Source organism: Peromyscus californicus, unplaced genomic scaffold, assembly GCF_007827085.1.
Source record: "Peromyscus californicus insignis strain IS unplaced genomic scaffold, ASM782708v3 Scaffold_19__1_contigs__length_69161282, whole genome shotgun sequence".
NCBI classification, from domain to species: domain Eukaryota; kingdom Metazoa; phylum Chordata; class Mammalia; order Rodentia; family Cricetidae; genus Peromyscus; species Peromyscus californicus.
The window spans coordinates 8406135-8476392 of NW_026294491.1; the positions used below are offsets into that span (position 1 = coordinate 8406135).

The 70258-nt window shown below is 49.7% G+C and overlaps 3 protein-coding genes and 1 pseudogene across 8 annotated transcripts in view; 1 reads left to right on the plus strand and 3 right to left on the minus strand.

Moving 5' to 3' along the window:
• Window positions 1-1195: 1195 nt before the first annotated feature.
• On the minus strand, window positions 1196-24507 carry Cbs (cystathionine beta-synthase). Of its 2 annotated transcripts, XM_052744522.1 has the most exons (17): window positions 24394-24507; window positions 20577-20784; window positions 15697-15803; window positions 13964-14098; window positions 13581-13660; window positions 13273-13407; window positions 12689-12758; window positions 10802-10893; window positions 9724-9849; window positions 9210-9294; window positions 7442-7547; window positions 6107-6181; window positions 5834-5968; window positions 4459-4567; window positions 3911-3995; window positions 3152-3193; window positions 1196-1899 (listed from the first exon to the last, which is right to left on the minus strand). In XM_052744522.1, exons 2-17 carry the CDS (start codon window positions 20774-20776, stop codon window positions 1796-1798), a joined length of 1686 nt encoding a protein of 561 aa, XP_052600482.1. In that variant the 5' UTR covers window positions 20777-20784; window positions 24394-24507; the 3' UTR covers window positions 1196-1795. The 2 variants fall into 2 exon arrangements, with proteins under 2 accessions (XP_052600482.1, XP_052600483.1); XM_052744523.1 differs by lacking the exon at window positions 3152-3193.
• A 7994-nt stretch (window positions 24508-32501) lies between these two features.
• Window positions 32502-44514, minus strand: U2af1 (U2 small nuclear RNA auxiliary factor 1). Of its 5 annotated transcripts, none has more exons than XM_052744525.1 (8): window positions 44382-44514; window positions 40499-40586; window positions 38047-38113; window positions 34403-34452; window positions 34221-34319; window positions 33720-33853; window positions 33544-33636; window positions 32502-32785 (listed from the first exon to the last, which is right to left on the minus strand). In XM_052744525.1, the coding sequence occupies exons 1-8, from the start codon at window positions 44423-44425 to the stop codon at window positions 32641-32643; spliced, it is 720 nt and encodes a 239-aa protein (XP_052600485.1). In that variant the 5' UTR covers window positions 44426-44514; the 3' UTR covers window positions 32502-32640. The 5 variants fall into 5 exon arrangements, with proteins under 5 accessions (XP_052600485.1, XP_052600484.1, XP_052600486.1 ...); XM_052744524.1 differs by lacking the exon at window positions 38047-38113 and adding an exon at window positions 37223-37289 and having other exon boundaries at window positions 44382-44513; XM_052744526.1 differs by lacking the exon at window positions 44382-44514 and adding an exon at window positions 37223-37289 and having other exon boundaries at window positions 40499-40537.
• Window positions 44515-52940: 8426 nt separating this feature from the next.
• Window positions 52941-53898, minus strand: LOC128114030 (39S ribosomal protein L42, mitochondrial-like; annotated as a pseudogene).
• Window positions 53899-68810: 14912 nt separating this feature from the next.
• Cryaa (crystallin alpha A) overlaps window positions 68811-70258 on the plus strand; it is a 3940-nt gene continuing 2492 nt past the window's right edge. Inside the window, exon 1 of the mRNA XM_052743871.1 lies at window positions 68811-69359. Within this exon, the coding sequence (XP_052599831.1) occupies window positions 69171-69359 (189 nt within the window). The 5' untranslated portion in view covers window positions 68811-69170. The remainder of the gene's footprint in view (window positions 69360-70258) is intronic.

Genomic DNA, 70258 nt, shown 5'->3' on the forward strand with positions numbered 1-70258 from the left:
TCACGGGGGACAGCCAGTTCAGGCTTCTTTACTTATCCACTATTGCTAGGAGTCTAACCTGGGGTCCTCCCCATAGACCTGGAAGATTCCTGTGTACCATGACCCTGGAATATCTCCCCCCCACCTCCCTACTGCCCCCACCCCACCGCCGCCACAGCAGTTCCCCCTCAGCACTCTCCCTCCAGGGGCTCGCAGAGACTGAACCAACAACCAGGGAGCCTGCATGAGACTGACCTAGGCCCTCTGCATATATGTACAGTTGTGTCGCTTAGTCCTCTTATGGGACTCCTAACAGCAGGAACAGGGGCTGGGTTGTCTCTGACTCTTTTACTGGCTTTTGGGACCCTACTCCTCATACTGGGTCACCTTGCCCAGCCTTAATACATGGGGAGGTGCTTAGTCTTACTGCAACTGGATATGCCATGTTTTATGATACTCAGGAAACCTGCCCTTTCCTGGATGGAGAGGAAGGGGAGGGGAGTAGGAGGGGGGGTGGAGGAGAGGGACTGGGAGGGGAAGATGGGGGAGGGTGCTGTGGCTGGGATGTAAAATAAATAGATGAACAAAAAAAATGCAGCAGTGAGCACAACTCCTAGAAGCCAAGATGGGTTTCCATGCCTTACATGTGGCAATGGAGAGGACACCCGAAGAGGAGAAACAGAAGTAAAACTAAGTGAAGGTAAGCTGGGGGGGTAGCACACGCTCCCACCCTCACACTCATGAGTTTGAGACCCTGAACCCTGCACCAAAGCAAAATCCCTCCCTATCAGCAAAGAAACCAAAAGACAACCCAATTTAAACATGGGTGGAGCACGTGGGATCTCTGTAGTTGCTGGGCAGCAAATGTCAATCACAGAGTAAAGGGTACCAAGGTTGGGGAGGATGCTGAGAAAGATGCTCAGGAACACACAGGCGAGGATGTGAAATATTGCAGTCCACTGCAGCAAGTGAACTTAGGATTGCAGTGAGCCCAATCCGGGATCTCTCCCAGTGGGGAAAGTGGGTTTAAGCAGACGTGCACAGACCTTCACAACAGCCAAGACGTGAAAACACCACACACGCTTGTGCATGGCCGAACGGAACACAACCAGGACCATCCACATGCATGAAAAGGAACAGAACTCCGACATAGGCCAAAACATGAAACCATGAGATGCTCACGCCAGGGGAAATAAGGTAGACACAGAGCCATAGGTGTGTGTGATTCCATTTAATAGGAAGTGTCCAGAGCAGGGAAACCCATTGAGACAGAATGTGGGTAAGTGCTTGTCAGGGAAGCAAGGGAAGGTGAGGAAGAGCTGCTTGATGGGGGGCGGGGGGTGGCGTGGGACATGAATGACCCAAGTGATACCACTATCCTGGCACTCAGTTCACAGCCATGGGTCTCAGGTCACAGGAACTGTGCCTTCATTAAAACCCACATGCTCCCATGCTGGGGACAGCACTGCCCCTGATGATGAGCACCAAGTGGGTCCAGGGTTTGCCCGTCCCCATGCTGGAGTCTTCTCTAGGGAGGACACTTTCTGGAACCCTCAGTCTTGTTGCATTTGTACCCTGTGTCCATCTTCCCTGGCTGACATCCCTCAATTCTCCTGTGACACCAGAGGACACCCATGTAAGCTACTCAGGCTCAGGAGTCATTTAGGAAGCTGAGTGTTAGGAGGAAGGCTGGGCCTCTGCGGCTGGTCTAAATAGCCACCTGTTGGTGCCACCTGCTGGACTTGGGCATGGAAACTGGTAGGTGTCTCTGAAAGCCCCAGCAGGGAGGGTGGAAGCCAGTCCCGACTTCCTGGCTTTATTTCCGGTTCTGCTCACGGGCTGCCACGAAGTTTAGCAGGTCAATGGCAGTGACAACCCCAAACACCATCTGCCGCTCGCTGGACATGCCACCGCTGTGGTCTAAGGAAAGGAAACAGCTGCTGCATTAAAGGTGATGGGATTCAGAGCTGATCTGAGGCCATGGCCTGTTGGAAGCAAGAGACTCTTTCCTCGCCTCCAAGCAGGAACAAAGTGTCAGCCACTGTGGCTCCAGCTGAGCCACATGGGCGGAGCCAGAGAGCAGTTCCTCTCACCAGCCCTAATGTAGGATGCTGGGTGCTGTCTGGAACAAAGCTGGAAACCAACCCAGGCTCCCCAGAAGGGAGGAGCTGGCAGGTGCCTCCTCTCAGCCCATGCCCACAGGCCATGTGCAGTGTCAGTGCCTGGGCAAGCCTCAGGCCCTCTTTCTGTCCAGAGTCCTGCCTGGCACCCAGGGCCTATTCAACTCAGCCCACCTGAGTCTGTCTGCAGACAGGTTTCTCAGACTGGAGCTTCCTGTCAGCTTGGGCCTGGCCCTGCACCACATGGCCTACAGGCAGAGAGGGCCATGGCAACAGTTTTCTATCCATTTGACAGGATATGGGGAGCCCAGACTTCTGTCCACAGAGTGATCTAGGTGTAGGTGGCGCTTGCCCACACATGCAAGGGCCTGAGGGGCTTCCCACGAGTAGAGGTGTCCCTGACCCGGGACTTTCCCTGGTTCCCCGGTTTTAGGGTCTCTAGGCTGACGACTTGGCCTGCAGCCCTTGGCACATGTGAACCTCCACAGTGGTGGGCTGGGCCTTCATGCCAGACCCTCCTCCCTCCCCCGCAGATACATGCACTATCAGGCCTGTTCTCAGGAGAGCCGTTGCTGGCCCAGTCCTTGGCAGGCTCAGAAGGCCACCCAGTGTCTGAAGACAGAGGCCCCTTGGGAGAGACCCATCAGGGACAGGCATCTCACTGGCCTATCTAGAACCCCAGAAAAGGACAGGGAAACTCAAAAGAATTCTGCTGCTGCATTTTTGAAACCACTGAAGCTAAGGGACCACTCGATTGGCTCTGGGACCCCCACGGAGCAAGTGACAGCAGACTCCAGTTAGGCTGGCTGATTCCCGTGCAGGGTTTGGTGGGGAATGCTTTAGGTTTGTGACAACACTCTGTCCTGTCACTCCAGCTGCCCCTGAAGTGGGAATTCATGTTTTTTTGTTTTGTGTCTGAGATGTTCAAAGATTAGGAGTCCCCTCCACCCAACCCAACCTTGGGGGTCCAGGGCCCTAGATACCCTTGGAAGGGTATGATTCTGAACATGAAAGCCACTTCCTAGGGGCCGGGATGGGTGGGGCGTACATACCTGTGGGCCCCCCCACCACTCCTGACCAGGCCTGGTCTCGTGCTGTAGAGCCAAGGACGGGAGAGGGGTTAGACATGGGGCCACCCCCACATGCAGGCCAGCCTTGAGACTAGACATCAGGCCCTCCCAGTTCTTATGGATTGAGGAATGAAAATCAACACCCCTCACCCCACTGGGACCTGAGAGTGTCATCCCCACCTGCAGATGTTGACATTGGGAGGACTCTCGGAGAGCAGGAAGGACAGACTGTTTGATATGCACAGAGACAAGTGTGGTTCACAAGCTGTCCTTTTAACAGACACCCAGAGCTGCCCTTCGGAGTACCCCTGGAGCCCATCAGAACCAATCAGTATCTCCTGGCGGTATGTCCTCAAGGGCCAAGAATTCCAGCTGTCCCAGGTTTCTCTGAGACAACCCCCAGCATCATTAGAGAATGCCTACTGTCTCAGCCTGCGGGCCTAGGACAATGCCGTGCTATCTAAACAATGCGAGGGCTCACTGGAGCATGATGCGGCCCTGTGTGTGTGTCCCTTGGGTACATGACTGGATTGACAGGCCCCTGGAGAGAGTTCAAGATGTCAAAAGCTCTGGTGAGAAGATGAGGACCACAGACTCCCCATCCCCCACTAGGGAGCATGCCTGCCTACTGCACATAGCAGGAATGTGTACCATGAGAGCCTGGGCCAGGCGTGGTCAGTGTCCAGAGCTTAATGCCCTTTCCCCCAAACAAGAACCGAGCACCAAGTGGACCCTACTTACATTGGATCTGCTCATGGATCACCAGGGCGAAGTGGTCCATCTCCAGGATGTGGGAGAGCATGCCCAGTGTGTCAGTCAGGTGGATCTGCAAGAGAAGCTGTGTCCATGCTGGCCCTCAAGGACAGGCCCCCATAGACTTGACGACGGCAAGAGGCACAACATTCGCCATAGCCGCTCAGATGAGTTTCAAGTAGAAAAAAGGCCCCGCAGAGCCTTAGAACATTCTGCGTTGTAGCAACCTGCCTGAATAGCGGCTTGCCATTCGATTCCAACCCACGGCCTCTGCTTAGAGGCCAAACTAGTGGACGGACCACTGGTTGTGGGGCCTGTGAAGGAGACAGACCAAGAGTACAGAGTTTTTACTGGAATGCACACAAGGTCTATGTGACTTTCAACCGAAGTGACCTCGAACCCCCTAAGCAAGCTGTATAGTTTCCAAGGGGTGGTACGGGTCAGGGACCCACTTCTGGCACAGCAAACACTAGGCCCTGCCTTGAAGGCCCAGCTTCCGCTCACATTCCCACTCCCCCCTCCGGAAACACTCATACCGGTTTGAACTGCTTGTAGAGGACTTTGCAGACTTCATCTGATGGCTGCACCTTCCCAGCAAGCAGGGATGACAGCATGTTCCCAAGAGTCACCATCCCTAGGATGGCCCTGGGAAGAGCATGGAATTTGGGGCGGGAAGAAGAGGCAAGAGTCAGAGAGGGGTGTGTGGCCAACTCTGAAGGGCTCTAGCAGGCCTCAGCATAGCAAACACAGCTCTGGTAGGCTTTGCCAACCTGTTAGATTACATTCCTAAAGCTAGCCACCAAGGCCCATTCCTTTATTTGGCCACTGACTCGTTCCTAAGACAAACCACCAACGTCCATCTATCAAAGTACTGAAGTCCATCTATCAAATGCCCCCTTTTGGCTCACCTAATTAACATGCCCAATCAAAATTAACCAACTCATCCTAACTTGGGGTTTCCCCCTTTCTCTTTAAAAACTGCCATTGGCCTATGGGCCACGTGTGTCTCCTCTCTATCCAGAGGCAGTCCTCGGTCCTGTCCTTCCCACCTCCCTTCTCCTTCTCCCTCGTCCTCTATCTCCTTCCTGTCTTTGTCTCTTATCCCTACCCTCTGTCCCTCTGGGGCAAATAAATCTCCTTGTGCTGAGAACTTGGTCTTGGGGTGTCTTGTGCTGACTTCAAGGTCCTTTCAAACTTGATCCAGGAGCTGGAGAAATGGCTCAGTGACCGAGAGCATTTGCTGCTCTTGCAGAGGACCTGGGTTTGGTTCCCAGCTCCCACATGGCTGCTCACAAACATCTGTAACTCCAGTTCCAGATCTGATATCTTCTGACTGCCACAAGCACTAGGCACACAGGTGGTATACACACACACACACACACACACACACACACACACACACACACACAAATGCACATATATCAAAACAGTTGTAGGCATGCAAATAGAGTTGGAGGTGGGAGAACAGAGACGGATAAGTAAGCTTACAAGTCCTGTGGTGTTTATGTGCCCTCAGGGGTCCATGGTGACCAGCCATCAGACTTTTGAAGCTAGACATAGGATGCTGGTCAACTGGACCTCCCTACCATGCGATTCTCTGGGTGTCACCACCCAGGGTGCCTGTCACCTACTCCCTAGTACCGGTAAGGATGGGCCGGCATACTACCAATGAACTGGGGGGACAGAAGCATTAAGACCCCAAGAGTTAGTATGGTCTAGCCTCAGCTGCTCAAGGACAAGGTAGTCAGCAGGCTGTCTGTGGCTCTAGACACTGTATGCAAAGTGACCACACTCAGCCTGCTGCTGCCCATCCCATTTGGTGACGTGGACAGAGAGGCCTGGGCAGCAGGAGCTAGGATCCTGGCACAGTCTAAAGTCAGAGCCCTGGACTTGGGGGAGGGTGAGACTGACCCTGACTTGTCGACCACGGGTGCCTGGTCGAAGCCTTTCTCCCGGAGGATGGTGATGGTGTGTTCACAGGTGACTGTGGGTAACACAGTCAGTGGTGCTGACAGGCTCAGCTCTTGAACACGCAGATGCCACCACCTGAAGAAGGGGGCAGAACGGGCCAGAAAAAAAACAGCATGAAGCAGGAGATAGGGCCGTGAGAGAAGCACCACAGTGGGAAACTGGAAGGCTACCTTTCCTGCCCATCCAGGGATGACAGCCAGGCAGCATCCTTACCAAGGCCTCTTCACTGAGAGCTCCTCCTTCATGAAACCCTTCTGCAGCATCCACTTGTCACTCAGGAACTTGGACCTGCAGGGTCAGGGTGTCACTGAGGCCTCTCTACCCAGTGGGAGGCACACACATGGTCAGGGGCGAGTTTCTGAGGGCCTTGCAACTACCTTAGGCCTTACTGTTTCAGCATACGATGTAAGAATGGCAGAGCTCCAGGGAAGCCAAGAACTGAGTTACTGGGCATGTAGGCTGAAAGTCTCTGTGATCTGGACCCCTCTTACAGGTTCCTGAGCATCCTCCTCCTTGGACCCCCAGTTCTGCCTCAACAGAGGGAGCCTTCCCTATTCTAGCCAAAGGCTGCTGAGCAGGCTACAGTGCTGTTAGGCTCTGTCCCAAGGCGGCAGGCTGAGGAGCAGCAGCATAGGACAGAGGTGGCCCCTATTCCAGCACCAATATGAAGTACATCCTCGTGTACTTGCATATAAAATGCTCCTGGGATCTTGAGCACACACACATATACTCACACAAAACAGAACCATGCACACACACAAATGCACACACACAACAGGCCAACCATGTGCTGGGGAGATGGCTGGCCTCCCGGATTGCTTATCAGCCTACCTGGAAGCCAGCAGGATGCCCATGCACCATGCCTGGCCATGCCAAGCTGCCAAGCTCAACACAGACATCACTCTATAGCTCACAGGCTGCGGAGGAAGGGCAAGAGATGGGGAACCACTCTTGTTACCCATGAGGCTGGCGGCAGAGCAGCTCCCCCTAGTTCAGCCAGGAACCCAGGCAGTTGACAGAACTTCAAGCCTCCTGGTCACAGGTGGCCAGGCAGAGAGCTGGGACTGTCCTGAGGCTACTGAGCAAGCACATAACCACAAGTCCTAGGAGAACCCAGCCGGGGCACACTCACCCTCCCAGATCCAGTTTAGGACAGCCGGTGAAAGAGCAGAGCTGGTGGGCAGGAAGCAAACTAGGATTCCCCCCACGAAAACATCAGTACAGCTTGGCCCATGGTACCCAGAGCCCCAGTGGGGTAATGAAGACAAACCCAAGAGACCAGGACTGAGGGGTATATAAAGGACATAAATGTCCACCAGAGCTGCTGCCATGGACACACACACACACACACACACACACACACACACACACACACACAGGCTCAGGATAGAGCCATACAAAATGAGCACTGGCTCTGAAGACATGGAGGATCCCGGGGCTAGCAGGCTAACAAGACCCAGCTGTCCGCTACCCTTCCCCCAGCATCCCACGGTCAGCGCTTAAGTGACAGCAGCCAGGAGGGCGACAGGGACCAGGGGTGTGTCTTACATGTAGTTCCGCACAGAGTCAGGTAGGATGACCACACAGCGCTGTCCTTCCTGCAACTCCTGGGCGGCCTTCACGGCCACAGCCATGGCACTGCCTGAACTTCCACCTGCCAAGAGGACCGTTAGACTTGCCCACATGCTTGTGTGTGCATCCATACATAAACACACGTGCATGTATAACCGGCACATGTATACCAGCACTCTAGAAGGACCCGTGGGAACCATTCAGGCATGCATCTCACATACGTGCTCTGGAAGGGTTCATACATGCTCTGAAAGAATCTTTGGAATCTCTGGACAGAGAACAGGCCATAAAGGACCCTAGTCCTCTACATCATCTTCCTCTTCATAGTCAATGGAGCTTGCATTTCATAATTAAACATCACTGAGGAATTGGGGAGACCCTGGGACAAATGAAGTAAATCATGCTCATCCAGAAGAGGGGGTCATGGTTCCCCAAGCTAAAGCCTGACCCCAAACCAAGAGCCAACCGAGGATAACATGTGTCTCACTGACTGCTCATAGCCACCATGTAAAGCAAGTAGGTGATACCAGGTCTCAGATAATGAGAGTCCCAGGTTCACTGTGACACTGACCATAGAGGGCCCTGGCCCTGGGATCTCCAGAGAGCGCCAAAGACACTGTTGCTGCCTCTCCAGTTTGGGCTCCTCCAGACTCAGCCTAAGAAGGTGCAAGTCAGTCAGAAAGGTCACCCTGGTGCCTCTCACAGAGAACCATGGCCCTGCCAGTCATCTCTCAATGCCTGGGTTTTTGTTTTTGTTTTCCCCGAGACAGGGTTTCTCTGTGTAGCTTTGCGCCTTTCCTGGATCTTGCTCTGTAGACCAGGCTGGCCTCGAACTCACAAAGATCCGCCTGGCTCTGCCTCCCAAGTGCTGGGATTAAAAGCGTGCACCACCACCACCCAAGCCCGGGTTTATATCATTTACACTGAGTGCGGGGTGTAAACTCACTGAGTGAGAGAACCCAAGCCACAAGTCTCCTCCTAGTGGCCATGCTGAGAAATTTTTTCAATCAACATGGCTTGTTCCTGCTCCCCTAATAGTGCTTGGCTGTTGAGGACCTGGCCATGCTGGGGCTGATTGCTTTCCCCTGCCGCATTCCAGCAAGACTCAGAACAGATGGGGCCACGTTTATAGGATGAGTCCGGGTACACTTGGTGTTCTCCAACTCTCAGGTCTAACTCAAGCTGCTGGGGCCTCTGCCACCCTGCGGTTAGGCAATGGTGCCCTGTCCACCCCATCAGGATGACTGAGGAGCCCAGGGTGGGAGGAAGGCTGCGGAGGTTGCTTCTGGGTGTGCCTTGGCTGCATAGAAAACTACGAGGGCAAGAAGTACTGTCCCAGCTCCCTCTGGACTCCCTCGCCAACCCCTTCAAAGGACTGGGACCCAGCATGCCATAGCCTGGAGCTGCTGCAGATTGAGCCCCCGTTCCAGGGACAGGGCTGTTTAAAATGAATGAGGGAAAAAAAAAAAAAAACACCACAGAGCTTGCCTCAAACACTAGAAGGGCAGACTGAAGCCTGGGCCCTGTGCCTCATGCTCTCATCGCCACAGGTGACTCCAAGAGGCTGCAAAGGATAAGCAAACAGCTAAGGAAGGAAGAGCCTGGACAGACGGACAGGAAGGGAAGTTACTGCAGTCACACAGCCTCATGTCCATGACTTTCATGTATTTGGAGTAGGTAGCACACATCCTGGGCCGTCCTCTGCCACCCTGCTACCCTGCCGAGGGCTGGCCCGGCCACTCACCACACAGCAATCCTTCCTGTGCGATGAGCAGGCGGGCAAAGGCGAAGGACTCCTCATCATTGCTCTTGAACCACTTATCCACCACCTGTGGCAAGAGCAGGTCATGGGCCTCAGCTCAGGTGGAGGGGCCTGGAGGGGCTGGGGCAGGGCAACCTCACAGAAGACTTCTTCTTCCCCCTGGATCTGCAAACCTAGACTTCTTTACCCTTCCCTGCTCCGTTATGCTTTGAGGAGTAACTCAGACAACCCACATCTTTACGGGTCTGGTGGCCTCTGCTAACAGTGGTCATCCTTGTCCATCCTGTCCATCCTTGTCTGTCCTTCCCTTTGCATCTCAGAGCCTGTGTCCAGCAATGTCGGGCATGAATTTGAACATGCCTCAGCCCCTGTAACCGCACTCCCTCTTCTGTCCCCTCAACACTTGGGTCAGCTCGAGTGCCAGAATGCAAAAGCAAGCCAAGGATCTGGCAGCAGCCTGTGGCTCTGCCTGGGGGAACACTTTGGCCCAACCTACCGCCCTGTCCAGGACTGTTGGGATGAAGTCATAGCCGATCCCTTCCACCTCGTAGGCTGTTTGCTCCGTCTGGTTCAGCTCCTCAGGCTCCGCAAGGATGGACCCTTCGGGATCTACACCAATGATCTGCAGGGTGGCTGGCTTTAGGGCTCAGGTCAGGGAGAAATCCAACCCATCCCTAGGCAGCTGCCGTTAGAAAGGATATTTCCCACTAACGTATGCCTATTAATGACCAGCTCACAGGCTGCATATGCTAGTCCCAGATTAGAGGAAGGGAAGTCCTCCAGAATCTTAGGCAAGAAGCAGGAAGGCCACAACCTACTGTGGCTAATACCCAGCACAGGGTATTTAGAAAGATCCTTCCAGGGCTGCTGGGTCCCAGTCATGGACATTTGGCGAGCCTTTGGGGACAAAGGATAGCTCTGGACACTGACATCTTCCTGGACTGTCTCCAGAGGGTGGACAGTCTCATGGGGAGAAAATGACCCTGTTTCTTTGTGCCCCTCATCAAACCTGGTCCTAACTCAACCTTCCTAATGCTGAAGGGTGGTTCTCAACCTTCCTAATGCTGAAACCCTTCAATGCAGTTCCTCATGTTGTGGTGACCCCCAACCATAAAATTATTTTTGTTGCTACTTCATAACTGTAATTTTGCTACTGTTATGAATTGTAATGTAAATATCTGATATGCAGGATATCTGATATGCAACCCCCAAGGTGGGGGAGGTCATAACCTACAGGTTGGGAACTACTGCCCTAACTCAAGACAATCTGGGACTGTCTCTGGTGGCCTCTGGGCTAACCCAAAGGGCTTCACCTCACTCAGAATGGGAGCCCCCAGGGCCCTGTGCTCCCCAAGTTCCTCCCGGGCAACTTGATACAACTATTCAAGACAGCAGTGGGATGAGACAGGAATGTGGGAGGAAATCAGTTCCCAGACAGAGGGGCCTCCCAGCCTGATGTCAACAGCACTGAGCCTCTAAACCCAGCTCAGGCCACAGGCAAGAGAGCAAGTCCAGGCCCACCCTCTCAGGCACCCCGTCTGCAGCAGCAGCACCCCCCATGGGGCCACACTCACTTTACAGCCAGGGCACTTCTCCTTCAGCTTCCTGGCGATACCTGTGATGGTGCCACCCGTGCCCGCTGAAGCCACCAGCATGTCCAGCTTCCCTGGGGGAGGGGGGACACTCTCAGGCCACGGCTCAGCCAGCCCTCCACTCTTAATGACCATTGGTGGAAATACACTCAAGCCAAACCAAGTCCGCGGGATAAACATCGCCCGTCACTGCCTCCATCTGTGGACAGCATGCCCAAGGCAGAGGCTGCTGTCTGTCCTGTGACCTTGGCCTTTAAACCACCAATGTAGCTGAATCTACAAGGATGGGTCACAGCTGGGCAGCTAACAGTCTGGCAGAAGTAAGCTGTCAGTGGTGTGCCTTCCTAGACTGTCTGCTTCTTGGTTGATTACAGATAAACAAACTGGGTTTTTAGGATACAGGAAAAATGCCTGAAGCTGAGGCTGAGAACTGGCCCAGGCTCTCTCATACCACTGAGGGTCAGCTCAGCATCAGGCATGTCTGAGCTGGGCAAACTCAGGAATGAAGCAATGTGCACCAACTCTGCCAGATGAGAATTCTCGCCCATAAAACCGAGTTAGCAAACACCTGAGCTTTTATTGGCCAGTTCCTGGGCACCGAACAAGTCTGCACCCAGGCCAATGCCAATACCAGGTTCTAAGTGGGAAGTCAAGGGTGAGACCTTCCAGCGCCTTCTCCCATGAGGCCCTTAGGGAGGTGTGCCACCAGCCCCAGGACCTAGGCACTCAGCATGTATACACTCTAAGGAGCCTCATGCTGTACTAGAATAAGCTAGCTACAGCTATCACCATACAGCTCCAGAGATGAGAAAGACTGAAGGTCAAATTCAATGCCCCCAGCTAGGCATGTGGCTCACACCTTTAATCCCAGCACTCAGGGAAGGCAGGTGAATCTCTGTGAGTTCCAGGCCAGCCTGGTCTACAAAGCCAGTTCCAGGACAGCCAGGCTACAGTGTTTCCAAAAAGAAAGAAAAAAAGAAAAAAAAAATGCTCCAGTTAGATCTTGACCCCTAGCTGTGAGGCCAGCACCAGCATGCACTCAACAGCCCCTACAGCCTGGAGGACATGAGGGCGAACACGCAGTCTGAACCACATGTCTGGACACAGGGAGAGGCACGGGCAGAGGCCAAGAGGCCTCAGAGGAAGACCAATGTCTCCAGAAACTATTTCACAAAGATGGGTGTTTAAGCTGGGTTTACCAAAGAGAGAGTAAGTAACTTGTGCTCTCCCAGGCAACCACATTTGACTGAGTGTGGTAGTTCTGTCAACTCCACACAGCCTAGACTCTTGAGGGAAGAGGATCTGAATGAGGGACTGTCTAGGTCAGGTTGGCCCGTGGGAGTGTCTTTGAGGGACTGCCTTTTTTTTTTTTTTTTTTCCTGGTTTTTCAAGACAAGGTTTCTTTGTGTAGCCCTGGGTGTCCTAGAACTAGCTCTGTAGACCAGGCTGGCCTCGAACTCAACAGAGATCCGCCTGGCTCTGCCTCCCGAGTGCTGGGATTAAAGGCGTGCACCACCACCGCCCAGCTTGAGGGACTGTCTTGATTCTATTAACTCATGTGGAAAGACCCAGCCACTGTAGGTGGCACCGTTGATTATGCAGGAGGAAACCCTGGACTGTCTAAGAGCAGGGGAAGCGAGCCGAGCACTAGGCATGTACGCATGCGCTTCAGTCGGCCACGGGAGTGTGGATGTCACGTGACCAGCTGCTTCACGTTCCCGCCTCCTTCACTTCCCTGGGACCGGGAGCTGAAACAAACCTTTCTCCCCTAAGTGGCTTTTCGTCCCCGTGTTTTATCACAGCAACAGAAACGAAACTAGAACAAGAAATGACTGCAGTCAAGGTGGTGGAGGAGTGGGAAGCACACACCGTCACACTGCTGCAGGATCTCCTCCGCCGTGTCATCGTAGTGCGCCAAGGGGTTGCTGGCATTGCGGTACTGGGTGGAGGAAGAGAGGGGCTGTGAGCTGGCCGAACCACCGGCACCATGCGTGGACACTGGACAGTCAGCTCCGTGCTGGCCAACAAGTCCTACAGCAGCCTAGAGAACCTCATTTCGGGAACCTCCCATACAAGATACGAAAACCAGGGTCATCACAATGTGAAATGAACAGGGGACTAGGCCTTGGGGTGCAGGCTCTTGGACATTCTGCATCTTCAGAGCCCAGAGGGTCCTCTGGAAGGGATAATCCAACCTCACTGCTGACCCAGCACAGCTGGGTTCTGTCCAGTGGGACAGCCTTCCGACACTGGCACGGGGACAGCAGAAACCAAAGATTCTGTCACTGAGCAGGGCCCTGGAGCTCATCCCCAGAGGGAGTAATGTCACCCTGCTCATGCTGGGCAGAGACCAATCTCCCAGTCTCCCAACAGGGCCCCACGAAAATCCCTGACCACAAATTTGCCTCCTGGAGGAGCAGGAGTGTGTGTGGCGGGGAGACATGACATCTGACCTGGTCCAGAATGTGAGAATTGGGGATTTCGTTCTTCAGTCGCCACGCCACTCCCACATGAGACTCGGGGGAATCGAACCTGGCGTTGGTGGGTGTCCTCACGATCTCAGCTCCCAGAGCCCGCAGCACATCCACCTGTGCAGGGAAAACCATGCCTTAATCACTGGGGCTGGTCCCTAGAAGGGAGAACACTCTGGAAGCCAAAGCTGATGCAGCAAAAAACCCATCAAGCCATACCTTCCCACAGGCCACGCCCCCTGTGGCCACGCCCTCCACCTAGCCCCACCTCCAGGCTGCCCTGAGCGCACCTTCTCCGTACTCATCTTCTCTGGCATCACGATAATGCAGCGATAGCCCCTCACAGCAGCTGCCAGAGCCAGCCCGATCCCTGAGGGCCACATGCAGAGGGTGAGAGGGGTCAGTGTCCAAAGCCCTGTGCCTTCCTGCTCGTGCCCCTGCCTGGGACACCTGAGACAAGCCCCAGAGGCATGGAAGGACAAAGGGCCTTTTTTCTGGAGAGGAACCCCGCACTCTGATGGCGATCTTAGGAGATTTATTCTGGCAGCCAGGTACACAGATGTGCTTCTGGGAGTGAGAACAAGCTGGCCAAACTTTCCCTCGCTCTCCCTGGAAGTCTGCACAGGCCGGGGACTTTCAGCCTCTGCTCAGCACCAACTGCCCCCACCCTCACCTGTGTTCCCAGAAGTCGGCTCAATGATTGTGTCCCCAGGCTTCAAGGTCCCGGCTCGCTCAGCGTCCTCAATCATCCGAAGGCTAATGCGGTCCTTCACGCTCCCACCCGCATTGAAGAACTCACACTTGGCCACTGAAAGCCAAACATGAATCAGAGACGGGAGAGGACTCTCTGGCCCCCACAGATTCCTGCCACCCTCAACTACCCAATATACCTCCAGGATGGGGGCCGGCCTGGGTGTTTGCCGTTCTGGGCATCTCTATACCCATTGCCCACCTCTGTACCTGGACACCCCTGGTCACAGCTGGCCTGTCTCCCACCTGCCCTGTAGACCCATGGCAGCATTAAGTGAGTGGTAAAGACGGTCAAGAGCCCGTGGGCGGAAGGTTAGAAAACATGTCCCAGCAGAACGAGTACAGGCAGTGAGTGGCTGGATCTGAGCCCACACACCCCTGCCAAGGTAGCCAGTTCAAGCAGCCCCAGACAGACCACCTTCGTCCTGAAGCCCCTGCCAAAGTTGCCCCCAACTCCTTCACTCTTGACTGCCTCTATCATCCGTGGTCAGTGAGTCCAGCCTTTATGCTCAGCCCCACCCCCACCTGACATCACCTCCATGCTGGTGGATCCTTCCTTGCTCTTTAGTCTCACCCCCACCCCCACCTCATAGGTGTTCCAGGGCTAGAGAAATGCCCTATTCTAGAACCACCTTCTTGGCTGGTTCTTGGTTCTGAAACCTACCACAAACAGACTGCCCCCCCCCCCAAGTTAGAAGAGATTCTGTGGGCATGGAGGGGCTTTGTTTAATGTCTGCTCCTTTGGCCCCATGACAGCCTCAGATCTGCAACACTCCCCCCCTACCTCCCCCCACCCCCACCTCCTGGCCCAAGCCAACTTAGCTCTTGCTCATAGGCTATGATTACCCACACCTCTGCCTGGAAACAACTCCCTGCAAGCAACCCCTTCACTAATGACCTTCATTTACCTTGGATCTAATTCCCACTCTTTGTCCCATAATGGGTTGGGTGACCTGCCAGACTCCATGAAACTGGGAGGACACAGACAAAGGCTTCCTCTGCAGTCATGGCTGTCACTCAGCATAAGCTCCGCCCCCACATGGGACCCTCCACCCCAATCTCCTCATTGATGCTCTCTGCCTAATATGGTAGCTGACATCTTTAATCCTTGCACTCTGGAGGCAGAGGCAGGGCAATCTCTGTAGTTCAAGGCCAGCCTGGTCTACATAGTGAATTCCAGGCCAGCAAGAACTATACAGTGGGGCTGGAGAGATGGCTCAGAGAGGTTAAGAGCACTGGCTGTTCTTCCAGAGGTCCTGAGTTCAATTCCCAGCGCCCACATGGCAGCTCACAACTGTCTGTAAATCCAGTTCCAGGAGATCTGACACCCTCACACCAATGCACATAAAATAAAATTAAATAAATTAAAAAAAAAAGAACTATACAGTGAGACCTTATCTAAAAAAAAAAAAAAAGATACACTCTCACAGTGCTCCAGCTTCACTTCTGCCTCTACCCAGGCTGTAACCTTCCCAGGCAGGCTCTTTCATCCAAGCTTCCCTGGCCATCAGTTAGAGATAAGCTATCTCAGTCACCAACACACATCCTGCATCCCAGAAGACCCCAGTGCCGACACCCCCAATCCCTCAGCTCCGGGTCACCCCGAGGCCCTGGTCCAGGATGCCTGAGGCAGCCCCAGCAGGGCCAAACACTTACATAGCTCACACTTGAGTCCTGCATTCTTTGAGATCTTGTTGATTCTGACCATGGGGGTGTTCCCAATTTTCCACAGAATATCTGGCAAAATTTTTGGAGATTCTGTCCTAAAACAGAGAGAGGAGGCCATTCAGGAAACAAAACAGAATAAATAGCAGTTGGAACCTAGGCATCGTGGGCATTTAGGAAATCAAGAATCCAAGAAGTGCCTCAGGGAAGGACCTGGGTGGTGGAATGCCTGGCAGATCCACAGTGGCGTAGATAATACACACACACACACACACACACACACACACACACACAAGCACACCCTGGAACACCCAAGTGCAGAACACCTTAAGCCCAGTTTGAGGGACTGGATCGCCACGTAACTTCCACTCCCCAGGTCTTTTAACGTGCCCTTGGGTCTCATAGGACGTTACAGATGGGGAGATAAGTAGGGACACATGGTCTCTATCATTTTGGCAATGTTCATTTTTATCCCCAGTGAAAAAATTAAAATACCTGAACATAGTGTCACGTGTGTGTAACCCCAGTACACAAGAGGCTGAGGCAGGAGGTTGAGTTCTAGGATTACCTGAGCAACAAAGTGAGTTCAAGGTTATCCTGGGCTACAGAGTGAATAAAAAAAAATTGTCATACTTTAACACCCAGTCAGGAGTGACTCTAGCTTAGGATGCCTTACACAGACATCTAGAACCTCATTCTCTTGGTCCAGGACATCTGGACGTATGACTGGTCTCAAAACCGACTACACCATAGATGGTATGACAACTTGCCCCTCCCCCACCAATATGGACACCACGTGGATGGCATAGTCTGAGTTAAGATGAAGTAAAGTCCCCTAAAGATGCCCGCTCAGATTTGAGGTCCCCTCTCTGGGCATGCCCACTGCCTCAATGTTGTGTATCTCAATAAATTCTGTCAATTTGTCTTTGCCTTTCTGGCAAAAATCTTTTACCATTGGCATTACCAGCTTTCCCGGCACCAGCTTGTGTGGCGTTTTAGTGGCTGGCACACAGAAAATTACCAAACCCCTCTAGGGGACAAAACAAATGACCACACTCTGTCGCTTACTCTGGCTTTAATTTTTTATTTTGGTGAGACAGAGTTTCTCTGTACCTCTGGCTCTCCTGGATTTCACTATGTAGATCAGGCTGGCCTAGAACTCAGAGATCTGCCTGCCTCTGTCTCCCAAGTGGTAGGATTAAAGGCGTGCGACACCATCTACTACTGGTTTCTGGCTTTTCTTTAATTGCTGCTTCTGGCTCTCTTTTCTGGAAACGGAGCCCACAATTCACACACACACACACACACACACACACACACACACACACACACACACACACACCCGGCACCCCTGGCTCTACACAGAGCATTCAGTTGGCTCCAAACCCAAGGGCCACCCTTTGGCTAAGGTTCTCTTTTGGAGAACTTCATCTGGAAGTCTGCATAGCCCAACTTTGCTTCCTGACCCTGCCCACTTTATCAGAGAGGCCACTGGGACCCAAGAGGTTAGACTCCAGCCAGTGAACATCCTACAAAGAGGAGAGTCATCAGAGGGGTAAGTGTCCCCTCTGTTTCCAAGGTCACATGATCACTGCAGATGGTGCAACTGACTGAGGAACAATTGCGTGAGAGCTCTCCTCCCAAGACCCTGAGAATGTCCACTAAGGAGCCTCAACTGATCTTAACAGTATTTTTTTAAAGGTTGATTTTTGGCTACCTGCCAAAAATGGTTTTATTTATATTTTAAAACATTTATTTGTTTTTATTTTCTGTGCACTGGTGTTTTGCCGGCATGTATATCTGTCTCCAGATCTTGGAGTTGCAGACAGTTGTAAGCTGCCATGTGGGTGCTAGGAATTGAACCTGGGTCTTCTGGAAGAGCAGTAGGTGCTCTTAACCACTGAATCATATGTCCAGCCCCTACATGGTTTATGTTCCCGCTGAGTAGGAACATAAAACCAAAAATAAATCAATAATATTATAAAACAAGGGCTAGAGAGATGGCTCAGAGGTTAAGAGCACTGGCTGCTCTTCCAGAGGTCCTGAGTTCAATTCCTAGCAACCACATGGTGGCTCACAACCATCTATAATGAGATCTGGTGCCCTCTTCTGGAGCACAGGCATACATGCAGACAGAACACTGTATATATAATAAATAAAATAAATATAATAAATTAAAAAAAGATTATAAAACAAAATTCTGCTAGTCACTGAGCAGAAGTCTCACTCTAACTCAGTTCATTTGGGGATCTGGCACCCTAAAGACTTTGAAAGGCAGTCACTAGTGATCAACTCTCAGTCCATGTAAGAGGGACATGATTCCTGTGACTGTCAAACTCCAGAGAATGAGTGAGTTCACCTATCCAGGACAGCACACTCTGCTTTCCAGAAAGTTCTCAAAGGGAGAGGCAAAGGGTCTTTAGGGGCAGAACAACCAGCTGAGACAGCTGGGCGGTGGTGGCGCACACCTTTGATCCCAGCACTCGGGAGGCAGAACCAGGCGGATCTCTGTGAGTTCGAGGCCAGCCTGGACTACCAAGTGAGATCCAGGAAAGGCGCAAAGCTACACAGAGAAACCCTGTCTCGAAAGAAAAAAAAAAAAAAACCCAGCTGAGACTTACGCTCTCTATTCAAAAGGGTCTCAACTGGCAACTTTGGGTAAACCTATCTGTGGACCCACGATCCAGGGCTCTTGACTTTAGAATTTAGAAATGGAAAGTGTCTGACTGTACCAGTGCTCATCCTTTCTGTGCTGTGCTAGGCAAATCCTTTCTTGACTGCCATTTAAAAAAAACCCTTTCAATGTGTTCTATTCTGTCAAACTTCACTTGTCTAGCTCTGAAGAGATAAAAGTTCAGTTCTGGGCTGATGAGATGGACCCCTAGAAACCCTTTAAAATCTGGACATAGTAGAGTGTCTCTAAAATCCCTGTACTCAAGCCAGAAAAGACAGCCAGAAGCAGCAGTTAAAGAAAAGGCAGAAATCAGTAGGTGATGGCCCTTGCCTTTTAGGATCTCTGAGTTCGAGGCCAGCCTGGTCTACAGAGTGAGTTCCAGGCTGGGGCTGCTCATGATTGCCCCCAGTGATAGGTCAAGCCTGTGACTGCAGGGCTAAACTCTTCAGCATTTCAATGACAGCGCAATGTGACCAAAGCGGTTTCCAGAACAGTCCCTGTACGGCTCTCCATCTACAGGCTCAGGGGTGGCTGCATGCCTGCACACTCCCGGCCTATGCCTACTTGCACTCATCCACCCCGCGCCCCACACCCAGACTTCAAGGCTGCCAGGATGCTGAGCCCTGGCTTCCTGCCTCCCTGCCCCAGGCTTCTCACACTGGAGCCAAACTGACTAAATAGAAGCTTCAGACACCTTTGGCCTCTAGTCAGGGGCGGAGTAAGGAGAGGGAGGAGAGGCTGCCTGGGTGCCAACAGGCAGCAACAGGCTGGACTCCAACCGGGTCTTCCACAGAGAAAGACTCTGCCGAAGAGCTCGACATGCTCTCTTCTTTTTTTTTTGCCATACCACCCTGAACGCGCCCGATCTCGTCTGATCGCGACATGCTCTCTTCTTAGGTCGGCTTTGGTTGGGCTCAGGAAAGTGGAGATAGGCTGGGGCAAGGCCAAGAGCTCCTCCCCCTCAGCCCCAGGGAGGCCAGGCAGGGGGTAGCATCAGGATACAGGCTGGGAACTCAGGTGTGCTCACTCCGATGTTTGTACAGGTGAAGGCTCAGATCGATCACCCATCCTGAGTGCCTGTGCTTTACCAGCACAGGAGGGCAGCCCCACAGGACCTCAGAAACCCCGACTGACCATCAGGGCTGCCCGCCCCCCTGTCCGTCACTCTGAAGCCCCCACACCAGGAACCTCTGGAACTGGCCGGCAAGTCTCACCCTATTCAGCATGTCCCATCTCTCTCTCTCTGCCGATGTCTGGTGCCATACCAGACTCCCCGAGTCAGTGCCTCCCTGTAGGGACCTCAGTCTAGTGCCTGAGCCTTCCCTTGGGCTCCCCCTCCCTGGTCCTCCAATGACTGCTGATAAAGGTAGCCCTGTCAGCTGAGGACGAACCTGCCCTTAAGGCTGATGTGTGCCACACGTCTTTGAACAAGCAGTTCCCAGGCCTCCAGAAGCCCTCGGGAGTCAGCTCTCCTGCAGCCACAGGCTCCTCTTCCCTGCTGTGTTGTCCTAGCAAGGACTCATCTGAGCAGCCCCCACTTGTCTCCTGAGCTCCCGGCACTGGAGCCCATTCAACAGGCTCAGCTTCTAGTTTGCATATTTCATTTTTTTCCCCCTTCGGCCCCTTGAAAAGGCTGCCTCCCACACCTGCCCAGCGCTTGCTCAGACTTTTGAACCCATAACCATAAATGCTGGTGGCCACACACAGGGCACAGGACTCTAAGACTTAAAACACAAATCCTTTCACCCACTTGTTCTAATTTGAAGGCATTAGACTAAGGAAATGGATCCTAACGGTTTTACAACAGGGCAGGAGCCTGCATGGCTCCATCCTAGGCACTTAGAACAGGGCGTGACACAGTACATGTTCCTAAGTGGGTTACCAATTGACTGTGTGTGGAATGGTTTCTATTGGAGTTATTTCAAATAAAGTCACGGCAGATAGCTCTCAGTGCCATTGACAGTCTTAGTCGGACCATAAAAGGAACCCACCAGAGCTAAACACTCAGTGCACAAAGAAACCTTGGCCGCTCTGAGCCTGGACTACACTGTTTCTATCTCCCCTCCCCTGGTCCCCCACATGGATCACAGGGCAGGAGATCCCACTTTGAGCTTGGTAGCTGTATGGCCCCCCATACCCCTGCCCCACCCCTCAAGGAAATAGGCCCACCATCTTGAGATCAAAGCCAGAGACTTACAGCGCTGTGTGGTAATGGGGCGAGTCTGCCATGGGCCTGCCCAGCTGCCAGGTACATTTGCTTGGGGTATCAGGTCGGATCCAAAGGCGCTCACTGTCCCCTGAAGGGCCCTTCTCTGGGTGTCCTTTCACTGAGTGCACGTCCAGGCGCTGGGGGCACACGGCTGAGCCATCTTCACACTGGGATGTCCCTGAGGGCATGCTGGGATCTGTAGCGGGAGCAAAGAGCTGTCGGTTTAGAAGCTGGCTCACACATCCCCTGTGGGAGTGACGCTCCACTCCAACAAATCCAGCCAGGATGGGAGAAAAGGCACAGGCCTCAGCTGCTGTGGAAAATATTTAGGTTCCTGTCCAGAAAGTTAAACATAAACTACCATATGACCCAGCAATTCGACCCCAAGGCAGAGATCCAAAAAAAAAAAAAAAAAAAGATGGAAATAGATATTTAATGTGCCCATTCTCATGGCAGCCTTGAGAGTCAAAAGGTGAACATCACCCAAGGTCATGGATGAATGGATACTCAGAAATGTGTTCCATCCATGCAACGGGATACCATTCAGCCCCAAGAAGGAATAGATGGGGCTGCAGAGATGGTTCAACAGTTATAAGTGCTTGCTTTGAAGTCATGAGGGGTGGACTTCAGATCTCACCACACATGTAACAAGCAGGCTGTCCCATGCACACACAGACACATAGACATAAATAAGTAAATCTCTTTTTTAAAAAAGAAAGAATGGATGAAATCTGAGGACATAATGTTAAAGGAAAGAAGCCAATCATAAAAAATTTCATTTCTAGAAATGCCCAGAATAATCAAATGTCCTATGATTTGAGATATGTGAGGGACCCAGAACAGGCAAATCCACTGGAACCTATCATAGAGGACATGAAAGGCAGGGGTGGGAGGAAAGAGAGTAACTGTTTAATGCCCGGCGGCTTCTGAGATGGTGAAAAAACATGAGAGCGGTCCTATTTTCATCCTGTAGCTGTGACAAAACATACCGAGGGGAGCAAGGGTTTATTTCAGTTACAGTCCCAGGTTACAGTCCATCAATTCGGGGAAGTCAGGGAAGAAGTTTTGCAGCTAGTCACATTATATCCACAGTCAAGAGCCAGGAGAAACAAAGGCACCCGTGTTGGCCGCTCTCATCTAGCCTTCTGGGGTCTTACACAGTTCAGGACTCCTTGCCTAGAGAATAGTGCAGCCCGCTGGACTGGCTCCTCCCATATCAAGTAATAATCAAGACAATTCCCTACAGACATGCCCCCAAGCCAAACTGTTCTAGGCAGTCCCTCTGTTGAGACCCCTTATCAGGTGACTCTAAACTGTGTCAAGGTGACATTTAACACTAGCCAGAACCTTGTACAGACAGTGACAGCAGTTGCACAATCCTGTGGATAAAGTGGTAAGACACCGCCTCCATATCGACCATTTCTGCACCTCAGACTAAACTGCAGATTAAAATTATTCAGAGGTCCGATGCGTAGCTTGGTGGGAGAGGATGGGGTGGCTGGCAAGTGCCAGGTCCTGGGTTTTAGTCCCTTGTTTTAAAAAACAAAGCAACAAAAAGAAAAAAGAAAAAAAAAGTGTGTGTACTTAACATGTATACATTTTCATGTTATTATTCCATGAAGAATGCAGCATCACAGTCGCTTTAAAAAAATTTTTTAGCCGGGCAGCGGTGGCACACGCCTTTAATCCCAGCACTCGAGAGGCAGAGGCAGGCAAATCTCTGTGAGTTCGAGGCCAGCCTGGTCTACAAAGCGAGTTCCAGGAAAGGCGCAAAGCTACACAGAGAACCCTGTCTCAAAAAACCAAAAAAAAAGAAAAAGAAAATAAAAAAAATTTTAAAGCTGAGTATGATGGTGCACGCCTTTAATCCCAGCACTTGGGAGGCAGAGGCAGGTGGATCTCTATGAGTTCAAGGCCAATTTGGACTACATAGTAAGTTCCAGGACAGCCAGGACTATCTATGTAGAGACTCTGTCTCAAAAAACAAAAAACAAAAAAACAACCCCCCCAAAACAAACAAACAAACAAACAAACAAAAAACAAACACAAACAATTTTTTTAGATTTACTAATATGTATGGCTGTTTTGCCTGAATGTATGTATGTGCACCATGTGTGTGCCTGGTGCTCTTGGAGGCCAGAAGAGAGCCAGCGTGAGATCCCCTGGAACTGGAGTTACAAATGATTGAGTCACCAGGGTCCTCTGCAAGAGCAGCAAGAGCTCTTAACCACTGAGCATCTCTCCATACCCCTTCAACATTTCTTTGCCTAACGTGGACATACATCATACTGGTGTTTTAAGTAATCTAAACCTGATCTGAGGTTCCTGAGAGGGTGCGTAGGGTAATATGGAAGGACAGCCATATGGGACCACCCTCCATGGACCTAGAGAAAAGACCACTATTATGTTATATAATTTAACCCACCATTTACAGCAAAGCCAGACACCCCCCCACCCCACCCCCACCCCACAGTCCCAGGAGGTGGAAGCAGGAGAGCAGAGGTTCAAGGCCAGCCTAGGGTCTGTGAAATTTTGTCTCAAAAGAGGGAGGGGGGGCGGGAATAAACTTCCTTTGTAAAACACAGGAGAAAGAAGCTGACACTGGGTACCCACAAGTGTGCTGTGGGCACCAAGACTGGACAGAAAGCCAGAGATTCCACTCCAGCAGACATAGGTGATGTCTAACACTCTAAAACAGATGCAACCGTGCCTGTGGGGAGCTCAATCTTAACCTGGACTGCACAGGCTGTACAGGAGGAAAAGAACGAGGGGCGGGGCCAAGCACTCCCAGGTGAAGTCAGGAGCCCCACCCGGCCCTGTCCCACCTCACTAGTGCCCTTGGTGGGCAACTAACATTGATCAAAACCTGCGGCCATCTCAGCCCTCCAGGGAGCTTCGCTGAGGACACAGCAGCGTTTCCCCGGCGTGAACCCAGGGCTAGGCGGGTGCTTCTCTCCTTCAGCCCAAGACCCTTCTCCAGAGCGCCCTCCTGCTGGGCGCCCCTGGCTGCAGAACTCTCCAAAAAGCCAAGCTGGCACAGGTTGCCCGGCACCATCCCTCAAGGTATCTTCGCAGAAAGGAAGTCACCGGGAGATCCGAACTCGGGAGACCCGAACCCGAACTCGCCTGGAGAGCACGCCCCAGGGCATCCTGCGTCCCTCCCCCGCCACTCTTCCAGTGAGGTTTCCTGAGGGCCATCAAGTTCCCACACGCACAAACCGTCTGGCCACTTGACGTTCGTTCGGAAGGGGTGGTTGGGGACAGTGTGTGGCAGTGACGTGGGAAACTCTCTCTAAGTAGCAAGCTGCACAGCCCCGATCTGCTCCCTCACTGCACATCCCTGGTCTCGCGCGACCCCCCGCCAGGCTCCTCAGGAGGCACAGAACCTGCACCCCACGGGCCACTACTTCAATATTTACCCCACCCGGTACCAGGGCCCAAAAGAACAATTTGCGAAACAGCAGTCTCCATCCAAAAACAGGGGAAATCGATGACCGGTACCGGAGCAGCGCGTCACCCTAGAACCTGGCTCCGGGCTCCGAGACTCGCGGCCATGGGGTCCAGGACCACGTGGGTGCTCAGCACAGGTCGATGCTTGCGGGAAGGGGGCAAGGGACGCAGGTCTCAGCGGAGCGGCAGGGGACCGTAGAGCCCCCCAGCGGGGTCACGGGGCAACCAGCTCGCATGCTGGCACTGCTCTGAGCTTCCCAGGTGCAGCTGATGCCAAGTCCTGGTGCAGAGGTTAGGAGCGTCCGCCGGGCACTGAACCCTGGCGCGGGACTCCTCTAATCAGTCCAGAGCTTACCTGAACTCAGATGCACGAAAGCGGCACGGACTAGGTTGGGCTGGAGAGCGCGCGAAGACAAGAGCACCGCTCAATTGGGGACTCCGCGGGTGGCGGGTCTTGAGCCAACCCTGCGGCTCACAGCAGGCGCACGCGATTGGCCCAGCGACGGGGGGCGGAGGGCCGGCACCCGCCAATCCCGGGCCGCAGATCGGCTGCCCACCCACCCCACCCCACCCCACCCACACACACCCCTTTTCCCTTCCTACCCCCACTCTGGCTCCGCAAGGGGACGGCTGGACGCCCCACCTCCACACTCCGGTGTCTTTCTGTTCTTTGAGAATTCAGGGAGATGCGCTTGAAAGTTTGGGAAGCTCTGCGGTCTGACTCACGTTTGTCGTCCGGCATCAGAGGAGGCCCCCGAGTCTGTACCCAAAGGTCTGCACCCTGAGGCACAGCCGGGCCGAGTGTCAGGGAGTCTCATTTTCCAGGACCCATTTCGCCCGAGGACATGCGGAGGACCTGGCTTGGCATGCTCCGGTCACGCATCGCTGCTCTGCCTGATGCTCCCAGGAAAGTGCCCATAGCTTTCCCAAGCCACCGGCCTGCGGGGCCCGGGTCAGTGGTGCCACTCGAAGGGCGCCCCAGTATGTCCATAGGAGGTTAAAATGGGCATGGTGGAGTATGCCTGTAATCCCAGCGTTTGGGATGGGTCGAGGGAGGAGGATCTCAAGTTTGAGTTCAAGGTCAACCTGGGCTACATAGAGTCCTTCTGGGTGAAAAGAAAAAAGCAAACACATAAATAAATAAGCTGATTTTGACGAGTTTCACCCCTGTGGCTAAGTAGGCAATCTCAGCTTTGTTCGTTTATGTTTTTCTAGACAGGGTTTCTCTGGGTAGCCCTGGCTGTCTTGGAACTCTCTGTGTAGAGTAACAGCTGCTTCGAACTCAAAGATCTCCCTGTCTTTGCCACCCAAGTGCTGAGATTAAAGGCTTGCTGCCTTGCCCCGATTCTATAATGTTTTTGTTTTTTGCTTTTTAAAAAATATTTATTTTGCCTGGTGGTGGTGGTGCACGCCTTTAATCTCAGCACTCAGGAGGCAGAGGTAGGTGATCTCTGTGGGTTCCAGGCCAGCCTGATCTACAGAGCGAGTTCTAGGACAGCCAAGGCTATACAGAAGAAACCCTGTCTCAGGAAAATATATATAATGTGTATGGGCACTTTTGCAGCTGTGCATGTCTGTGCACCATGTGTGTGCAGTGCTCACAGAAACCAGAAGAGGATGTCAGATCCCCTGATATTGGAGATACAGACAGCTGTGAATCACCATGTTGGTTCTGGGAATTGAACCCTGGGTCCTCTGGAAGAGCAGCCAGTGCCCTTAACTGCTGAACCATCTCTCCAGCCCTGTTCTTAGCTTCTTGAGACACGGTAGAGAGCTCCAACTCCTGATCTTCCTGCCTCCCCACAGAGTTGAGATTGACATCTGGGCCACCAAGCACATCCACAGGCGACATTTGATCAAAGGGGCCACATCTTGTTCCAGGGAGAAACTTTTACGGGCTGAAAACTGCAAGTGCCTGGGGCAAGAGCAAGGGTGGGGCTGAGAACAGGCTGCCAGCACAGAAGGAGGCTGGAGGGGAGGCGGAGGGGTGGAGCTTGGGGCTAGAGATCTGGAGATCAGCACAGGAGAGTGAGGCTTTTTGTTAGCGGGTTTCAGTATGCTGTGTTGAGCCTCCCAGTACAACGTATTCTGCCATATCAGAGACAAGATCACTAACAGGAATTTCCAGGAACCCTTCTCCCGAGTTACTGAGTGTTGGCCCATATTTAGAAATCCAGGTCTTGGAGTTGAAGGGATGGCTCAGTGGTTAAGAGCACTGGCTGCTCTTCCAGAGGTCCTGAGTTCAATTCCCAGCACGAGCATGGCCGCTCACAATCTGATGCCCTCTTCTGGTCTACAGGCATACATGCAGACAAAGTACTTGTATACACAAAAAAAATAAATCTAAAAAAATAGATAGGAAGGAAGGAAGAGTAAATCAATCAATCAATCCAGGTCTTACGGGGTGTGATTTGATCACATCCATGCTAATGGCTTAAATCCACATTGATAGGTGTCCTTAAGAGAAGATGAGAATTTGGAGGAGAAACAGCCCTTTGAAGATGCAGACATGCATTGGGAGGAGAAACAGCCCTGTGAAGATGCAGACATGCATTGAAGTTACATGGTGGACAACATACACGCAGCTAGGACTGCTTGCCCCTGGCTGGCTGCCATCTCAAACAGAGGAAGAGGCAGAGGCAGGAAGAAACCCCTCCCCCAGTCTACAGCCGTGAGTGTGTGTGTGTGTGTGTGTGTGTGTGTGTGTGTGTGTTTGCATTTCTGCCCCATGCAAGTAGGGGACAAAAACATGTGTTTAAGTTTTAAATCAAGTTTCTGAACATTTGTATAGTATTTCATTTTATTTACAACTGACAACCTTGACCTAATTTCAGACTGCCAGAAAAGAGTAGGGAGAAGAAATGCCAGGGGCCTTTCATGCCTTTCTCATTGTGTCCCCTCCCACCACCCCCGTCTCTCTCTCTCATACACACACACACACACTGTCTCTCACACTCTCTCACACACACAGTCTCTCACACACTCTCACACATTCTCTCTCATACACACTCACACTCTCACACTCACATATACACACACACACTGTCTCTCACACACACTCTCACATATTCTCTCTCATACACACACATACACACACACACACACTCATGCCATCTGAGCTGTTGAAGCAAGCTGCAGACGGGGAGACACTGTCCTCCTTTGCTCTCTGTTGCTGTGAAAACACTATTCTTGGGGGAAGAATGGGTTTCTATGGCTTGCAGATTACAGTCTACCTCTGAGGGAAGTCAGGGCAGGAACTCAAGGCAGAAAACTGATGCAGGGGGAGTGCTGCTTACTGACTTGCTCAGCCTACTTTCTTTCTTTTTCTTTTCTTTTTCTTTCTTTTTTTTTTTCAAGACAGGGTTTCTCTGTGTAGCTTTGCGCCTTTCCTGGAACTCACTTTGTAGACCAGGCTGGCCTCGAACTCACAGAGATCTGCTTGCCTCTGCCTCCTGAGTGCTGGGATTAAAGGCGTGTGCCACCACCGCCGGCTCAACCTGCTTTCTTTTATCACTCAGGACCACCTGCCCAGGGGTAGCACCACTCACAATAGGCTGGGCCCTCCCACATCTGTCCTTAATCAAGAAAATTCCCCCACAGACCTACCTAAAGGCCAATCTGATGGGATATTTTCTTATTTGGGGTTCCTTCTTCTCAGATGTCTCCAAATTGTGTCAAATTGGCCAAAACAAAACAAAATAAAAAGAAAACAAAAACAAACAAATGCTGCACGATTCCTAAATGGTCTTATAATAAAAACCCAGAGCCAGATATTGGGGGTAAATGCTGAAAAATCAGAGAAAAAAAGCCACAGATACTTTTCACCTCGCCAACTCCTCCACAAATCCAGACTGAATGCTTCCGAGTCCTCAGCCGAAAGGCTCTCTAGTTCCTGTCTCCTCACACCTTATGTCTTTCCCCACCCAGCCCTATCACTTCCTATCTCAACCTTCCCAGTGCTGGGATTAAAGGCGTGTGTACTTCCCAAATAATGGTAACAAAGGCATGAGATCTCAAGTGCTGGGATTAAAGGTGTGTGTCACCATTGCCTGGCTCTGTTTCTCTCCTAAACTGAGTCAATCTCATGTAGCCCAAGTGGCCTAGAGATGGATCTCTGCCTCCCGAGTGCTAGGATTAAAGGTGTGTGCCACCACTGCCTGACTTCTGTTTAACTCTGTGGCTGGCTCTGTCCTCTGATCTTTAGGAAAGCTTTACTTCTTAGATTACAAATACCACAAACAAACAAACAAACACTAGCCAGCACAGTCATCTTTTCCCTTCAATAACTGATCATTTCCTAAAAACAGGACTGTTTTCCACATCCACAATGCACCTGTCATATCAGGAACTTAACACCACTTGTTTGCCATTACTCAGAGTTCACCAGTGGCTCCAACAATGCCCTCTGCCAAGTCCCTGGGTTTGGGCCCCCCTTTTTATCTGGAGCAGCTTCAAGGTTACCCTGTATTTGAAGAACAGGTGTGTTTCTGAAGGGCCCAGGACAGGCAGTTTTGCAGAACGTCCATTGATTTTGATTTGTGTGCTCTTCCATCCTCTTGGCCAGACCCAGGGAATGACATACTCTGCCTGAAGGCCATGACAGGGATGCTGAGTTTATGCCCCACTTCTGTGAGGGATTGTATTGTCTCCTGGCTGATGTTAACTTTCTGTTTTGTTTTCGACAAGATTTCACATAGTCCAGACTAACCTAAGAAAACACCATTGCTATACAGCCAGTGGTGACCTTGAACTTCTGGTCCCGTCTCCACCTCCTGAGTTCTGGGATGACAGTTTATACGGTACCACAGGCTTCATACACCCTTGGCCTGCATGCTGTCAACTGGGCTCCATCTCCAGCCCTGGTGCCAACTCTGACAGCATGGCTGGGGTAACCCGCCTTTCTGTCTCCCTGAGACGGTACCCCTGCCAGGTCCCCTGCCACTCATCGTAATTACTCAGTTATCTTGTGACCTGACAACCACGGAGATACTTTGGTCTTTCACACTCTAATATCAACATTGAACCAAATTTTATTGACAAGTGTCACCAAATAATATGTAGAGAAAACCCTTGTTCACACAACGCCCCGTGAGGCTATCCTCACCATGTCAGAGCAAAATCCCAGCTTTTTCTTTTTCTCCTACTTGATTTACAAGTCACTAATTCGGACGATACACAGTTGAGCGGTGGTACCCTAAGGTCCTGGACAGGAAAGAAGATATTTTACAGAGATGACTGTGTCTCCCCATTTGGCCATCAAAAATCAAAGGCAATAGACTCCAAGGAATTGGAATTCCCTCAGGAGTTAAATGCTGAAAGAATAGCAATAAGAGGGCAGCTTGGGGCTGGAGAGATGACTCAGCGGTTAAGATCACTGACTGTTCTTCCAGGTCCTGAGTTCAATTCCCAGCAACCAAATGGTGGCTCACAATCACCTAATTAGATCTGGTGCGCTCTTCTAGTGTGCAGGCATACATGCAGATGGAATACTGTATACATAATAAATAAATAAATAAATAAATAAATAGGGCAGCTTGTCCCCCACAAAGAGATTTCACTCAGTTCTACTTATAAGACCTCTTTGCAGGAGAAACCTAAGAAGAGACCATAACGATGGGCAGGACCACACCTTGATCAGACTGCTTTGCTCTGGAATAATCCTCTTGTACACTGTAAAGATTTGTTACTCGAATTGGTTTAATAAAATGCTGATTGGCCAGTAGCCAGGCAGGAAGTATAGGCAGGGCAAACAAACTAAGAATGCTGGGAACAAGAAGGGCAGTCAGGAGTTGCCAGCCAGACACAGAGGAAGTAAGATGAGAATGCCATACTGAGAAAGGGTATTAAGCCATGTGGCTAAATATAGATAAGAATTATGGGTTAATTTAAGTGTACGAACTACTCAGTGATAAGCCTGAGCTACCGGCCATGCATTTATAAGTAATATTAAACCTATAAGTCAATTATTTGGAAAGCGGCTGCTGGGTATTTGGGAGTTGCTGGTGGGACAGAAACCTCTGATTACACTGCTTAGCTGTGCACACCTCTGACCTCCATTCAAACCTAAACTTCAGGCTATTGACATGGCTGCCCCAGTAAAGGCACACAAGTCCCATAGCCTTAAAAAGCCAGATGCAGCCGGGCGGTGGTGGCGCACGCCTTTAATCCCAGCACTCGGGAGGCAGAGCCAGGCGGATCTCTGTGAGTTCGAGGCCAGCCTGGGCTACCAAGCGAGTCCCAGGAAAGGCGCAAAGCTACACAGAGAAACCCTGTCTCGAAAAACCAAAAAAAAAAAAAAAAAAAAAAAAAAAAAAAAAAAGCCAGATGCAGCTGTGGGGTGCAGATCTAGTCATGGAACTCATGGCAAGAAGCTTACAGACCAGTTAGCCTGGAATGCAGAGAAACAAGAAGACCCTGCCTCAGCAAGGCAGAACCAGAGGAAACCCTGCTTCAGAAAGGTGGAAGGCAAAAACCAACTCCTATAAGTTGTCCTTGAACCTCCACATGTGTGCCGTAGTATGTATACCTACCACATGGAATAATTAAAAGAGAAACTTCGCCGGGCGGTGGTGGCGCACGCCTTTAATCCCAGCACTCAGGAGGCAGAGGCAGGCGGATCTGTGAGTTCGAGGCCAGCCTGGTCTACAGAGCGAGATCCAGGAAAGGCGCAAAGCTACACAGAGAAACCCTGTCTCGAAAAACCAAAAAAAAAAAAAGAGAAACTTCATGTTGGAGTCCCCTGAAGACAGACTGGTGGGTCATTGGGCTTCCTCGGTCCTCTTCCCAAGGTGGCCACTTTGAATAAACCCCTTTTCCAGTTTTCACTATTAATTTTAATTGGCCTATTGAGTGTGGGCAATTTTGGTCTGTTAGGGCTGTCAGGCCCCAGACTGTGAACCTAACTGGGGTAACGGTACATTATCAGTCAGTCTTGGGGGGTTGCTGGAGGTAGTGACTCATGTCAGTGTCATGATATAAGCTGTCCACGTTCCTATTGTAGAAACCTGAAAGTCACTTTTGCAAAAACCCCACCCTCTCACCCGCTGTGTGACTGAAAGGGTCTAAAAGGCTTCCTGTGTCCTGTGCAGTTAAAGACTCCTACTCAGAAGCTGAGGCAGTTAGAGGTGACACGCGCCCATCTACAAGGTGCGCTTGGGATAGTCCGTGTTGGAGGATACCTCTTTTCTCGACCCACCTGAATCAGTGGTTTCCTTGCAGCTTTGATAGACACTTGATCAAAGGAACTCAAAGACTCATGGTTTGAGGGGACAGAGGTCACCATGGGGGGAAAGGTACGGTGGCAGGTGGCTCCCTAGCAGTGGGAATATGCAGCTCAGCTCTGAGGGCACAGGAAGCCGAGCTTAGCCGGGAACTATACCTGTCAAGATCCACCTCCAGTCATCCATCCACTTCCTCTATTGAGGCTCCACCTCCTAAAGGGTTCCACATGTGGGGATGTTCACAGGCTCACGTTCAAACCCTAACATCACTCTTGACATCTGAACTTCAACAAAGCCTGTCTTCCACAGGCGCAGCACACTTCAGCATCACCCCATGTGCCAACAGTCTCCATCAGACTGGGGAAGTAGTACCTCCTTCTGATGTCTTGTATGTCTGGGGGCAGACCCATGTCCTCCCACCCCAAGAACAACATTCCAGACACATGGGAGTGACCAGATGCTTACTAGGGCAATCCATGGGACAACTCACAGTTCCTGTTCTGGGCGAAGAGCTCTTGGGATGAAACATGTAAACTCTTGATTCAGGCCTGGTCACAGTACCCTACCTTGCAATACAAGTTGTTTAGGGCGATACCCCACAGGAAGGCCTTGGACAAAGGTGAGTGCTCATGGGGCTTTGTGGCTGCAGTGCTGAGCACTTCCCAGGCATGTAAACACAAGCCAGCCAGCCAGTCCCACTCCATCCAAAGGCACTGCAGACACCCAACTTGGAGACAGGTCAGGTGACCCAAACAGGTCCCAGGGCTGCACCTCACCCCAGGACATATAACATTACCCATGGCCTGATGCTGGGGACTCAGAGGGTTGTAGCTAGATACGGCTCATTGGCTATGAAGAGCAGAGAAAGGCGGAGAGCTCACACGGCTCGCCAGAGTGACTGGAGCAGCTCTCTTCCTTATGAAGCTGTCCCCCTCACCTGCTGTGTCTTTATGCTCTAAAGTTTTGTTTATAACCAGTGATAGGAACCTACCTCAAGGACATGGGACTAGCATTTTTAGAAAAGAAACTGCAGGGGCTGGAGAGATGGCTCAGCAGTTAAGGGCACTGGCTGTTCTTCTAGGACCAGGGTTCAACTTCCAACACCCACAGGACAGCTCATGCCTCTAACTCCAGTTCCAGGGGATCTGACACCTTCACACCAAAGCACATAAAATAAATTTAAATAAATTATTAAGAAAGAAAAGAAACTACAGACGAAAACTTTACAAGTCCGTCACACCAATACTGTATCACTACAAATTTTATTCAGAAACCCATCTTTGTTTTTTTTTGTTGTTTTTTAAAAAAAAAATCCCATTATGAACTGGCTTGTCAACCAACTACAACACTGTCTAGCAGACACACGATAAAAACAGCTCGGCTCAGAATCGCCCAGATCTCTCTCGGTCTCTCGACCGCCTCCTGTCACGCTCTCGTCCTCCACCACCTCCACCTCCTCCGCCGCCACCACGCCCACGGTCTCTGGATCGAGAACGCCGTTCCCGGGATCGGGACCTGGATCTATGCCTGGATCAAGGACAAGAATCAGCATCAGAGCACAGCACTGACAGAGGAGGCCAGCAGCTTCAAGCCAAGCATGGGACACACCCCAATTTTAGATGCTATCTTTAGGAAGGATGCACCTCCAAACCGAACATGTGTAATATACTCAGTATCCTATAGCTTTTACAACCAACCCAAATGCTGGGGGAAATCAGCACAGAACAGAGGCAGGATGGGCAGCAGTGAGGCCTGGATGCACACTCGGAAGACATCTACACTGACTTGCTGCTCACAGCCCTTCTCCAACCTGAACCACTCCTTGGGAATTGCTAGGCAGAGTCCATTAGGCTAATTTTTAGGGAGGAAGAGTTGCTTCTTGCTGACAATCAAAGCAATCTCAATAATATCTACTTCCTGAGCTATGTATATCAGGAGAGTGGGAGAGCTATCTAGATAGAACGAACCAGTGAACTCACTTAACTCACACTGACCCCTGCTCTGCGACACAGGGCCAGGAACAAGAGCACAGTGCCCATGTCAGCAATACAGTGGGATGGCCATGTATGCAAACCAGACAAGCTGCACACCACCCGAAACCCTGCAGGCCCGTGCAGGTCTGGAGCACAGGCGTCCCCTGTAGAGCAGGGCGAGCTTCTCCCAAGCATTTTGTATTTGAAGTAATGCACCAGATCTGAACACACATTAGGGAAGAGGCAATCCCAGGCCTGGTTTTCCTTGGCAATGGGAAGCCTCCCACTTCACCATGCACCCAGAGGACTCACTTTTTGCGCCGGCGCCCATACAGCTCCCGTCGCAGCTCTCTTGAGATTGGTTTCAGATGCATGAAGTTGCAAAAGCCCCCTCTTGTGCACTCTCTGTGGGTCAGATCCAGACATGTTACACTGTGCCCATGATGACTGAGCTCCACCCACCACACCAGAGCGGTGCTTATCCTTACCCCATTTCATACTGGCGGCAGCAGGCTTCCCTGAAGTCAGTTACTGGGGACAGCTCTGCATGGATTGGCTGCCCATTAAACCAACGGTTATTTAAGTCGATCACAGCTTTCTCTGCATCCTCCTCACGTCGAAACTGAAAAACCAAGAAAAAAGTGCTTGCCACTCCATTCCTGTGTTGCTAACGTTTAATTCTCCACCCCACCACTGTTCCACACACTCACTGAGGCAAACACTTATGGGCAGATGCAGTAAAACCTCACCAATCCTCCTCATGACAGACCCCCGGACAGCCTAAGATCACACCAAGTGTTGCCTACCTTTTCAAACCCAATCCACGAAGAGCAAATGTCAGATTGCTCCCATAGGGAGTTATTTCAGAAAAGGAAACAAAGTACACAGACTAATCTGTGCCAGTCCAAGCAGCTTTAACCCTAGTTAGTACTCTTCACTAAAGCCACAGCCACCAAGATGGCAACTCAGGACACCCCACTCGTCTGTACCTTGACATACACGTTCCCCACCAGGTGGTCTCCTAGGTTATCACAGACGTTCATCTCCTCAACCTCTCCGTACTTTTCTTCCATCTCAGTGAAGACTTCCTGAAGGGGAACATGGGTTGAGGAGCACTGTGCACAGTCTGGTATCTCATGGCCACCCTCCCATCTTGAGCCCAGGTACTTACCTCAAAGAACTCATCATAGTGCTCCTGCATCTCCACGTCGCTCACAGCACCTGCAGTCAAAGACACCCAGCTGGTGAGAGCCCTGTGGCCTTGCTATCCTCAAGCTCAACTGCTACAGTGACTGTCTAGAGGACGCCAGGCCAGAGCTGCATGCTACAGGAGCACCGAACTGCTTGTGATTTGGAGTTGCTGAGATCTTAAATGCCCACCAGCCTCAGTCCTGGCTACCAAAACCACAGCCAGCTTTAGTAGGTACCAAAAGGGTCACACAAAGTTCAAGGAAAAAGGTGACTCTTGAATTAAGACCTTTTAAAATAAAAATGTCTTCCTTTAAGACTGGAGGCCAGGTAAATACATGGTAGGTATTCCCCTTTATTAGGTCAAAATGGAAGCTGAAACCAGGGTGAGTGATATAAAGAGCTCACGTGCCTTTACACACGTGCCAACCACTGAATGCTACAAAATTCTGATGTGACTGAAACCCAAGCCACCAGACTTCAGCATTTTGGAAGTCTCTCTATACACAGTTAGACCTTGTTGAAGGTGTTCCCAACCGCTGCACCAAGGTTACTCTCCATAAGCCATGCGGTAAGTGAAGTCACGGCTGTTCACGAGCACTTTTGCCCAGTCTCAGTCTATTCCAATGATTACTCCCTCAACCTCACTCCGAGACCCCACAGAATTGGATGTCAATAAAATCACGTTCCAAACACTTGGGTGAGGAGGTGGCAAGGGCCCGACGAGGTTTGGGGGCCGTGCTGTTCAGGCTGGGTCTTCAACAACACCTTCTGTGAACCATATTCCTGGACAAGAGGAGAGCTCACAGGCCACTTGCCTCTTTTGGTGCATCACACCAAGGGCATCTGGCTGGGGCAGTATCTTGGGGCTCATTCAAAACTCATGGTATCTGAAGCGAAGATCTAACCTATGTTCTGATTCTGACAACTTCAGCTCCCTTTCTAACCTATCTGGGGTTGCTTTAGTTACTTTGAATTTCGAGGAAATGATATGTGGCCTGAAAACTCAAATTTTATTGAATGTGCTGGGCTCTCTTGACAGGAGCCTGCCCCATATGCGGTACCTGACCAAGCCTTCAGGAATGCCCCACCCTGCCTGAGAAGGAACAGGTCCCAGGCAACAGCAAATGGCTGAGAAGTCTGTTCCACAGGCAGCTAATGTCAAGGCCTTTTGCATCTGGGAGAATTTGGAAAGGAAAATACTCCCATGCTCAAAGCTCTAAGTTTTAGCAGCTCTGAAATCCATCTGGTGGTAGTTTAGACCGACAACTACTTACTCTGTTCCATTTCCCAGGACTCAAAACAACCCCAAAGGCCGAGGGCAGCCCACCCAGACACTGATCAGACTACAACAGTGGGCTCAGTGTATTTTGAACACAACTAGGAAATTACTACTTTTCTTGAAGAAATGTTATTCTTAAAACTGAGCTTTCTATTTAACTTTAGTTTGTGTATCTGAGGTTTATTTTTCTACAAATGTCAAAGTGGTAACTCATTTGCTCTAAAATGAAGGGTTAGTTTCATTTACTTTCTACAACCTGAACTCCAGGAGTGGAAGATTTCATAAGAGCTGAACATTCAGTTGACAGTATACCCAAACACACTGTGAATTGCAAATAGACAGCAAACACAACATCCTGTCAGTAAGCAGAGTCCCCAAGTAAACAAGCAGGCAAAGAACAATCACTGTTACCAACCACGGTTTCCATTTGCTATACCCCAGGGCAGGGACAAGAACAAACGTTACTTCATAAAGCCACACACAAACACCTCCCTCCTCCTACAGATCTTACTTCTAAAGATAAAATAAATGCACCAAGTATTTGAACCGAGGATTACCAGGTAAACGCTATCTCACTTAAGAGAGCTCTACTGTCAGGTCAGCACCTCAGCAGGGAAACCTATGGAAAGCCCGATCCACAGACACGTGCACCAGAGGCCTCCCAGCCTGGCCAGCTCCAGCAGGCGGTGGCCCTGGGACCATTTATTACCCAAGGTAAGCCAGCCAACAGATGGAGGTTGCCCTCAGAGGTGTGCTGGATTTAGCCTGTGGCCATCCAAGGGGAGTCTACCTTGGGGTTGGATGCGACTGCACCCCAGTATTTCACTGTAGAACAGTTATCACTTAAATATAGTAATTCGCAGCACATGAAGACTCTGCAGTGTTTACTGATGCCAGTTTAACCCTTCCTTAATTACCAAATGTAGCACACTACCTCCTGAAGCTTGAGGTGCTACCTATGCAAAGTGGGTGGCTGGACCCCGAGCATCTCTTCTGTTGAGTGCTCATCTGGTTAGCACACCTGCAGGGGTGCAGCGGGAACACTCAGGTCAGTGCGAGCTGCAGACCCTCACCTGGGAAACACTCAGAACAAGGCCCTCACGCAAGAGCATGACCTCTGACGTGCAGAGTGTATGGAAATGAGGCTAGTGAAAGGTACAATCTGAAAATTTCTAAGCAATTGGCACTCAGGTTCCAGAGAGTGAGAGCCATTCCGATGCCCCTGCTCTTCAGAGGGAAGAGCAGACCTCGAACTCAATCCCAGTGCATCCCAGGGTGACGGTCCAAGTGCGGAGGGAGCAAAGAGCAGCAGTCCCAACTACTTCAAGGGTGCCCTCGCCAGTCCTGCCATCCTCTGCCTAAGGGACAGGAGTCCAGCTCTCCAGCAGGTCAGTGGGGGCAACAGCTCCTGCCACTCTAGGAAGGCGGTTCTTGACACTAGCAGAGCAGACCGGGTGGAGTGGACACTGAGCTCTGACACGCAAGCCCAGGGGACCAGGGAAGGAACTTGTATGAACTTACAGCGCAAACCGTCAGCAGACTGGGAAGAGTTTTGAGGGTTACGGTAAATGTTCAAGAGGGCAATGGTCTGAAATACAAAACGCAACAACTTTATATTATGGAAATTAAATGTACACACTTAACCGGCTGCCTGTGACGATCCTTCAGTTGAGTCGGTGCTGAAAAGAGAGCAGGTTATTGCCCTAACGCAGAGGTGTCCCCTTAGTTGGTGGCTGTCTTGAACTACGCTAACACTGCAGTGCTGGGAGATCTCATGAGATGCCAATATCGCACTTCTGCCCACAGCGGACTCTCCACTGCCAAGTGCCAGCCAAGCAAGGACGGCACCGGCTCTTAGCTGACAGACTGAGGAAAAGCTCACACCTGCGACGAACCGAGCGCTGTACCAGAGAAATACAATAATCTCATGTCATGAAATCTCCACTTCCTAGAGGAAAAATAACGGTGAAATCAAACCCACACTTACTGGGCAACTTACCTTAAGATTCCTACATTTTAACTTTACACAAAGAACTTAAGGAAGGCCAGGGTTCAGTCACTGTAAAGCCGCAATTGGCTACCCGGGTGAAAACCCGCTTCCTGTGGGCGGACACTCTCGTGACAAACGCTAGTCAACAGGAGAGGCCGGCCAGTGACTTTCCCTAGGAGAAGCGCCTCCTGAGCGCGGCCCCTGTCAAGTTCTGGCTGTGCGCCACGCGGTTCCAGCACTGTGTCCTGTTTGCAACAGCTCTATGTCAGCAGCTCAGAGCCAGCGTTAGGTCTCAATTAAGAGTGGGCTCTTGAACACCATCGTTTAAAAAAATTTCTCCAACTGTGGGACTTACAGTGTGAGCCGTCAGCCGTCTGTGCACTGTTTTGGGGATTACGATAGATGTTTTGAATCAAGATGGTCTGCGGGGAAAAAAAAAATAAAAAGGGGAATTCTACTGGCTGCTGTGCATATATTAGACAATTGCAAAGAGACAGTTTGTTTGCAAACGGTTAACGTTTGTTTGTTGTTTTTCTCACAAGTCAGACACTTGTGTCTTGTGCCAAGTACACCAAAACCATCATATTATGAAAACAGAGTTTGAGCAGTGACTTGGGTCAAGTCAGCCAGCAACCAAGAAGGAACTGTATCTGTTCTTTTGAGTGGTCCCCGTCACCAATAATAAGGTGCTTCAATACAAGAGAAGAGAACACTAACACTTTCTTGTACTTCAAGTCAGCACACACGAACATATTGAAAGGTCACATAATCATCAGATTCCCCACACAGTTATCTCTCTTAAACAAATGCACACTTCAATTGTATGCAGTACTCAAGATCTCTGGTCTCTTAGCAAAACAGCCACACCAGTTGTCGTGGATACCTGACTCTTATTTACACTTTCTTGGTGGGTCTCTGTTTACATAATACAATAGTTAAAACATTAGCTCTTTTGCGATCCTTCTTTTAAGGAAAAAATCCTTTTAGCCTTTGTGCTTTAACGGGATCAGGCAGACTTGAAACCTTACACTGTACCGTTCTTCTTAAAATCAAGTTGTCTGAAAAAACAAACCATGTTTAAGTTAGTAAGCTAATATAGTACAGCAATCTCACGTCCACATCACTATGAGCTTACAAAGAAACCCACCCTGAATTACACTACAATTATGCAGGCCAACAGACCGTGTGACCCAGAGCACAGACAGTCTCTCAACACCGTGCCAGAAAGAAAGCCGTTCTAAGTGCTCCTCAGACCAGCGAGCTCAGCTCCCGCCTGTGCTCACAGGGTGTAGGTGAGGAACAGTGTTTGGGACACGGCTGCTGCTGGAACCCACCTGGGAACAAGGCTGAAAACCTCAGACCACACGCCCTTACCCACTGAGCTAAGCAGTCCTACCACCCTGGGTCTGCACCTCCGGAGGTTTGCCAGAGCTAACTTTACCAAGCTTCCTACTGGGGGCATGGTGGCGAATGGATGCCTGGTCCCTGTAGGTCTCCCCTGTCCTGAGGCATACAAGGGCTGTTTGTTGGAGGGAAAGCAGTGTCAACCCAACTGAGATAATCACTGTAGTGCCTCTGAGCTCCTTATATTACACGGGGCCCTGCCCTCCCTGCTGTGTTCTAGGCCACAGTGCTAGGGCCACCGGAGGCAACCGTGGGACAGTAAAGGCCTTCTGGCTCAGAGGGCTGAGAACAGTCTCTTTCTACCCACCACCTCACATGCCTGTTAACTACCCACAGACACACTAAAGGCATGCAGAGTCAGCAGCCTATAACCACTGGGTCAGGTGGGAGATTGTGTTAATAGTCAAACAACACACTCATGACACGACAGTTTAAAGCAGGGAGTATTGCTTTGATAGTATTAAAATTCACAAAAAGAAAGGGACATCATTAGGGTCATTAGAGGACAGATGCCTCCTACACTAACCATGGTTAGCCAGGGATAATTGGGAAGAAAAATTACTGTGCTCTTCCCTCTAAAAACATACAATGCTGTGGTTCCTGGGGACTTACATTCTATACCAAGGTCCCTTTCTTCTATCTCCTTGTTATCAACTGGCTAATTTCTTATACTCCCAATACAGTATTAAGACGGGCAAAATGTGTGAAAGAAAAACTGTATGCTAAAAAAGACGTATCCGAAGCTTCGAGGGCTGCTGCAAGCAGGCCTGGGCTGGAGAATGAACTCAACTGTCCAATTTAGACAGACTCAGCAAGACCTTCCAATCTTCGCCCTCTTAATTCATTTAGCAAGCCTCTGCTGGGACCAATCCTTGCCTCCCTCTCCCAGCTCTACCAAACCAAATAACGTGGGACTGAGTCTAACGTGGGCAGACCTAGGTCTAAGATGACAAGCACCTCTCAGTGAACTGGACAGATCCCCGGGGCAATTTATGCCCATCTTTATCGTTAAAATTCTATGATCATGATGTGCCCTGAAACTGTGTCAAAGTGTGGACCTCTCTGGGGTACTAGAGCACGCTGGGCCCACTGACAAACACCCATGCCAGCATGCCTTGCCCAGCAACTGCATCTCTCTGCACCCACCAGCATTTATCTGAAGGTAGAACAGGGCGGTGAGGCCAGCCTCAGCCAAGTCTCGACTATATTTTAAGAAGCTAAAGCTAAGAACAGCAGGACTTTCCACTGGGGTGGGATGGGTCCATCACCCTCTGCAACAAGTGCAAAAGACAACTAGGGAAAAAAGGACTTGCTACGTCCGAGGAAACATCCATCGCCTCTGAAAGCACAAGAACTTTTGACAGTTTATGTGGGGAAAAAAAAAAGCCCAACAACACACAAACCTGGCTAAAGGTCGGTTTATTGTGCAACCGAGAACATCTGTCTCCATGACGACATGCTCCAATTTTGAAATAAAATGAACAGTTGACTCTGTAAGGGAAAATAAGAACTGATTATTTCTGGGAAGATATGATGAAAACATCATTAACACGATCCTATTTCCCAGCTACTTGTCTTCCAATCACAGAAGTTCGGCAGCTCTTGGTGGCTGTGTTTCCTCTTGCAGGCAGTATGTTAGAGGCCGCAACTCCAGCTCCTTACAGAATGGTCTAATTCTAACCTGCTTCCTGTTGCTCTAAGCCCCACTCACTCTTTGGGTCCTGGATGTTAGCACCTATAAAATGAGGACAATGCAAAGAGGCACTGTTCCAAGAACTGAGTGAGATTATGTATTCTTATTCACAGGCCTAAGTGCTGCCATTATCTCAAGAAAACACAAAACAAACTCAGGTTTGGAGAGGAAAGGTCTTTGGAAACCTCATTGCAAACATGCTATTTGGAGACCTAGCTTGCCTCAGAAACCATCCAGGAACACATGCCGGCCACAAAGCCTCTTTAGCACTGCTCAGATACTCCATGAAAGCACAAGCAACAACACCCATCAGGTGCTGGGTGGTCTGCAAGATCTGTGACATCAACTTCTACTTGATGCGGCTTCCCTACTGGGTTGCCAGGTGCAGAGGGAGGAATGCTGTTCCACAGATACTGTTAGCAAGAGCCACATGCTTAAGTCTTCACCCTGAGGGAAAGACTGAAGGTCTCAACCTCATGAAACCTGGAACTGTGAAGTGTTATCCTCTAGTTATGAGCAGACAGCAACAAATACAGTAGAGTCTGTGAGTTTATCGGGAGAGGAAAATGATTGCAAATGACCTCCTTACTTTACATAACCTCATTTGATTAGACAGTATCTCTTTAGAAAATCAACTGAGGGCTGGAGAGATGGCTCAGCAGTTAGGAGCACTGGCTGTTTTTCCAGAGAACTGGAGTTCAATTCCCAGCACCCACATGGCAGCTCGCAACTGTGTGTAACTCCAGTTCCAGAGGATCTAACACCCTCACACAGATATACACGGAAGCAAAACAACAATTCACATAAAATAGTTTTTAAAAAAAGGTGTGTGTGTGGGGGGGGATCAACTGACAATAAAGAGCTTGCTGGACAAACTTCTGACTGAAAACACACAACAGTTCCACATCAAATAGCTCTCAATCCCGCACTCTCAGCAAGTACTTTTGCTTCAGTTAATTATCTAAACTACTGAAATAAAACTACAAGGAAGCCGGACACACACCTCTAATCCCAGCACTCGGGAGGCAGAGGCAGGCAGATCTCTGAGTTTGAGACCAGCCTGGTTTAGAAATCAAGTTCCAGAACAGCCAGGGCTACACAGAGAAACCCTATCTTGGCAGTGTGTCGGGGTGGGTGGGGGGAGTACAAGGAAGAAGGGTGATTTCTACCAGACAAACCGAATCTAGGAAAATATCATAGTTTATAAATATCACAGCTAAATATTTGATTGGAAAAGACCCATACTTTACTTCTTAAAAACCCAAAAAGTTGCCGGGTGGTGGCGGCACATGCCTTTAATCCCTGTGAGTTTGAGGCCAGCCTGGTCTACAGAGTGAGTTCCAGGACAGTCAGGACTGTTACACAGAGAAACCCTATCTCAAAAAACCAAAACCAACCAAACAAAAAACCCCTAACAACAACAACAACAACAACAACAACAACACCAAACCCCAAAGTTAACAGGCACCCCATGTTTCTGTTACTGTTCCTCCTGAAATAACCTGGATTAAAAATTAAAAAAAAAAAATCTGAATTTTTTTTTTTTTTTTTGCTGAAATACCCCTTTACTACACAGACATGAATGCGGGGGTCACAACTACTATGCCCCTGGTTTTTAAGTCGCAACCTTTATGCACTTCCTCAGGACAACCTCTCGTGTCAGAACTGTCATACACATTTCACTCCATTCCAGGAGTGATCTCAGGATTTAGAAAACGCACTCTCAGCCGGGCGGTGGTGGTGGTGCATGCCTTTAATCCCAGCACTCACGAGGCAGAGCCAGGCAGACCTCTGTGAGTTCCAGGCCAGCCTGGTCTACAGAGCTAGTTCCAGGACAGACACCAAAACAACACAGAGAAACTCTGTCTTGAAAACCAAAAAGAAAAAAAAGCACTCTCCCAAAGTACTTATTTATTGAGACAAGGTCTCTATGTAGTTCTGGTTGTCCTGTAACTTGCTATGTAGACCAGACTAGCCTGAAACTCAAGAGGTCGTCTGCCTTCCTCTGCCTCTGGAGTGCTGAGACTAAAGGCATGTACCACCACATCTGGCTTTGAACGTTTATTTTAAAGTACTTTACAGGTTTTATTTTAAATTATGTACATGTGGCCAGGCGGTGGTGGCACAAGCCTTTAATCCCAGCACTCGGGAGGCAGAGCCAGGCGGATCTCTGTGAGTTCGAGGCCAGCCTGGTCTACAGAGCGAGATCCAGAACAGGCACCAAAGCTACACAGAGAAACCCTGTCTTGAAAAACCAAAAAATTATGTACATGTGGCTGGGCAGTGGTGGCTCACGCCTTTAATCTCAGCACTCAGGTAGCAGAGGCAGGTGGATCTCTGTGAATTCAAGACCAGCCTAGTCTACAGAGTGAGTTCCAGGACAGCCAGAGCTACAAAGAGAAACCCTGTATGAAAAAAATTAAAAAGTGTATGTGAGGGAGGGTGGATGTGTATACCTAAGCGCAGGTGCCTGTGGTAGCCAGAGACAATGGATCTCCCCAGATCTGGAGTTACAGGTGGTTGTGAGACACCAGATTACATGAAGCAGATTTGGGGAACCAAACTCCTGGCCTCTGCAAGAGCAGTTCACACTCTGAACCACTGAATCGTCTCTGTCTCTTTAATATATTTTAGACTTCCTTAACACAACACATACAGCCTTCCTCCATGACTTCCTGAGAACCCAAAACTTTATCCCATTTCTCTAAGACTGGCCTAGACCTGACACCCAGTAAAATGTCTCTACAGTGACTGCCGATTTGGGCAGGAGACTTTCAGAATCATTCCCTTTTGCAAACACAGCAGATTCTATCTGTACAAAGGTGCCTGATCCATCCTGGAAAGTAGAACATTTTCAACAGTGAGACCAATGTGGCACCAAAAGTGTTATCTATTGCAAATACAGGCTTTCCATCACAGATATCTGTATAAACCTTATACGAGATTCAAGAACACCAAAATGGTGACTACTTACTCAGAGCAGATTAAGCCACACACTTAATCTTTAGGTTTTCAAGGTAGGAATTATCCTTCAAAGCATCTTAAGACATTTCCTTTAGCCTAAACTTCAGCCAGCACACTGGAAATAAGTATGTGCCACGGTGGCATACAAATACAACCGGAATTATTGGGTTTTTTCCTCTTAACCCATGCAAACCTTAATTTAAATAGAAAAGCAGGTCCGCCAACGCTTGGGCAGTCAGGAGGTTTATTCCGTCGATACCGCTCCCAATGATCAGCCCCGGCGACTGAGTTTTAGCGAGGGTGGTGCCACCGCACTTCCGACACGACACTCAAAGCCCAAAGTTCCAAGAAACGTGTTAACTCGCCGCAGAAGCCAGGGCTGCAGTGGGAGCGCGGCGTGGAGCAGAGTCCCGCGTGGAACCCGGCGCGGAGCCCCGTGGAGCGCGAGGCCCAGCCCGAGCCGCCCGCCAGGTCCCGCCGCCCGGCCCACGAGGCAGCGGCGCCCAGGCGCGCGAGGCCACCAGGGCCTCCCCGCCCGCCACGTCTGAACGCCGCCGTCGCTTGCCTCGGCTGGCACCCGGTGCCCATCGCCGCCCCGGCCCAAGCCCCGGCAGGCCGCCCCTACTCACTTGTCTTTCTCGGTGCCGAAGATGGAGGCCAAGTATTCCGCCATTTTCCAGCGGACGCCTCCGACACGGCAGCCGACGCTGCCTACTATCCCGACGTCCTCGGAAGACGTCACCGGACGCGACGACGCTCTCCACGCCCGTCGTAGCGGCGCCGTCCAATTGGGAGAGGCGCTGCCTGCGCGGGGGCGGGACGAAGAACGCACGGAGGCACCGCCCCCGACCCTGGCGCCTGCGCACTCCCTGCCGCCCGGGCGGGTCCCGCGCGCTGCTCGCTGCCTGGGCAGCGAACTGCTGCTCCGCGCGTGCTCAGCGCCGCGGTTTCCCGCTCCCGCCGCTGGGACCGCGCCTTCTCCCTTTGCTGGCCCTCCTGCCCCAGGCCTCTCACTGGTGCGGCTGTAGACAAGGGCCCCCATCCGGCTTCCTGGAGGGATTTAAACCTACAGCATCCCCACAGTCACCAGCAGTTTGACCAGTCTTCTGTCCTCCTACCCGTCCGTTCACCCTCATTCATTAATCCACCCAACTATCTACTCATGTCTCACTCATTAATCCACCTATCCGTGTCACATCTATTTATCTCTTATTTGGAGACATTAAGAGAACAAGCCCTGGGACAGGTATATAGACACAGACTACTGTGATGTTGTTTTATTGTGCGTGTTTTGTTTTTCTCCAGGAGAGATGGTCTCATGTATGCAGTAGGCTATATGGCTACTATGTACAGCTACTGATGACCTTGAACTTCTGATCTTTCTGAACCTTTACTTGAATGTTAGGGTTACAGGTGTGCATTACCAATCAGGTTTATGTGATCAAGCCCAGAACTCTGTGTGTGTTAAGCAAGCACTTTACTAACTGTGCTTCATCCCCAGCCTTGGCTGGTGTGGTGTTTAATCTTCAAGTCAACTTCACTAGATTGTGGAGAAGAGACATCTCTGGGTATGTCTGTGAGGACAGCAACAGTCACTTCATACTCCTTCATACATTCCCCACCATGATGGACTCTATCCCTTCAACTATGAGGCAAAATAAACCTGTAAGCTGATTCTTGTCAGCCACTAGGTTATTGCTACTGTAAAAGTAACTAATTCACCTGGGATGACAGATGCTCATTTGGAAGTCCCAGCAATTGGTCCAGCTGACAGAGCCTTCGGAAGAACACAGAGACCTGATGATATCAGTTCCTGCTAGTGGTCCTCCAGGGCTCCCAGGCCCCTGAACACATAGTCACCTTTCCACTTCTTGTCTGTACACTCTTACTTGCATGCCTTTTTTTTTTTTTTTTGCCTCCTAAGTGCTGGGATTAAAAGCACTCGAACCCCCATAACCCCCACTGACTGGTTAATGTTACCTGTACACTGTATTTCCATTTGTTCATGGGCTCAGCTGCATCTAGAACTTCATACTCATTGGGTGCTCATGAAACCACAGCTACCATCCTCAGTGAGTGGGACTCTGTGTATGTTACATCTGGCACTTCTTCTAAACTGTGACTATAGGGGACAGAGAAAGCATCAGTCCCCTAGAACTGGAGCTACAGATGACTGTGAGTAGCCATGTGGGTGCTAGGAATCATATCCTGGTCTTCTGGAAGAGCAGCCAGTGCTCTTAACCGCTGGGCCATCTCTCCAGCCCAAACGTGTGTGTATGCTTTAAAGGGTTTTTTAGAATTAATTTTTCTGAGATAGGATTTCACTATGTTGCTCAGGCTGGCCTTCAAGTTTGGGCTCAAGTGATACCCCCGCCTCAGCCTTCAGAGTAGCTGGGATACAGGTGTGGGCCACCGCACCTGGCTAGTGTGTTTTAATTTTCAAAATGTATTTGTCTTTTTGTGGCCTGGAGCATAATTGCACTATGAATATATTTTTAAAAAATAAATGAATGAATATATTTTTTAAAAAGCCAAGCCGGGCGACGGTGGTGCACGCCTTTGATCCCAGCACTTGGGAGGCAGAACCAGGTGGATCCCTGCGAGTTCAAGGCCAGCCTGGTCTACAGAACGAGATCCAGGACAGGCACTAAAACTACACAGAGAAACCCTGTCTCAAAAAACAAACAAACAAAAAAAAAGCCAAATGAACCCCATTGCTCACTGGGAGGACTTGCAGAAATGTTGTCTTTACCAGAAAGCAGCAAATATGAATGAAATCCCTCTCATTTAGGAGGCCAGAAGAAGCAGTCTAAGTTTTATAGCAATGATAATGACTAAGAGTCACTGAAAAATGGAAAGTTCAAGCTGGCTTTGGTACTAAATCTATAATCACAGCTACTCTGGAGGCTGAATCAGGAGGTTCAAAAACTCAAGGCCTTCTTGGGCAACTTAGTGACTGATTTCAAGTGCATAAAGTTTTAAAAGGGGCTGGAAAGCTGCGTGTTAATGCACACATTTAACCCCATGCTCAGGAGGCAGAGACTCCCAAGGGCCAGCCTGCTCTACATGGGTAATTACAGACCAGACAGGGCTACATAGTGAGATCTTCCAAAAAAGAGGGAGGCATGCTGGGCACAGAACTCGGTGATACAAATGTTTGTTTACCATTCATGAGGCCCAGGTTCAATCTCCAGTTTGTTTGTTTGTTTGTTTTAAGATACAGATAAATGAGCTGGGCGGTGGCGGCACATGCCTTTGATCTCAGCACTCAGAGGTAGAGGCAGGCAGGTCTCTGAATTTGAGGCCAGCCTGGTCTACAGAGCAAGGTCAGCCAGGGCTAGATAGAGAAAGCCTGTCTCGAGGGGCGGGGGGGAAGATACAGATAAATGGAATTTATAAGTGCATATGTGGGAATATCTTTGCCAGTACTGGAGCTGGCAATGAGAATGCCACCATATGCCAGGGAGTGGTGTGCTGGTCATGACAAGCTGCAAAACAGCAGAAGCAGTTGAACTTTAAAGGTAAGCATGAATATGAAGAAGTGCTGAGATGAAAAGCAACCTGCCTGGATGGAAAGTTTCCTACCCAGAAGCCGCTGAAAACCACACCGGCAGGTTTTCTGTGAATCTGCCGCATGAAAACTAGGGTTTGAGCGAGTGCCAGGGGCTGAGGAGGCAGCTTGCTGGCTCGGTTTCTAGTCAGGCAGGGTGGGCTAAGAGAGGAACAACAGGTGCCACGGAGAAGCTGGCAGGGCGGAAAAGGCCACAGGTGTGAACGCAGGCACTTTGCCTCCCATGCGAAGGAAACCAGGAAACGTTCCCTGCCTGGCTCTTGTGTAAGTGCCATGAATTCCTAACAGATAAGCTGTAAGATGGCACGGAAGAAAACCCAGCCTTTGGTATTCTGCACAGCCGCTCGACACCATCCATCCCTTCCTGAATGTCTTTTGAATAGTCATGTTTCTGACATTTACTTTCCCTCTCTTTGTGAAAGGGAGTTTTATAGCTTGTAAGAAGAGGGAAGACAAACACCTTGGGAAGTATTAGGATGTCCCACCACTGATAGATAGATAGATATTGGCCCAGCCTTTGCAAGATCAATATCAACACCAGCACTTCCATAACTCCAAGTGTTTAGACAATCGGTTAGCCCCATCATGCTTGCATAGCCTCTGAGCCAAAACAATTCTTTTTGTTTTTATTATTTATTTATTTATTTTTATTTATTTATTTTTTTTTTGAGACAAGGTTTCTCTGTGTAGTCCTTTCTGTCCTGGAGCTTACTGTGTAGACTGGGCTGACCTTGAACTCGGAGATCCATTTGGTCCTGCCTACCACATGCTGGAATTAAAGGCAAGCAGCAGTACCACCACACTCTTTCTGTTTTTAAAGACACTGCCATATGTCCCAGATGGCCCATGAATTTGCTCTATAGCTGAGGGTGTCCTTGAACTCCTGATCCTCCTGCCTCTGCCTGTGTGCTGGGATTGCAAACCTGCACCACCACTCCCGGGCTTCACACATGACAGGCAAATGCTCTACTAAACGGACTACATTTCCCAGGACCAGGGGTGGTGGACTGCCTTCCTTACCTCCAAAGCTCATCACACAAAGACACAGGAACAGAAAACATTGCATTTTGTTTTTCTTTTTGGTTTTTTGAGACAGGATTTTTCTGTGTACCAGTCCTGGCTGTCCTGGATCTCACTCTGTAGACCAGGCTGGCCTCGAACTCACTGAGATCTGCCTGCCTCTGCCTCCCAAGTGCTGGGGTTAAAGGTGTGTGTCACCACCGCCCGTCTGAGAAAACACTGAATTTATACAAAAAGCACCTCACATTGTTCTTGGACGGTGAAGAACTTGCCAGAATGAGTTCGCCATGGGTGAGAATGAGGAGGAGTGGGAGGATGAAAAGTATGGGGGGTGGGAGCTCCCACAGACTGTACGGTAAGATCATGTGACCTGCTTGTGCAAAGATTCTGGGTAAGCAGGGCACGCTGGATTCTTCTATTATTTTGTTTTGTTTTGTTTTGTTTCAGACAGGGTTTCTCTGTGTAGTTTTGGTGCCTGTCCTGGATCTCACTCTGTAGACCAGGCTGGCCTCGAACTCACAGAGATCAGCCTGCCTCTGCCTCCCAAGTGCTGGGATTAAAGGCCACCCAGCTGGGTTCTTCTATTGTTATTTCTCTATTTTGATTTATTTATTTGTTTATTTATTTATTTATTTATTTATTTATTTATTTATTTTTATTTATTTTTTTTGGTTTTTCGAGACAGGGTTTCTCTGTGTAGCTTTGCGCCTTTCCTGGAACTCACTTGGTAGTCCAGGCTGGCCTCGAACTCACAGAGATCCGCCTGGCTCTGCCTCCCGAGTGCTGGGATTAAAGGCGTGTGCCACCACCGCCCGGCGGCACACAACTTTAACTCCAGCACTCAGGAGGCAGAAGCGGGTGGATCTGAGTTTGAGGCCAGCCTGGCCTATAGAGCAAGTTCTAGGACAGCAGGAGTCACACAGAGAAACCCTGTTCTGAAAAAAACAAAACAAACAAAGAAAATAGCCCAGGCCAGGCATGGTGGTGCACGACTTTAATCCCAGCACTCAGGAGGCAGAGGCAGGTGGATCATTGTGAGTTTTAGTGTACATAGTTAGTTCTAGGACAGCCAGGGCTACACAGAGAAACCACCAAACCAGCCTAGGTCTGGACCGGTGGTGCGTGACTTTAATCTCAGAACTCAAAAAGGAGGGGCAGTAGAGTCTCTGTTAAATCAAAGCCAGCCTGTATGGAGAGAGACCCTGTCTCAAAGACCAAACCAAACAACCAACCAAACAATAATAGTAATAAAACTAAAAACTAAGAGAGAATTAGACTAGCTCAGTCATGAGTCTGGTGACTTGGCTCTTTAGGTGGAACACTACCTTTCTAGTGCTGCTTCAAGACTTAAGATTCCCCTCAGATCCCTCTGATGCCCACCTCTAGCTGTGGGACCACCAACGCTTGTCCCTGCTGGCTCATAAGCTATCAATACAGACAGGCAGCCGGGCGTGATGACACATACCTTTGATCTCAGCACTTGGGAGGCAGAAGCAGGTGGATCTCTGTGACTTCGTGGCCAGTCTGGTCTACAAAGAGAGTTCCATGACAGCTAGGGCTACACAGAGAAACCCTGCCTCAAAAAATAAAAAACCAGAAGGAGGAAGAAGAGAAACGGGAGAAGGAGGAGGAGGAAGAGGAGGAGGAAGAAGAAGAAAGATGATGATACAGACAGGCATTTAGCTTCTACAGAGCCCTCCTATGTGCAAAGCTTTCCCAGGAATCAATATTAGAAAAGTTACAGTGTGTGGTTACCTTATAATTTTTCAAGTCACTTTGTTGCTATTTAGGTAGCAGTGACCTGATAGTCACCTGGAAGCCAGGTATAACACAGTCCCTGTGCTGTGTATCTCACCTAGCGAGAAGAATTTAGTTGCAAAAATGTCAATGTGTTTGATTTGGAATCCTAGCCCAGGACCTGATAGGGGTCATGAAATAGATACTATTTGTTCTTAGTTTTCATTCTGCACTGGACAGTTTGTTTCAATGTTTTTCTGAAAGATTATCCTTTATCTCCTTCTATTTCCATGACCCTTGCGAATGAGACTTTGTAACTATTTGTATCAAGATGTATCCTCTTTGAGTTAGCGAGACAGTTCAGCAGTAGGGCAGTTCATAGTTATCTGTAACCCTAGTTCTAGTGCCCTCTTCTGGTCTCCTTGGGTACTGCATAGACATTCACATAAAGCAGGCACACGCTTACCCAAACATAAAATAAAAATGACAAAATTAGGTGTTACAATTTCCTTAAAAAGTGACCTGCTTTCCCCTCCTTGAGTTTGGCGTATCCAGAATTGCTTCCTCAGAGAAATGTGACAGAGTGACTTTGGTGCCAGTCTGAGCCTAGGTTTCACAGGACTGGGTTCTTCCTGTCTTGGAACTCCAATTGCTGTGTAAAGTGCCTGGCCAGCCTGTGCCATGTGAGAGCCTATCTGTGCCTTGTAGGATACCCAGCTGAGTGCATACTGACCACCCAGCTGCAAGGCTTTTCAGACTCAACTGAATACCAGTTTCATTATTGTAATGATGGCGGGGCTGCGGCAGAATCCTGCCTGAGCCACAGCATCTCTTGGCAATTGCTGCTTCAGCCTTCCTGCAGGACACAGGGAGAATCAAATCAGGAGCTGGCAGTTCCCGAGACTGCTGGAAGCCGGCATGAAAGAGCTGCCGGGGTAGGTGACTGAATGCACACTGGGCAGCTGTCAGGTCACCTGAATAGGAATGACATCCTCATAGGACCTTCCTCCCCCAGATGACTTGGTGTCCTGTGCTGTGTTTGCTGGCTGGAGTTGCTTACACAGAGTGTGCCCTTTCCCATGTTAAAGGAGAAGGGCTGAAGGTGAGGTGTGTGTGCTGGTAATATATACATCTCCATGACACTGTCAACTTGCAGATGAGAAGGGAGGGTCACCTTCCCCTGTGTAGTAAGCAAGACGTGCTCTGATGACTTAGAATCGGTAACGAGCTGGTGCTGAAGTGATGGCTCAGCTATTAAGAGTTCTAGTTCCTCTTCTAGAAGACCAGAGTTAGATTCTCAGCACCCACATGGCAGCTCACAACCAACTGTAACTCTAGTTTCAGTGAATCCAATGCCCTCTTCTGATCTACTTGGGTACTGCACACACACACGGTGCATGTGCAGGTTAAGTGCCCACAAACACACAAACTAATTAATAATAGAATTGGAGAAAAGCCCCAAATCAACATCAGTCTACCTACCACACTAACAGTACCCTCACCAGGAGATTTTTCAGAAGTCAACACTTTAGAAAGGAGAGCATCAGTCAGATCCAGGTGGCTTCCAGCTTGTCTGTCCTTTACTCCTTCCTTGTACACTTAGGAGCACTTCCCAGAAACCCTAGGGCTTCAGGCAGGCACTGAGGATTCCAGGACAGCAGACTAGGGTCTGGCTTGAGGGCCAACTATGGCCAGGCAAGAAAGACAGCCAGTGAGAGAGATCCTAAGTCCTGCTGATGTGTGAGTTGATGCTTAACAGATACAGAGAGCAGGCCTTTAAATTTGGGGTGAATTTGGGGAAGATCCCTGGTAGGATCAAATTGGCTGTGACTTGGAGAATGATGCTATTCTAAGGTCATCCTGAAGGGGGCACCACTGAAGAGTTTAACTGAAAATTGAAATATGATCTATGTTTTTTTTATATTTGTTGTTTATCTTGAGGTTGGTGAATCAACCAGATTGTCTTGGAATTCAGCCTTCCTGGGGCAGCATAGAAGGTGCGGAAGACCATGCAGATATGAGAATGAAAAGAAGCCTCTCATTCTAGAGTTTTTCCAAAGCCTCTTGCCAGCAAAGACTCAGGATTTTCAGCACAATTAGCATTTGCTGGGCAGGTTGCCAACACCACGACATTATTCCTTTTCTTAGTAATAAATGTCAATCACTAACAATTACATCCATGTATATGATGCATTCTGGAGACTGTCCCCCAACCCTTGGCTGCTCTCCTTTCTTACAAATCTCTTTCCATATTTACCAGTTAGGGTTTTATGTAGTGTCCCACAGATTTGATTTTTTTAAAAACTTGTTTTGTAAAAAATTAATTAAAAAAAATTTTTTATGTGTATGGATGTCTTGTATGCACATATGCCTGTGTACCACTCGCATACCTGATGCCCAAAGAGGCCAGAAGAGGCCAACAGGACCTTTGGAACTAGAGTTGCAGGGTATTTGTGAGTGCTGGGAACTGAATTTGGGTCCTCTAGAATAGCAGCAAGTTCTTTCAACCACTGAGTCGTCTCTCCAGGCCTAAAAAATAATCTTAAAAAGTGTTTCCTTCCAGGCAGTGGTGGCACACGCCTTTAATCCCAGCACTTGGGAGGCAGAGCCAGGCGGATCTCTGTGAGTTTGAGCCCAGCCTGGGCTACAGAGTGAGTTCCAGGAAAGGCACCAAAGCTACACAGAGAAATGCTGTTTTGGAAAAAAAAAAAAAAAACACAAAACAAAACAAAAAAAGTGTTTGCTTGTTTACTACTATTTGCGATGATTCCACTTAGTTGCATGGCCGTTTTTGTTTTTTTTTTTTTTTTTTTGGTTTTTTTTTGGTTTTTCGAGACAGGGTTTCTCTGTGTAGCTTTGCGCCTTTTCCTGGAACTCACTTGGTAGCCCAGGCTGGCCTCGAACTCACAGAGATCTGCCTGACTCTGCCTCCCGAGTGCTGGGATTAAAGGCGTGCACCACCACCGCCCGGCTGCATGGCTGTTTTTTAAGCTATATTGTTTTCTTCAGGTTTAAGTTTTATTTTATTTTTATTTATTTTTTATCTATGAAAGGGTATTTTTATTATTTTTTTACATAAGGTCTTAATGAATACACCATTTGCATTTTCTCAGCTGGCAAATAAGACAAAAGCAAAATTTCCTCGATGCTTGGAAAATCGAGAGCTGTCACCTGTCTTTGGGGGGTCCAGTTTCTCACGGCGCCTGTGATCCTGTCTGCGCGGGTACCAGCGATGCTTCGTGGTGAAGAACACCTCCTGAGCTGCTCTATCGTGGGGCCTTGCTCAAGCCGTTTGCTTTTCTCTTCTAACTCGGTTTTCAGCACTTGTTCGTGTGTTTTCTTCATTATTATGCAAAATATCTGGTTGAGGGATAGGTTAGGTGTGTTCGTAGGGGGTGTCCATAGAAGGGTGGTAGCACACTACTGTCCTGCCGTCTGCCGTCAAAACCAGCTCTACCTTGCAGTTGTGGTCCTCTGGAAGAGAAGAATATGTAGACTTATGACAGACACTAGATAAAGCTCCATTTTGGATTGGAAATAAATGTTTCCAGATAGTTCTGTTTGATGTCACCCACTGCACTGCTGACGCCATGATCCTTATCGGGCAATTTGAAATAGATATTGTGAGGAGAAATCGCTTCTAAAATCTGTTTCTAGACACACAGAACTTCATTCCTCGGACCAGCCATCTTGGCTCCCAGGTTTAAGTTTTAAGTTTATTTATTTACTTTTGTGAGTATCTGTGTGTGTGTGTGTGTGTGTGTGTGTGTGTGTGTGTGTGTGTGTGTGTGCATGCACCCAGACAGATGTGAGGCTGCCCAGGGCTGGGGGAGGACAGCAGGGGATGGCTGATCATGAGTGTGGGTTCCTTTTGGGGTAATGAAAATATCCTGGGACTTGCTGGGTGTGGTGACTCACACCTATCATGCTAGGACTTAGAGTGTGAGAAAAGATGGTTGCCACAAGTTCAGGGTCATCTTGGGCTACATAGTGAGTTATCCTGCAGCACATAATGAAACCCTGTCTCAAAACAAACGAACAAACAAAATCCCCCCCAAAAAACAAATAAGCAAGTAAATCCCGAGAATGCCCTGGAACTCGTAGTAGGGGAGGGGTGTATGACTCTGTTCCACTCTGAACATGATGCACCACTTACTTTTAAAGGCTGGAGTTGATGGTATATCAGCCGTGTCTCAATACTAGTGCTTGAAAAAGTGGAGCTAGGGACTGGAGTGATGGCTCAGAGGTTGAGAGCACTGGCTGCTCTTCTAGAGGTCCTGAGTTCAATTCCCAGCAACCACATGGTGACTCACAACTCTGTAATGAGATCTGGTGCCCTCTTCTGGCCCGCAGGCATACATGCAGGCAGAACACTGTATACCTAATAAAGAAATAAATCTTTGAAAAAAAGAAAAAGAAAAAGTGGAGCTCGAGATGCTGGGGAGGAGATGGGTGGGGTGATTCTGGGAGAGAAGAATCTAGAACCAGGAGGAGCCTGGTGGTAGACTAGTGGACACTTAGGAAGGACACTCTGGGGAGTTTTGCCTGGGCTGGAGGCAGAGGGCATGGGTAAGAGGGGAAAAGGTTTTGGTTTGGCTGGCTGGGTATAAAGCAACCATGGCTGGTGGGTTTCTGCTGGGCCTGCCCACTTCCCACGAGCACAGGTTAACCAGTTGCTGCAGCCTGCACAGGCAAAGCTCACGTGGGAAACCTGGTCCCCAGTGCCACCGTGTGGAGAGGTGGGGCATTTCCAAGGTGTGAACCAGGAGGCCTCTGCTCTGGTGACCAGAGGAATGCTGGTATGGTGGTGGTAGGAGCAGGGTCCTGGCAAAGCTGTCTTTGTCTGTCTCATGCTTCTTCTCTGTAACAGGCTTTCTCGGACCCCCAGCCCCCAAATCATGACACAGAGACTTCTTATTAGTTAAGAATGCTCAGCCTTATCTTAGGCTTGTCCCACTAGCTCTTATAACTTAAATTAACCTGTTTCTCTTCATCTATGTTTTGCCTATGTTAGGGCTTTTTACCTTTCTTTCTTCTGTATGTCCTACTCTGTGTCTGTCTGTCTGTCTGGTGGCTGCCTGGCTGGCACTGGGCATCTCCCACTCTTTCTCCCTCGTTCTCCTCATTCTCTTCTCCTCTCGAGCAGAGATTCTTCCTCCTACTTATTCTCTCTGCCCTCCAGCTCTGCCTGTCCCTCTACTGCCTAGCTATTGGCCACTCAGCTTTTTATTAGCGCAATCAGGTACCTTATGCAGCAAGGTGAAACAGCAAAACATCTTTACATAATCAAATAAATGAAGCATAAACAAATGTAACACATCTTTGCCTGGTTAAAGTAATATTCCCATAACATTTCTTTTTCCCTTTCCCCGACCTTCTGCTTTATGCCCTGCTGTGGCATGACGTGGCCCCAAGACCTTTGTCAGGTGCCAAAACCACACTCTTGGATTTCTCATCCTTTAGAACCTTGAGCCAAATAAATCTCTGTCCTTTATAAGTTACTCAGTCTCAAGTAGTCGTTACAGCAATAGAAAATGCGTGAAGATGTGCCTGGATATCCATATGAAGTATGGTTGTTAACATGACTTAAGACTTATGTCTGGGACTCTTTGGATCTTGGCTCATTGCAGGGGCCACCACAGGAAGTCCTTTGGTCAAGAGACTTAGTATCTTTTTTGCTTGTTTGTTGTTTTTCATTTTTTGAGACAAACACAAAGTTTCTCTTGTGTGACTCTGGCTGTCCTGGAACTAGCTCTGTAGACCAGGCTGGCCTTGAACTCATAGAGATCTGCCTGCCTCTGCCTTCAGAGTGTTGGGATTAAAGGTGTGTGCCACTGCAGCCTGGCTGAGAATTAATATCTTAAGGTCAGCTTTCCCATCTGTGCTGTGGGGACAGCAAGTGTCCCTCCTTTGGCAGGTGTGGCTCATCTTAAGTCAGGTGGGGCACTGTGAGGAAGGGTGTTAAAGCTGCAAGATTCTAGGGACCTGTTTCCTCAGATCCTGCCTCAGCTCCTTGCCCATTGGACTACCTGAAGGACTTGTTGATAAGGTTGGGCTCCTTGAAGTCCCTTCTCAAACCCCAGCTCTGTGATTCTGTGACATGGAGCCCCACCGAGTCGCATGGTCTCTAAAAAGCTGTGAAATCTTACTACCCAGTGGGTGTTCAAGAATAAGATGGAAGTTTCTCTTCCCTTGTAGGAGGCATGAAGGTCCTTGTGCTCACAGATAAGCCCCGAGGGAACCTGGAATGTTAGTTAGCACACATGGTTGTTCTTCAAGAGGATGGTGATACCCTCCCAGAAGGCTGGAATCAGATGTGCATTCTAGCCTGGTGACCTTTGCGCTATCTGTGTATCCAGAGACCACACCGGACCCTCCCCAAGACCCTTACTATAAGCCTGCCTTTCTCAGTCAATCTATGGAACCCGTCTTTATGGAAGGTGTCACAAGGACTTTGCAAAGAACTTTGATGTAGTCGTGTCTAATCTTCATTTAGCTTGCTTTATTCTTCAAAGAGATTTATGTGTATGCTTTACTGCACACATGGCAATGATTTAATTATCAGTAGAAAAGTTTTCACCAAATTGTGCTGTGCTTTAAATATGCCTAAAATAAACCATTCTGGGTCAGACCCCTGAAGTTTGAGCCAACGCCGCCTACTTTAATGTGTGGAGCTGAACTGCCTTCTTGCCTTCTTCAGATTGTCACTTTGCTGGCTGCAGAAATCACTGTGACCCCTGGACTCCCTTTACTTCATCCAGGGAGCCTCGGTCTGAAGGCCGTTCACAGTCGTAGTTGAGGGTGCATGATCAGTAGCATGTGGCCCAGTGAGATCTGCTATTCCTTCTTTGCAAGGCTAAGGATGGAACCTGGGGCCTCTCTAACTTCAGGTGAGTACTCGTCCCCTAACCACACATCTTATTTTATAATTATCTGCAGCTGGTTAGATACTTCTTTAAACCCTTACTAAGGTTGTGGTTGTGTGAATGAGAACGGCCCCCATAGACTCATATATTTGAATGTTTGGTCCCTGGTTGGTGGAACTGTTTTGGGAAGGATTAGGAGGTGTGGCCTTGTTGGAGGAGTTGTGTCATTGTGGGTGGGCTTTGAGGTTTTAAAAGTTCACACCAGGCCCAGCCACTGCCTCTCTGCCTCCCACTTGAGGATAAGATATAAGTGATTAGCTACTGTTCTAGGGCCATGCCTACCTGCCTGCTGCCATGCTCCCTGCCACCATAGTCATGGACTAACCCTAAAACTGTAAGCAAGCCCCTCATTAAATCCTTCCTTTTATAGATTGCCTTGAGCTGGAGAGACGGCTCAGCAGTTAAAGAAGTTTGTTGCTTTTCCACAGGACCTGAATTTGATTCCCAGCTCCAGCATGGGGTGGCACATAACCACCTGTAACTCCAGGTCCAGGGGATCAGATGCCCTCTTATGGCCTCTGTGGGCATCTGAACACAAGTGGAATGCAAACACATACCCACACAAATAAAAAGAAATCTCACAAATAAAACAGCTGGGTGTGTTGGCACACACCTTTAATCCCAACACTCAGAAAGCAGAGGCAGGCAGATCTCTGAGTTGGGGGCCAACCTGGTCTACATAGTGAGTTCCGGGCCAGCCTGGGCTACACAGTGAGATCCTGTCTCAAAAAATAAAAAATAAAAATAAAATAAGCCCTTTCTCCCCTAAGCCGCATTTGTCAGGGTATTTTTTATCACAGTGATAGAAATGAAACTAAGACTCTGTCTGTCTGTCTGTCTACCCACTTAGCTACCTGTTGTCTCCCTTTAATTCTATTTCCCTAGGGACTCTTCACAATGGCCTCAGGCAAAGACATCCAGATGAGGTGGCACCATAGAGGCCTGTTGCGTACCTCCTACATGGTACAGCCCTAACCTTAGTCCCACGAGTCAACAGCACAGTGAAGCCTCACACGGTCACGGTGTACACTCCACAGTCAGGGCCGGACTTGCAGCCGCTGTCCTGTTTTTCCTGCTCCTCAACCTCATATTTTAGAGTAAAGCCTGGACTTTGTGCCAGTTCACCCCTTCTACCTCAGGTATTCTTCTGGAAAGAGTGAGAGTTTCTTCCAGACCCCCATGGCCATCCATGGTCATACCTGACATTAGCAATGACTTCCAAATAATGAATAATTCCAATAATTCCCCACTTGTCTCATGAATGCTTTTTTTTTTTTTTTTTTGTGGTGAGTTAATTTCCCCTGGGCCCCACTCCTGGCTTTGGTTACTGTGTCTTGCAAACATCTTTGCAAGTGGCCTTTCCTTTTCTTTCCATGTCTAGAACTCCCTAAAGGTAATAGTCTCACCAGCCCTCCTGGCCACCATGAGGTTCTCTATCACCCAAGCATCAGGACCCGGGGGCTCTCTGGAAATCGAATCTCAGCCCTTCTGGACCCCTGAGTCAGTGCGTTTTAGTACTCTGTGGCCCGGGTCTTGTGCACAGTCAGCCTCCGGCACTCTGGAAGTCAGTACGGCAAGGATACATCTGCTGACTCCTTGGATGTGTACTCCTCCATCTGCGCGTCCCCCTGCAGCATTTCCTGTAGATTTGGGGATCCCCTTAAGCTTCACATTTTTGGCAAGAATGGGCTTGTGTCACTGTGGTGCAGCTTCTTGTGGCAGCGCTCTCTGGGGAAGAACATGGCCAACCAGGCTTGGAACCAGAACAATAACTTTTGCTGCAGCAAGGAAGGTGTATAACCACAAAGCCAGGGTCTCCTGTAGCCCAGGCTAGCCTCCAAGTCACTATGCAGCCAAGCCTTGAAATCATAATGCTCCTGCCTCTACCACCCACATGCTGTGATCACAGGCATGCAGTACCCTACCCATTGTAATCAGGGCTCAGGATTGAACCCCAGAACTCAAGCATGCTAGGCAAGCACACTACCTACTGAGTTACGTTCTGTCTTAGGCTCCTAAAGCTTTCTCTTCTTTTGGGAGCTCCCCAAGAAGCAGATCTCAGCCTTTCCACTTTCCTTCAGGATCCCCAGGATCTTCCTGAAGTGTGGCCCATCTGTAGGGCAGGGCATGGTACAGCCTTGAGAAGGAAGGAAATTCTTGCCCATGCTACAGCTACAGGCTCCATGAGGACACTGCAAAGAGTGAGATAAGTCAAGCAGAGCAAGATGGAGTCGAAGGTCTCCTTCTCAGATGCTTGGCCGTCAGTCAAGCATGGGTGCTGAGCTTCCTGAGAAATATGTGGCCACGAAGCTACTGCTGCTTTTCTGAAGAGCAGAAGGGCTCTGTTGTCTGAATCCATAGTGGGCCAGCAAGCAAGGTTTTTCCCAAGAAGTAGGATCAGGACCCATAGCCCTGCATCCAGGAAGCTGGATTTCTGAGCCCCTCTTGGCAGCCATTCTGCATTGGACACACCTGGACAATCTGAGATGTCTCCCCAGGCAGGACCCTGAACCTGAGCATAGCCAGTGTCCACTGCTGCTCAGGGGAAGGAGCATGTGAGCATCTCAGTGAAACAGGAATATTGGGGTAACTTCCAGAGCTGTGGAGCTTTTCTTGGCTCTCAGTGAAGTTGGGTTGGGGGGCTAGGACACCAGAAAACTCAACAGTCACAAAAGTCACCCTGAGCCAGAGGTTTTCTTGTTTTTGTCATGAAAACTTTGAAGAATTTATGAATAACATAGAGAACTATTTTTAAAAAAATTTATTTATTCATGTATTTTATGCATATAAGTGCTCTGTCTTCATGTACATTAGAAGAGGGCTCAGATCCCATTACAGATGGTTGTGAGCCACCATATGGTTGCTGGGAATTGAACTTAGGACCTCAGGAAGAGCACTCAAGTGAGTGCCATCTCTCTAGCCCCCACATACGGTAAATTTAGGAGTAAATTTATTATAGATTCATAGGTAGAAGCTTCACAGGGAGGGAGAGAGAGCAAGGAGGGAGGGTACAGAGTTTCTGCATAGCAAGAAACAAGGTACTGTGAAGTCTGGGGGCTTTCTAAAGGATTTGTGATAGAAACTGAGTATGGGGAAGGGCATGAGCGGCTCAGTTCAGTTGGCCCAACCATGAGGTGTCCAGATGTCTCCTCATTTTCAGGTCCTCATGTACAGCCTCCAGGAGGAGGTGTGGGAGTTAACTGGGAACCAGAATGCTCTTCTGGCATTCCAGTCTTCAGCAAGGATATTCTTGGAACTGCTGCGTTAGGATTCCTGGCTTAACTGACTACCTGGCCTGTTTCTGGCTCCTGTGTCTTCGTTGGGGCCCATTGCATGGCCCAGAAGATGCCCAAATGTCTTAGTTGGAGTCATTCACTGTTTGTAGCTGTGCAACCAGAGTGGATGCCGAGAGGAAGCGCTGCTCCGTTTCTGGAAGATGCCTCAGCCTGACCAAGAATGTGCTTGTGGCTTTGAAGCATGGGTTTGTGCCCTTGAAGTGACTTTGTCCCTGGTGGTCATCCCCATCTGGGGTGTGTGGGAGGTATCTTCTGGATGTCCAAAGTGGTAACTTCTCCCGGGGAGTTTCGGCATGTGTGCCCAGCTTCCTCTAAGTCTGGGATAGTGACACATTGTGGTAAATACGTAGCACCCGATTTCTCTTTTCAAATCTCATTCACATAGTCACACAACCATCAGCATCACAGGCTGGCCTGCCTGGACCCCAGTGCTCTGGCTCCCCTCAAGGCTGCCTGCATTGATAGCTTTTCTGTCATTTTGACAAAGTACCTATCAGAAGCAACTAAAGGAAGGTTTAATTTGACTCAGGGTTTCAGCTCATTCTGGTGTGGTGAGCACAGTGCAGGGTGTGGCAACAGCAGAGCAGCTGTTGACATCATGATTTCCATACCCAGAAAGCTTGATTTCCGTACCCACCAGCTCTCTGCAATTTTTTTTTTTTTCGAGACAGAGTTTCTCTGTGTAGCTTTGGAGCCTGTCCTGGAACTCACTCTGTAGCTCAGGCTGGCCCAGGCTGGCCTCGAACTCACAGAGATCCGCCTGCCTCTGCCTCCCGAGTGCTGGGATTAAAGGCGTGCGCCACCACCGCCCGGCCAAGCAGTCAGTACTTTTTAACTGTGGAACCGTCTCTCCAGCCCCACATCTCCACAATTCTGTAGCTAACCAGAACAGTGCCACCAGCTGGGCACATGTATTCAGACACATGAGCCTGGGGAGATAATTCAGGCCCAAAGGAGTCCAGGGGAGAACCAGGAAAAGTGGTAGTGGGGGGTGTTTCTGGCCCTCTGGAGGAGATCTGGTAAGGGAGGTGCCAAGAAGTCACCATATGGTGATGCCCTGAGAGATTCTAGGCAATGCCAGCCACTGTGGTTTCTCACCAAATCCTTGACTTCCTCTCTTCTACCCACAGATAGAAGATCCTCCATCCTGCCCATGACATGTCCATACCTAAGCTTTGCCTCAGGCTCTGTTTTCAGGGACCTGGGCTAAGACAATGACTAAGTCAGGCAGATCATTAGATAATTCATTAGATAATTAACTCATTAGATAATTAATTCATATCTCTCCATGTTAGCAGATGAAAACAGAAAAGCATACATGACTTTTCCACAATGCAGAAACAGCTTTAGGAAGGCTCTGCATAATAACCATGGAAGTTCCGGCGGCGGTGGTGGTGCACACCTTTAGTCCCAGGGCTTGGGAGGGAGCCAGAGGCAGGAGGATCTCTGAGAGTTCGAGGCCAGCCTGGTCTACAAAGTGAGTTCCAGGACAGCCAGAGCTGTTACACAAAGAAACCTGTCTTGAAAAACCTAAATAAATAAATAAATAAATAAATAAATACCCAACCAGGGCAGGGAGTAGGGGTGGGGAGCATATCAGATCAACCACAAAAGGACACACTTGAAATAATCAGGACCATTTGATGAGGGGAGTTTATCTGGCCAGGGCAGCTGTGCACTGGACCCTGGGCTTTTGTCAGGAAATGCATGTGTTTTTGAGAGAATTACCTGGAGCATGAGAGACAGCAATGGGGTGATGTCTGGGCTTTGCTTTAAAATAATTTATTAATTATTAATGAGAGATGGCTCAGTGGTTAAGAGCACTAACTGTTCTTCCAGAGGACCCAGGTTCAATTCCTAGCACCCACATGGCAGCTCACACCTGTTTGCAACTCTAGTTCCAGGGCTTCTGACACCTTCACACAGACATACACACAAGCAAAACACCAATGACCATAAAATAAAAATAAATTAAAAAAAATAAAATAATGAATAGGCTGTGTGGAGCAGCTCACACCTCTAATCTCAGCGCTTGGGAGGTCGAGGCCAGCTTGGTCTAGGTAGTGTGTTCCAGGCCAGCCGAGACTACACAGTGAGATCTTGTCTCAAAAAAACTCACAACAAACACATAAATAGAGATGGCGATGTTGACAAACAGCAAGTGGGGCAAAACTTCAGTTGTTAAATCCGGCTGGTGCCTCTGTGGATGCTCTTTGTACCAAGTTTTCTACTTCCGAGGCCCACGAATATTTTTGTGATGAAAATGAAACCACTGAGACAGCATTTTACTCCCATGGCAAAAGTTATCAATGACACCAAGTGTGAGTGAGCAGGAGGGGTGGAAACCCATGAGCCAGGTGTGTGGAACATGGTTTCCTTTGAGTCCTTGGCGGGGTGGGGGTGGGGGTGGGAGTGGGGTAGGAGGGGTGAGGGTGGGGGTAGGGGTGGGGTGGGAGGGGTGAGGGTCAACTCCCAGGCTGGCCTCTTCAGATGCTTGGTGGGGGATTTCATTGATGCCCAGCCAGTGGCTGTGCCCTGGGAGGGGTTGGCAAGCGTGACTGGCCCCTGCTCTTTTCCGGGATGTGGTGGTGTCTGCCATGGACAGTCCCATCTGACCTGCTGACCCCTGAGGCTGGGGCCAGGGCTTAGCTGGGCGCATTCCTGCTGCCCCGCCACAATGCTGCTCGCCCTGTGCTCGCTTTGTGCAGGAGCCCTGGCCCCTGGGGTGGAAAATCGAGTGAGGCTTTCTGACTGCACAGCAGACTGTGCTGGCGTCGCGGGAATCCTCAGGATCAAGCAGATGTCAGCTCTGCCAGGGTGGGGCGGCTGAGCCGTGTGCAGTGGAGCAGGAATGCTGAGGCTGGGCGGAAAGCTGCTGTCCAGACCAGACGGGGAGGACACGGAAGCAAGTCTGTGGGGCCTTCCTGCCTGGCTGCTGTGCTTAGACACTGGTGAAGAGGGTCTCCAGGGTGGAGGCTTACACTCCACCAAGGACACTCTTTCTTACACATATGTATTTACCTCCAGCTCCATCCTACTAACTCATTCCATAGACACACAATCACACACATCATACACATGTATCAGGTGCGTATATTGCACACATATCACTCAGATCGAATACCCCACATCACAGACACACAATCACACACATATCCCACACTCACCACACATGGCACACAGTACAAACACCTCTCCAAAACACACTCCACTGGGGTTCTTTCCTAACATCTCCCACCTCTGTCCCCTGTCCCTGTCCCCTGTCAGACCCTTTTCTCAGCCCCAGGAGAATGGTGCATTGTCTTCTTTGATTTTGAGAAATGAATGTTTTTGTTTTTTGTTTTGTTTTGTTTTCAACCTGCAAGCGGGACATCATCTGTTAACTGGACATGCTGGGCTGTCTACTTCCCAAGCTCTAGTCAAGAGAGGTGGAGACCACTGGCCAGGGCCAGCGAGTTTGTGTTCCTACCGCCCCAGTTTTACTTAATAATGTCCCGCAGCACAAGTGCAATGTTGGCGACTCAGGGTAGCCAAAGAGAAGCTGAGAGATGCCGCTTTTGAGTGAAAATATAGAGATGGCCAAGGTCTGCGACGAGACCAGCCCTGCTTGTGAAACTGGGAGAGGGGTGGGGAATTCATGCTGTTGCCCCTCAGAGGGGCAACATGTCCAGCCACACACAGGTTGCTCACTCTGTGAGCACTTCACCCTTCACAGGACAAAATTAGTTTCAGCGTAATCAAGTGATAATTACAAATGACGGTAATTTTTCTTGTTTTTTCTTTAAAGCAATTAGCAATTAGGGAGAAGAGAACATTTCTATTTAGTTCTTTTTTCTATATTTCAGGCATAGGCTGATGTTTGCACTTAAACACGATCCCTGGTTTGGGCTCAGTTTCCCAATTTTAAACATTAAATCTGCAATAATGCACAAGTGGTCCCATGGGCCACAGAATCAGCGCTGATCTAACAGCTCCCCCGACCCGGGTGAAGTTTATACATGTAAATGAGATCATTTGAAATCTGCTGATGCATGCAAACTCGTGGAGTCACAGGGATTCTTTTGTGCCCCCACGAGGAGTTCTGGACCTTCATATCCATCTCAAGAAAGCCTTGTAGCCATTACCCATGCAGTCAGGATGGCGAGCTCTCTACAGAGCAAGCCTGCAGGGCTGTGTGACAAGGTCATCAGGGATGCTCTGTTCTTCCCGTGGGCAGGAGGTAGGTTCCATGACCTTAGATGCACCTTGGAGAGTATCTCCAAGCCATGGGATGAGTGTTCTTCCCAACCTCACTGACATCTAAGGGATGACAACATAAATTCCTTGCCCCTTCCTTACGGTTTCACATCAGAGCCAGGACAGTCAGAGCTACACAGAGAAACCCTGCCTTGAAACAACCCATCCTCCAAAAAAGGATTTATTTTATTTATGTGTACACGTGTGTCTCTGTGAGTGAGTGCCATGTGTGAGAGTGTTCATGGAGGTCAGAGGGCGGCACTGGATCCCCTGGAGCTGGAGCTACAGGTGATCGAGCTGACCAATATGTGTGTTGGGAACTGAACTCAGGTCCTCTGGAAGAGCAGTAAGTGCTCTCACCCTCTGACCCTCTCCAGCACTGCTCCCCCTCTTTTTTTTTTTTTTTTGACAGAGGCTGACCTTGAACTCACAGAGATCTTGCCTGCCTCTGTACTCCTGAAGTGCTGGGATTAAAGGTGCTAAGATCAGAACTTTTCAAACAGAAACATGCCTGGCCAGACACTGAATGGACAATGAGAATCTTGTGATTTGTGGTTCCTGTGGCCCTTAACGTTTCTCCAGAGAGCCAATGTTCAGTTTTTGCAGTGCTAAAAGTTCGGTATTCACAGCAGCCTTATAGCCGTAACAGCCACAGCAACGCTGCCTCATATATTCCCACGTTCTGGGGAATCCCAGCTCCTCCTTCTCCTTTTTTGAACATTCTTTGACAGTTTCATGCACAAGAACAAGTATCTTGCTCATATCCACCCCAAATTTACTCTTCCACTTCCCCTGGGTCCCCAATGCTTTCCCTTGTCACCTTCTTGTCCTCTCTTGTCTTTTTGCCTGCATATTCATGGGTGTGGAAACATCCACCCAAACACAGTTACATCCCCAAAGATAAATGACTCCCCTCCCCCCAGCTGCCACCAACTGCCTAGAGCCCTTCCCTATCCATGGTGAAATGTTGACTGTCTTGATCTTGTTCTGGTAGCTGCCGTGGGTTCATGGGAGCAGCGACCATGTCACATCCAGAGGACAGCGTCTCACAGCGCTCCTCTCCACCTTCTAGCTCTTATCTCAGCAGAAAGGGTAGTAGAAGGTGGAGGCAGAGCCCAGAGCTGGAAGAAACTAGAAAAGCAGGAAGCTGATTCCCTCCAGAGCCCCAACAGCCCCAGCCAGCAAACGCCTTTCCATTAGCTCCAAGAGATGCATTGTAGACTTCTGGCCTCCAGAGCTTCAGGACAACACCCAGACTGTGGCTTTCTGTTCCGGCAGCCACAGGACACTCCTGCAGCAAGCTGAGCTGAGTGGAATGGGGGGATCTTCAAGTCTCTCTCTCTGGAACTTCACCATTCAGCGTGTACTCAGGCCCAGCCACGCTGAAGTCACCCCCTGTGGCGAGGACTGAAGCCTCTCACAGTCCACCGAGCCCACTGAACCCTTAGCATATAGGAATTCAGAATCTCTCTAGGAGCAGGACAGTGAGGGGTATAAGAGCTTGCTTTGTCCTCCATGGCACTGGGCTGTGACCCACAAGAGGAGGTCTCAGGCTGGTACCTTGGCATTATTCCGGCCTGTGTCCCAGCTTGGTCTTCGTCCGCATGCAGGATCTGTTGAGGGGACAGAGCAGAATATTGTTCTCGATGTTCAGTGTTGTGGGTGGGGACTGAAAATTCCTAGCCCTTTTGTCTTCATCCAACATTTTTTTTTCTTCAAGCCAGGGTTTCTCTGTGTAGCTCTGGCTGTCCTGGAACTGGCTCTGTAGACCAGGCTGACCTGGAACTCAGAGATCTGCCTACCTCTGCCTTAAAGGCTTGTGCCACCACATCCAGCCCTTAACACAGTATTTAAAGAAGTCAAAATGACTTTAAAAAAATCTGTGATAAAAAGTATGAAGCTTTACTTTTTTTTTTGTGATACTGGTGATGTCATTCATGCTAGGTAGGTACTTTACTACTACAGTACCCCCCAAACCCCTATCTATCTATCTATCTATCTATCTACCTATCTATCTATCTATTTATTATTTATAGACAGGGCCATCAAGTAGCCCATGCTGGCCTTGAACTTGCTATGAGGTCAAGAATGGCCTTGAACACCCAACCTTCCTGCCTCTGCCTCCTAAGTGCTAGGACTACAGGCGTGTGCCGCTGCACCTGGCTTCTGTGGTGTTAGGGGTCAAACCGAGGGCTTTGCGGAGGATAGGCAAACTACCAACTGACCTCCCTCCCCAGGCCCTCCTTCCTTCCTTTTCTTTTGAGGCAGTTCACAAAGCTGCTCAGTGTGACCTTGAGTTCACTCTAGCCAAGGTAGGCCTTGAACTTGAGAGCCTCCTGACTCAGCTCCTGGAGCAGCTACCAGGCCCTAAAGGCTAGACTTGATTTTTTTTTTTTGCTTGGTTTAAAAAATTATTATTATCATCAAGTGTGTATGTATATGTGTGTGTGTGTGTGTGTGTGTGTGTGTGCGCGCGCGCACGCATATGTGTGGCCACCTTATGTAGAGGTTGTGAAATCTATTTTCTCTTTCTAGCCTTATGTGGATTGGATTGTCAGGCTGATGTTGCAAGCTCCTTTACCTGCTCACCCATTCTGCCGGACCCCAAATGCCTAGCTGTAAATGAACGCTACTGTCTATCTTTTCTCAAGCTCTAGGGCAGCTCCTCGTAGCCCTGATCATGGACCTGGTTTGACTGAAGCTCTCCATGGAGGACATAGCCAGTACTCTTCCATTCGGTTAACCCCTCTCAACTTATCAACTCAGGGCCTCAACATAGTAAGGTACACCTACTTACCCCTTGCCACTGCCCAGATGTTGACCCCAGTTCAATACGCGGTCTGAGCCCTCTGCACTGGGTACCCTTCCCTTCATCCAAGTGGAGTGATGTGCTCATGCAGTTCAGCCCTTCTAAGTTCCATTTTTTTGGTTTGAAAAGTGGATCGATGTCGGAGACATGGAGGTCCTTGTGATCACAGATAAGCCCTAAGGGAACCTGGAGTGTTAGCACACAGGGTTGTTCCTTCAAGGGAGGGGATGTGATACCCGTTATCCTCCCAGAAGGCTGGGATCAGATGTGCATTCTAGCCTGGTGACCTTGCACTGTCTGTGTAGCCAGAGACCACACTGGACCCTCCCTTATGGTAAGCTTGCTTTTCCCAGTCATCTATAGAACCTATCACCTTCCATAAGAAATAGTTCTATAGATCGACTGAGAAAAACTTTACAAACTTAACCAAGAATTTCGATGTAGTCACGTCTGATCTTTATTTAGCTTGTTTTGTTCCTCAAAGAGATTATGTATGCCTTATTTGTACACATGGGATCGAATTCATTATCACCAGAAAAGTTTTCATCAAACTATGCTGTGCTTAAATACGCCTAAAATAAACCACTCTGGGTCGGACTCCTGAAGTTTGCACTAACATCAGCTACTTAGTAATGTTGAACTGAACTGCTTTCCTTCCTCCCAAGGATCATGACTCTGCTGGCCATGGTGGTCAAAGTGACCTCCACAGGGTACTACTGGGACCTGCCTCCTAGTGTGGCCTGAAGAACTACTAAGTTGTGGGCAACAAGTGTTGTGGAGGGTGGAGGGCAGACTGGGAGGTTCCATCGCTTCCTGCAGCAGGTATCACATGCATCTTATTTAGTACTTGTTGCTGGGACTCCAGGAAATCACTCCTCTGGGATCACAAGCCTTCAGGGCAAAGGTGGTTCTCTGCCTCTGTTCTAGGACCTTTTATCACTCACCGGTGCCAAACACACACCTGGAGTTCAGAGATGTCTTACACCTGGTGATACCTGAATGAGGGTCCCAGGCTGAGGAGCAGAATCCTTTCCAGCCTTGCCCATAAGACCCTGGAAGACCTGTAAGTGATTTGCATAAGCCCTGGACCAGGCAGAAGCAGCTGGTTTTAATACCCATGGTGAAATGATGTTGGGAAGACTTGAGCCTTTGCTGAGGATGGTGATCACAGGGTGGGCTGCACAGGGTGAGTGGCACAGGGTGGGCAGCACAGAGGAAAGCTCAGAATCATACCTAGGCAGGCTGTTGGAAGCATACAGATGCCCTTGGAAGAGCTGGAACTGGAACAGGATTTGGCCAGTTTCTTCATTGTTTCCTGTCTTCCTTGAAATTTTTGTGAGCTGTGTAATTTTTGCTACGAGTAAGAAAAAGGCTTTGAACAACATGCTTTCACTGGAGGCTGGGAGATCTGGGGGAAGGCTTGCTGAGTTCTGTGCCTCAGTTTCCCCACGTGTGAAACTGGGTTCTGAATTCTTCCTCCAAGGGAGATCAGGAGGTTCCCTTAGGACAATGGTACTGCCTTTGTACAGGCCTGGAGGATAAGGCTCTCCTCAGACCTCCTTGGGGACATCTGGACTGAGAGCCGGTCTGTCCCTGCTGCTCAGTGTGTGAGGCTGGGGCTGTGGTGGCGGGTGAGCATCCCAGCTGCTGACAGTGCAGCCTCCCTTCTGAGCTGAGCATAGGCATTTTGGGAAATCCCTTAATACCTCTATTCTGTGCAGGCGTATATAGGGAGGGCCAGAACGCTAGCTCTCCACTGCACTGCCCAGAGGCCCCTGCCTGACTCACTGCCAGCCTTCGGTCCCTGCGTTGCCAAGAAGAACATGGACGTCACCATCCAGCACCCTTGGTTCAAGCGCGCCCTGGGGCCCTTCTACCCCAGCCGACTCTTCGACCAGTTTTTCGGCGAGGGCCTTTTTGAATATGACCTGCTTCCTTTCCTGTCTTCTACCATCAGTCCCTACTACCGCCAGTCCCTCTTCCGCACGGTGCTGGACTCTGGAATCTCCGAGGTAAGATGCAGCCGCGTTGACTCCTTGCTGGTCAGAGGGGTCTCGGCCTTGTCTGGAGGACAGCTAGGGAGCTACTCCTGTCCTGTGCTCTCCTCTAGCAACGTCCCTGACTCTCCTAGCCTCATACCCTGCAGAGGCTGGGTGGGAGCTCACATGCTTAGCTGCCCAAAACTCCCCCATCACTGGGAAAGGGGTCGGAGGAGGAGGAGACCTCCCGAGCCCGACCGCTGTCTTTTCCTCCCATCAGCTCATGACCCATATGTGGTTTGTAATGCACCAACCACATGCTGGAAACCCCAAGAACAACCCCATCAAGGCAAGTGCCATGGCAGAGGCAAGCGTCCTGGGCTGGCCGCTCGCTGTACTTTCTCTTTTTGGTGTGGGGGTGGGATGTACTGCCATGAACCACGGAGAGGAGGGGCTTCCGTACAGCAGGGCAGGAGCCTTCTGTAGCCGGCAAAGCTGCTTCCCTGATGGCCAAAGAAAGGCCAAAAGGCTATATCCCTTCCTACCCAAGTGATCCACAGTGCTGGAAGAGTTAAGCCTCCCTTTGCTTTAAAAGAAGGCTCCCAGAGCAGATCCAGCCACAGCTCTAGGACACGAACTGCCCAAATGCAGGCTCTCTCTAGTCAGCCTAGAGGGAGGAGAGTACAAAAGGCTTGTTCTGGCAGACAGTGGTGCTGTGAAGTTGTTGGTAGCAACGAGGTAGGCTGTCAAGGACTTTAGCCTACCAGCTAGCCAGTTCCTATCTAGCCAAACCCACCAGTCCATGATCAACCATAACCAATCACCTACTTAAAAACTTAATCAACCAGCTACTTCACATGTTAAGTCCCACCCCCCCTCATTACCAGCTTAACTTAATCAACAAGCGACTTAACATGCTAAGACCCACCCAA

Coding starts and splice junctions, on each gene's coding strand:
- Cbs (XM_052744522.1), bottom strand. CDS start 20,776: ATGCCCTCAGGGACATCCCAGTGTGAAGATGGCTCAGCCGTGTGCCCC. Junction 4,568..5,833: donor CCCGTGGTCGACAAGTCAGG/GTCAGTCTCACC, acceptor TGCTCTTCCCAG/GGCCATCCTAGGGATGGTGA. Junction 1,900..3,151: donor AGTGGTGGGGGGGCCCACAG/GTATGTACGCCC, acceptor TCCTTTCCTTAG/ACCACAGCGGTGGCATGTCC.
- U2af1 (XM_052744525.1), bottom strand. CDS start 44,425: ATGGCGGAATACTTGGCCTCCATCTTCGGCACCGAGAAAGACAA. Junction 34,320..34,402: donor ACTATGATGAGTTCTTTGAG/GTAAGTACCTGG, acceptor GTTCCCCTTCAG/GAAGTCTTCACTGAGATGGA. Junction 33,637..33,719: donor TGCCGCCAGTATGAAATGGG/GTAAGGATAAGC, acceptor TCTGACCCACAG/AGAGTGCACAAGAGGGGGCT.